Consider the following 72,089-nt stretch of genomic DNA (forward strand, 5'->3'; position numbering starts at 1 on the left):
AAAATAAAGATAGCACTGTTCAGTAAGTATCGGTAATTTTAAAATATCTTGGCGAAAGGAAGTTGCCCTCGAACAAGTCTCATCGTCTGTAACAGTATGTAAGTAATATTTTCTATAAATCTTTCATCTGAACAGCTAGGCGCTTTCTTCATTGCGAACTCTTTCTAACTTCCTATTTTAGGCAAGTGTTGTACACTTTAACTCATGGTTGCTTTGTAACTGCAGATGTATAGTTTTGGAAATTGTGGGTCCAGCTTGATGTAAACAATTTGTTAAACCCAAACTAGCTTTAGCGATAATTTTGTGTCCATCGATGGTTTTTTATTATTTTTTTCTTTCTATCTCTTTCAAGTTTCAACATTGTTAACAAGTGTTTTCTCGTGTTGTGTCATCTGTCGGCCTGGATTTACAAGGTGAATGCTCTGAATACTTCATCGTTGTTTGTTGCAGTGTAGTTAATGTGCGCTGTAATTGGCTGACAGCATAACTGTTGTACTGGCGAATACAAATGTCAATCGTGTTTGAGTCGCTGTACGTGTCTCTGGTAAACACTGTTTCACCCACACTCCGTTACTGAGTGTACGGAAGCAAAATCTGAACGTTTAAAATGGTACTGCCGCAGTCGTAGCGGAGCAATATGCGACAGCGTTTCCAAGACTGCAGTGATGAGTAATACGGGGTATCCCAGGAGAAATGGTCATTCTTCAGGGAGATTGTCTAGTATAACATCTCTGATCAGTAATCACACCGTCTTCGATCACGGGTTAGATCCGAGCCAAGACTAAAATTTTAAATAAAATCGCCAGCAGTTGCAGCTGATGAGTTACGGCATAAGAAGTCACCCATCATTTAGCCAAATCTCAAAGAGGGAGGAGGAGCGGATGGAGGTTCAGGGCATTCTCTTTCTTTGGAATTGGAAAGTATCCCTAAAGGTAGAACAATCAGCAACGATCAATATGAGGAGACAGAAGGCAATGGAAAACACTGCCACAGGACAAGTGCCATTGGCAAAAGATACCGGACTAGTAATCCATTATCCATTCGGATCTCCGGGGGGGGGGGGGGAGGGGGGGGGGGGGAGGGGAAGGGGACGTGACCATGAGAAAGAAAGGACAACGCTCTACGAGTCCGGGAGTGGATGGGTCAGACGTTTGAATATGGTAGGGAAGCTAGAAAATCTGATAGTGGAAACGATAAGGCTCAGTCTGCGTACAGGGTGATTATAATTAAACTCTCAAAACGCTCTAGAAATAATTGCACTTGTCAGAAAGATGTCAAATTGCAACGGAATATTATCGGAGAAGGTGGCAAACATATGGCAGAAGAAAAAACAATATTGTGGAAATTGATCAATAGATGGCTCTGTATGTGTCGTAATACGTAAATGGAAACACCTGTCATGCGCACGACCCACTGAAGTTGGTATAAATAGGCCGGGTACACGCCTTTTCCTCCTTTCGCGTCTGCGTCATTCATCATGACTGTGTCAATGCAGGATTGCGCTCTGCTTGTAAAGCTGTATTACAAGAATGAAGACTGTGCACAAGTCGCTCTGCAGAAGTTCCGGACACTGAAGGGTCTGAAAAAGAGCGTTGGTCTGATGACTGCTGTCGGTCTGGACAAAATGATTCGGAAATTCCAAAAGATTTGTCCTTTTGGTGTGCTGCCTGGTAGAGGGAGGAAACGACTTGATTCGACGTAAGTGGAAGCAGTGGCCACAGGAATGCACTAGGAGACGAGTGGCGGTGTGCGAACGTGTAGTGCACGGAGAATTCCCCGAACATTGGACGTATCCGTGGGCACGGTGCGTGAAATCCTACGAAACTTCCTTCTTTGATATCCATTCCAGGCGCACGAGTTGCATCCTGTTGACCTGCCAGCAAGAGGGACCTTTGCTTTAGGATTTCATGCTCGCATGGAAGATTTTGTGGACAGACGAAGCCCACTTCCATCTGACACTATATGTCAACACACAAAATTGTCGAACATGGCCAAAGGAAAATCCACACGTAAATCAACCAGTACCACTTCTTCCTGAAAAAGTCACTGTGTGGTGCGGGTTTACGGCATCATTTATCATAGAGCCAATTTTTTTCGAAGAGACAGGTGCTTCCAGTCCTGTTACCTGTACCGTCACTGGTAAGCGCTATGAGTGTCTTTTGCACAACCACGTAACTCCAGTTTTCCAATAAAGTGAATGTGTTGATGGGATCATTTTTATGCAAGATGGCGCACCTCCGCACACTGCAAATGCAGTAAAGCAGCTACCGAAGCGCCACTTCGGAAATGCTAGAATTATCAGCCGCCATTCTCAACAGCCTAGCCGTCCCGATCACCTGATTTTAATCCGTGTGACTTCTGGCTGTGGGTCTGTCTGAGGGATGTTGGGCTCCGATTGCAAACTGGGCTGCATTGAAGGCATGAACTGCGTAACATATTCTGAACATGACTGCAGAAACACTTCGATCAGCTGTGGAACATGCTGTTTCTCGATTTCAACTTGTTGCAGAAAACGGTTGACAGCATATTGGACATGTTTTGCGCCAGTCACACGAAAATTAATAATCCGAGTTGATTTGACTGATGTTTTTTATGCGGTGTTTGGCCTCAGGACAACTAAAAACCGATTTTTCCCATCCGATATGATATGACCTTGCGCTGGTGGATGAGCTTAAGTAACTAACAGTACCACACTAGTACAGCCATGCACACTGAGTGTTACAGTTTATTTAATGTCAAACGTACCCCTTAGGCATTGTTGTATGATTCACTTGTCACTTGTAGTCGGCCACTATTAAAATTATGATGCTTACAGCGCCATCTGTTGCCATATTTTGTTTCTATTTTTCTTCTTACATACGTTATCCCCTTTCTCCGATAATATTCCGTTGCAATTTGGCGTCATTCTGACCAGTGGTGATATTTCTACACCGGTTTGGAAGTTTAACTGTAATTATAATGAGCCAGTATAGTGTGGGTCGGTGAAGAGAGGTGTAAAGAAGACAAGGATTTCTAGTCAGGTAAATATGGAGTAATACCAACAGTGGAAGAAAATGGTATAACAAGAGTTGGATTCGTTATGAATACGACGGTAGGGCAGAGAGTGAGTTACTCTGAACATTTAAGTGATAGGGCTGTTTTCATCAGAATCGACAGCAAACCAACATCGCCTACGATATTTCAGATATATGCGCCGTCGTCGCAAGTCGAAGATAAAGAGAGAAAGTAAATGAGGATGCTGAATGGCTAGTTCAGTACTTAAAGGGAAATGAAAATCTAATAGTCATGGGGGATTGGAATGCGGTTATAGAGGAAGGCGTAGAAGAAAGGGTTCCGGAAGATTATGGGCTTAGTAGCAGGAAAGAGAGGAGAAAGATTGAGTTCTGCAATAAAAGTCAGCCAGTAATAGCCAATAGTCTGTTCAAGAATCACAACAGGAGGAGGTACACTTAGAAAAGACCGCGTGATACGGGAAGATTTCAGTTACATTACATCATGGGCAGACAGAAAATCCGAAATCGGATAATGGATTCTAAGGAGTGCCAGGTGAAGTTATAGACTCAGATCAGAATTTAACAGTGATGAAGAGTTGGTTGAAGTTTAAGAGACTAGTCAGGAAATTGGTGGGATACGGGAGTACTGAGGAAAGAAGACGTACACGTGACATTCTCTGAGGCTATACTCGTAGCTACTGCAATAAGGAGTAGTCCAGTAACTAGTTTATTTGATGAGGAACGGGCATCTCTAAAAAGGACAATCACAACAGTTGGAAAGAAAATCGTCGGTAAAAAGAAAATAATTGCGAACAAACCATGGATAGCAGAAAAAATACTTTAGTTGAACGATAAAAGAAGGAAGTACAAAAATGTTCTAGGCCATTCAGGAATATAGCAATACATGTTACTTAGCAATGAAATAGGAAATTCAGTGGAGCTATGGTAAAATAGCTGCATGAAAAAGTGAAGAAATCGAAAATGAAATGATTGTCTAAAAGATTAGCTCAGCATATAGGAAAGCCGAAACAATCTTCGCTGAAACTAAAAGCAAGGGCGGTAATATCATAAGTACAACGGGAATTTTACTGTTAAATGGTGAGTAGAGAGTGGGTAGGTTGAAAGAATACATTGAAGACCTATATGAGAGGCAGGACTTCTCTGATGACGTGATAGAAGAAGGAACAAGAGTCGATAGGGAAGAGGTAGGGGATCCAGTATTATATAAGAAGTTAAAAGAGCTCCAGAACACTTACAATCAAATAATGTAGAAAAGACAGATATTATTCAACGGGAATTTCTAAAATCATTGAGGGAAGGGCCAACAGAACGGCTATTCTCTTATGACTCTGGCGATATACCATCTGACTTTCGGAAAAACATTATCCGCGCAATCCCAAAGATAGCGAGAGCTGACAAGTGCGAGAAGTATCGCATAATCAATGTAACAGCTCATGCATCCAAGATGCTAACAAGAATAATACACAGGAGAACGAAAAATAAAATTGAGGATGTGTTAGATGACGATCAATTTGGCTTTAGGAAAGATATCAGTGATACGATTCCCTAATGACAGTGTTATTTTCAGTGAAACTGAAGAAGAATTGTAGGATGTGTTGAAGGGAATGAGCGGAGTATGAACTGAGAGTAAATAGAAAAAAGACGACAGCAATGAGAAGTAGCATAAATTAGAACAGTGAAAAACTGAACATCATGACTGGTGATCTGAAGTAAACGAAGTTAAGGAAGTCTTCTACGTAGGCAGCAAAATAACCCATGACGGACGGAGCAAGGCGCATTTAAAAAGCAGATCAGCACAGGCAAAAAGGGGAATTCCTGGCCAAGTGAAGTCTACTAGTATTAAACATAGATTTTAACTTAAGAAAGAAATTTCTGAGCACTGCATCATGTGGTAGTAAAACATGGACTGTGGGAAAATCGAAAAAGAAGAGCCTCGAAGTATACGCGATGCGGTGCTACAGAAAAACGTTGAAAATTAGAATGTCTGATAAGGTATGGAATGAGGAGATTCTCCGCAGAAACGTTGAGGAAAGGATTATATGGAAAACATTAACACGAAGTGACAAGATCTTAGGACATCAGTTAAGCAGCAGGGAATGTCTTTATGGTACTAGAGGGAGGTGCAGAGAGTATGAACTGCAGAGGAAGACAGAGATTAAAATACATTCAACAAATCATTGAGGACATGATTGAAAATTGCTAGTCTGAGATGAAAATGTTGGCGCAGGACAGGAGTTCGTGACGAGCTGCATGAAACCATGGAAGTAGAAAGGTCTAGTAAACATGGGCACTAAAATGCATACTTTAAAAGCTATGAACACTTGATTGAATTTTCTTATCTTGATAAATTAGAAGGAGCCATCTGTTTTACTTGGTAAAAACTTTCTAAATCCATGTTACATGATTAATGATTAGTGTGGTGTCACCGCCAGACACCACACTTGCTAGGTTGTAGCCTTTAAATCGGGCACGGTCCGTTAGTATACGTCGGACCCGCGTGTCGCCACTATCAGTGATTGCAGACCGAGCGCCGCCACACGGCAGGTCTAGTCTAAAGAGACTCCCTAGCACTCGCCCCAGTTGTACAGCCGACTTTGCTAGCGACGGTTCACTGTCTACGTACGCTCTCATTTGCAGAGACGACAGTTTAGCATAGCCTTCAGCTTCGTCATTTGCTACGACCTAGCAAGAATGTATTCTGAGCAGATAATATTGTGAATCATGTACCGTCAAGAGCGACGTTCTTCATTAATGGATTAAAGTTAAGTATGAAACTAATTACGTCCGCTTTCTGAATTCTCATTCCTTGTCATGTTCCAGACCTCACGTCTGTGTAGTTCTTCCCGCCTCACGCCAGCCTGCGTGAGCTAAAACGCGTGCATTTCGGCCTCCACTCGTAACATGGTGTTGGATCTTCTGCCAACACAACAATTAGAACACGTCTAAGTAACGTAAACCGATGAGTTACTGTGTATTTGGTTCGTTACTGTGATTTTTATGAAATAACAATCGTCTGTGAGCGATACGTATATGGACATGACCATGTGCACAAGGTGCTTTTTGTTTTTAAATGTTTTATTTATGACAAGCCTTTATATAATCAGCTACATTTTATCCAATGCACAACAACTTGACGTGAAGTTCCGACTCGACTTGAACAGGGTTCATAAAAAAAAAATTTTCGAAGACCTGAACATAACAGAAAAATCTGTTGAAACTGGTTGTTCTAAATTAAGAAATATATTTTTGGTATTGGCTTTGGAAAGTTCTTTCCTGTGAGAACTTGTTCAGTAGAAGAGATGTTTCACAGTAGCGAAGATGAACTAGTGCTTATAGCATTTAAAGCATGTGCTTTCCTGGACATTTCTTCTTGTTTTGCTACATACTTCCTACTCCCAAAAATATGGAAAGCAAGGAGCTTGAAGTAGAAGAAATCTATTTCGCTCACCTAAGACGAGGAACTGATCAAGCTCCCAAGGCATGAATTACAGAGCGCACGTTTACTAGAACTTTCCTGTCGTATCCCGGTATACTGACCATTCTTCCCGATAATCCTGTAGACGTAGATAGCACTTATGAGCTCAAATGTTAAGTGATATCTCGAACAGAACAATCTCTATGACAACCAAAGCGGATTATTAAAACATCGGTCATGCAGAAAGCAAACCTAATATGTGATACAAAGGAATGTAACCTCTGTCATGAACTTCACAGTGGTTTGTTGAGTATGGATCAGGGTAGATATGTGGCTAAAGTAATTCTTGACGACCTAAAAGCATTTAGCCCAGTACCACACCAAAACTTATCGATAAAAGTGCAATTCTATCGACTAGCAAAGGAATTTGTGACCGAATTTGGAAGAGAAATCGCCAAACGTAAGATCAAATTCAGCTGTGCGCTAGAGAAGGGTCGTGTACCCCTGGCTGTCCATTCGATTCACTATAGGGTATTATATATGTAGGACCGATACCAAATAGGATTAGTTGGGGATGTCTAACATACTCAAAGAAATATCCATCATTTTGATTTGCTGCTCCTTGTATTGGCCGTGTTTGCAGTTATATTGTTGGATGTGAGGTCCGCCATTTACACACAAAAGGAATACCATAAAAAAGTCAACACACACAGCAGAGAAGCGCACAGAAAACACACACAGGGCACACGCACACACACACGCACACACACACACACACACACACACACACACACACACACAAAGACAAAATGCAAACAAAATCCAAATTTGGCGCCGAACTCTCTGGTGTAAAAAATGAACGTTGACTGGGCTGGGTCACATAACAAACCACAATCACACTGTGCTCTGGTGAAGTGAAAAGTGTTTTACTACGTTATTTGTGAAAAATACTTGTCATAGTTACGTATGCATCACTATATCTCAGCATTATGCGGATAATGGAAGTACTTGCCTCACGAAAACGTAAGTAAAAACGAATATAGGTGCAAAAACACAGCGAAAAACTGAATTATATTCCAGAAGATAGGTTAATTCCCAGCAAAAAAAAAAAAAAAAAAAAAAAATCATCATCAACATTGCAACATTGTTTGGTCGCAGATGACAAGCTACTGTAGTAATTACCACACAAGTGATCCCGAAAATTCATACACACCGTATGTAAAGGTATTTACAGAAAGAAACTGTCTGTTGATTGAACTGAAGATGCACATAATTTTATAATCATTTAACAAATATGTTCACCTTGCAGAATAAATAAAAACGAAAGCCCACTGATCATGGCACAGTGGTGCCGAAACATATTTGGGTACGAAGGTAAACGGTGTTTTGAATAACTGGCGGACCTCACATCCAACAATACTCAAAGAAGGTTGGTAGGTTGATTTTGGCGAAGGGATCAAACAGCGAAGTCATCTCTCCTGCCGCATTAGGGAAGGATAGGGAAGGAATTCAGCCGGGCCCTGTCAATGGAAGTGATTTATGGAAATCACGGAAAAGCTAAATCGGGATGGCCAGACGCGGATTTGAACTGTCGTCCTTCCGATTGCGAGTCCATTGTGCTAACAATTGCGCCACCTCGCTCGGTCTCAGAAAATGGCAGCAGGTAGGGTCACAGGTTTGTTCCCTTCACGAGAGAGCGTCACGCAAATAATGAGAAGCCCTAAAGCTGGGAGATAGGAGCTTACTGTTTCGTGAATGCCTACTTCTAAAGTTTCAAGAAGCAGCATTAAGTGAGGAATCTATGAGCGTACTGCAGACCCCTTGGAATTGCGAATATACGATTAGGCTAAGTACAATATGCACAGGGCACTTAGGTAGTGATTCTTTCAGCGCATCATATGCGACTGGAAAGGGAAGAAACCCTATTATGTGACACAACAACCTCTGCCATTAACTTAACAGTGGTTTGCTGAGTGTGGATGTAGATGTAGTACGGTTATTGAGAGAATAGTCAGTGAAATACTACGTATCGAAGACACCCACAGAAACTGAAACCACACTGACAGACTTCATCGCCTGACCAACAGTTACTCATTCACTTGATTGCAATGAGCTGATTAAACGCGTCTTTGCAGACAATAATGAAGTTTTCAAAGCAGTCACAAGGTAAGTTAGAGGGAACACATAACACGTTGTGTAATTAAATGGAACGTATTAAAAGATGTTGTGATATGTATAATATTAAAACCCGGCACTGTGATATGTAAGAGATAGAAACGGGCCCACAGATACGGTATTGTCAACCGTACTCAATTATGGCTTTTAGTTGGAATCCTGTAGGTACCGTTCTGAACAGAAAGTAATGTCAGAAATTTTTTTTTTCATTATTGGAAAAAATTCGTAGAGCACATGCATCCGGACACATTTTAGGGGACATTAACATCAGGTGTCTCCACCCTTCACTTTTATCTCGAACCGAGCGAGGTGGCGCAGTGGTTAGACACTGGACTCGCATTCGAGAGCACGACGGTTCAATCCCGCGTCCGGCCATCCTGATTTAGGTTTTCCGTGATTTCCCTAAATCGCTACAGGCAAATGTCGGGATGGTTCCTCTCAAAGGGCACAGCCGACTTCCTTCCCCGTCCTTCCCTAATCCGATGAGACGGATGACCTCGCTGTCTGGTCTCCTTCCTCGGAACAACCAACCAACCAAATTTTTATCTCGAACTCTGGGGGTGGGGGGCACTTTCGGTGATTGTATACAATGATGGATTTCGGTGAGGAGTCTGTAGGTATCGTTTTGAAAAGAAATCAATGTCAGGAAACTTTAAGTGCCGGCCGGGGTGGCCGAACTGTTCTAGGCACTACAGTCTGGAACCACGCGACCGCTACGGTCGCAGGTTCGAATCCTGCCTCGGGCATGGATGTATCTGCTGTCATTAGGTTAGTTAGGTTTAAGTAGTTCTAAGTTCTAGGGGACTGATGACCTCAGAAGTTAAGTCCCATAGTGCTCAGAGCAATTTGAACCATTTTTTGAAACTTTAATCATTATACGCGACCAAATATGCAGATCAAATGTATCCGGACACCTTTTAGTGGATATTAATATCGGGTGTGTATACCCTCCGGCTTAATGATGGCTTGAACCTTGCTGGGGATACATTCAGTGAGACGTTTGAATATCTATGGATGAATGGTAGGTAACGTTCTTCAGCAATTTACCAGTCCCGTACCCTCCAATTGGATTGTGAAAGGGTATTGCGTGATTTATCTCTTGAAATCACTGCCCAGTGGCCTTACTGTTTACACCACCTCAATCGTTGCTTAGTCCTGACTGCAGAAATGTGTGGATTATGAACATTGTACTCCATTTTTTAAGAGTCATTGTGCTAGCTGTAACTCAGGAGTGATTCCATTCGCTGATTTTATTCGATTTTTTGCAAACATCGTCTCCGATACTCAACGGTCCCAGCTCGTCAGTACGTCAGTCTGCCTGGTCTTGGTTTATCTGTGATTATTTCTTATTGTTTCTATTTCATAGTCACGTCATCAACAGTCGACCCGCACAGGCTACATTTGAAATACCCCTGACTGATTTGTTACGCAGGTGACGTCCGACGATCACCGACTACTCTTCAGTTAGTGCTCTTCTGTTGACAACAAAATACTCCCTATCTTCTTCTGTACTGGCGTGATCGGCTCTCGTGTCACATAGCAATCAATATCGCGTTTCGTTGGGGTGTTCAGGTACTTTTGATTGGTTAGTTTATGGTGGATAATGTATTCCACTCTACCGGAACAGAGTCTTCTGGACCGATAAAAATTCGCTGTGATTCAGGTAAATATCACCGTCGTAAACAAATAGCTAATGTAGTAACAACACTCAGCGTTCAGGGCTATTGCAGTAACAGAGTAAGTGAGGAATACCAATGAAGCTGGAACACACAGGCTGTATACCGTGTTACGTAAATACTGTACTTTCGTTTTGCCTCACCGTTACGTTACCACACCTGTTAGTTGGTTGAAAATTTAGTAATTACAGGAAGCAAATTGTGAATTAGTTCCTGCAATTCATTCAGCAGTCGTAATGCATAAGGAGAGGAAGGAGTCGTGCGGCATTGCCGGGTAGCATAACCCGAAGGGTAGGTTTAGCGTGTAATTACAAAGGTTTCCTTCCCTCTTACATCTTGGTAATCTTCCTTCGCAAAGGGTGAATTGAATGTTTTAAGTGTACTCGTTAAGTAAAGGTAAGTGTGTTTGTAGAAGGTAGTATCGTTTTTGTATTGTTGATGTCTACAAGGGAGAAGGAAGAAGGTGAAACCCCTTGCTGCGACATAGCTTACCCTTTTCGAATAGCACCAAGGAGCATTCCAGATTAATGTCCTCATTCGATGGATGAACCTAGAAACCATGAAATGGAACCCTACGCATCTATTTTCGTCCTCACAAATTCCAAAGGCAATTTCCTTCTGTTTGATCGTATTCAATGGAACCCAATGCATCTATTTTTGTCCTCACATATTTCAAAGGCAGTTTCCTTCTATTTGATCGTATTTATCTTTCCCTCCATCCTCTAATGCTGTTTTTTGTTCTTTTCCTTCTCCTGGGAATCACAGCATATTTCTATAATACACGTAATTTTCTTTGTAATACGTTCTGTTATACCCATTTTCTTCCTGTCCTCCTCATACCCTTCAATGCATGGTTCAATACACTAACTCAGTTTTCTCTTTTCATTTCCTTCTTTCTTGTCAATATTTCTGTATACGTATACTTCGTTCGCTGCTTTTACTGCTTCCAATATGTTTATTTTTTATACATATATCTTTACTTCTTTCATATTTTTCTATTTCTCCTCATTTTCTTAGAATAATCTACTATATAAATATTTTGGAATTACGTGGATAAATTGTGGAATATTCGGGTTAGTATCTGTAGACCAAGCTTACACACAAGAAATCTTTGCATTGAAAATAAAATTCCTTGAGTCACTTGTTCTTGGTATTTAAAATGTAACCATTATTCTTATTAGGCAGAGATATGTAGTGCTTTGTCACAGTCTGAACGTAGCGATAATCTGTGACGTTCCTTCTGAATCCTCGCTTTAAGTAACGTTGGGTGAGTTCGGATTTCACCGTGACTAGGCATGGCAACTTCGCATAACGCTTAGAAAAACATGGAAACAAGATGACGCTCCTTACAACTGACTCGTTGACAACTGGCTGTCGGCGAAACAACGCCGACTTTTCCACCTCCGTAGCTGGGACTGTAACCCCACAACCGCTGTCAGACTGGTCGCGGGTTCAACACTGGGCAGCAATTAACGACTCGGATGCTGAGAACATCTTACTCAGCCGTTCCGCGTGGCTACGACCTGGTCAGAGGTGGCTCGTCGTACCGTAAACACAATAGCACGGCTTTCACGCTTGTGGCAGTAGGAAGGGGAAGAGGTGGACAGGGTCCACAGTCGGATCTGGCGGCAGGCGGAAGTAAAAGTATGTATTGCATCGCTAGACTCTTTCGTAACAACAGGACTGCAGAAGGAGGAAGAGGGAGAGTTTGCAACTGACGCGAATTCTCTTCCTACTAAAATATCTGCAAAATCTACATACCTCGTTGCTCGTAACCTGTTGCCTATTTTAGAACCTAACCGGTGCTACTTCGCCTCAATATTTGAGTGGTCATCGTGTCCAACTGCGACACACAGTAATTACCTATCCACAAATATCCTTCGTTGGAGTACACAAATGAGATCTTTTGAATCTCATTTGGAGACACTAGAATGAGAACATTCTCTTACGAGAGAGAACACCGTGTGTCCCTCCAACACTGTTGTACAGAATGGCCAGGCTAAAGTACAGCACCTGATTAATCGTTTCTTCTTTACGCATAAATTGTAGAATCAGGTCTTCCTTCGACTGCTTAATGTAGACCCCGCATGTAGCTGCACAAGAAAATATATCACGGTGTCAAATCCGTGGACTTTCACTGAGTCTAGAAAATCTCACACGAGAATTGTAAAGTATGTTGATGTTCAGTAGCATACTATCCGATAATTCCACCATAGCTTATGCAGAGAAAATCAGGTATCTCTTCCTTGTTTAACTCAGTTGACGGCGTTTAACTGCCTTATTATGTGAAAGCTATCTTCAATAAGGCAGTAAAAAGTTAGTTCGACAAGACAGCCATAAAATCATCGTCTTCAACGGGATTACTATTGACTCGACTGATACCTCGACATGTCTTAGAGAGCCAGGGACAGTGGCAATATCGCTTAATTTCCTGTCCTCTTACACCTGGTTTTATTGTGAGCTTTTGGATGCAATTAAAGACAGCCCTCTGTTGCCTTGGCTGTGCGCGAACTGCAAGGATAAACGCGCCGGACTCACAATCTTTCCCAGGAGACTTCACGATTATATCAAGTAAAGGCACCTCTAGAGTTAATGCGAGGAAGTTTCATCAGGTATGCCATATAAAATTGAACCAACTCATTTACGATTTAGATCTACCCATCTTCAGGGTCATTGATACTTGCATCTGACATGTTGTTCAAAACAGTCCCACACATTTAATTGGTATTAATATCCGGTTACATAACTGTCCAGTTGAGAGACATATGCATGTATCCTTGTGAACATGACTCTCATCTGCTTAGGAGACGAAAGTGTCCACAATATACGTACAATTTGAAAGAGACAAAATGGTTATTAGTTGTACTACATTGCATGTCTCCAGCAGCTATTCAGTTTCTATGTCGTTTGGCCCACTGAAGATCGCAGCTTATGTGTCGCTATAAGCAATCGCCATTTGCAAGCTCCTAGACTCCAGCTGTCGAAGGCATGCTGTGTTATTCGCAGTGTTTGCTCGAAAACTGTTTGGAATCGACTTTCCTTCACCGACAGCAGCAAGTGCTACAGAAGATGATCATTAAATGCGACCGAAAGTAATTTTCTAGTGTCACTAAGTCCAGCTGACACTGTTATAGGGAAACGGTTCCAGTAAGAGCCATTTAAGCCAAAACTGGTATAAATCTTCAGTTAGGTTTGTATCTTAGCACTGTCGGGGGAGTCTCCTGATACGTCTTCACTGGTTATAGGGGTTCAGTTCGAAGTGGGGCTTATCACTGAAGACTAATCCAGTCAATGAGTTTCCTATTCCCTACGACCACCTAAGAAGTACGTAGAGACGCTACGGACAGTGGTAGGATACCAACATGACTGTTATCCACCATAAAACCTAAAAATCAGGAGTGATGATCTGTAGTTTTATTTCGCTCCATAGCAGGATTCCTTTGGTTGTCATTCTGGGCATGCTTTTGGCACAGTGGAATCTCGACGATATTCTGCGTCCTGTTTTGTTGCCCTTCATGGCAAGCCATTCTGGCCTTACAATTCAGCAAGATAGTGCCCTCGCGCACACGTTGAGAGTTTCTACTGCTTGTCTTCGCGCTTGTGAAACCCTGCTTTGGCCAGCAAGTTTGCCTGATCTCTCCCCAGTTGAGAACGTTTGGAGCAATATGAGCAGAGCCCTCCAACCATCCCAGGACAAGATTTTCCACGATAACCCTAAGAAGGATATCCAACAACTCTCTCAATCAATGCCCAGCCGAATAAGTAAGTGCTTGCATAGGGGCTAGAGGTGGACCGACGCGTTATTTGCTTTCTCAGTTTATGAAGCTCTTTCTCTCTTCCTCTTGAATAGATCATCGATTTTTTTCTGAAATTGTTATCATTTGTTTGTACGTGTACGTCCCATCTATCGATTTCCATTCCATTAGGATAATTCCTTCATGGTGCGTCGTTTTTCTTCGTCTTAGAGAGTATATATATATATATATATATATATATATATATATATATATATATATATATATATATATATATATATATATATATATATGCCCCAATGATTATTTCCTTCTCGTATCCATCCAGCTACTGTTTTAAGCACCCACCCGTGTCGTAATCCCTGCCCAAGGTATCTAGTTGGTGTTTCTTATTAGGCTTTTCCTTTCACGTTGATCCTTACCAGATCAGTTTATTGTATCTTTAACAGCTCTTCACTCTAACTTTTAAAAGGCTTCTAATCGTGTCTTTTGTACCTTCGTCCCCATTCCTCTCAACAGAGCTCAGGTACAGGATTTTAGTTATTGGTATTTTGGTCTCCAGATCTATTTTCATATTTGTGTGTAATCACTGGCCTTTACAAATATTGTAAGTGCAAACATTGTGTCGAACTGCTGCGTCTAGTAGGTGCTGACATCTGCGGCGAAAGGCTTAGGAACTAAAACGAATTTATAGTTACAATCTGTGTTCGAAGTCTAAAAAACTGGTTTTAATTTACGTTGTATGAAAACTAATATATCATAAACACTTATGCAATTAGGTGACAAGTGACTATGTTTTATCAAAATGTGAGGTTTCATATCAAGACTTTTTGAGTATTTCGCATGGTCATCGTTGACTACAAACGTGCAACAGTTAGTAATTTCTGCACAAGTACACTGAAGGCTTCGGAAGAGGATCCACGTCTTGTGATGCCAAATGATCGGAATCCTACAGAGAAGTGATTTCCATTGCTTGGTGGAAAAAAGGACTGCCTGAGCTCTAGCTACCTCGATGAGCTTCCTACTGACGGAAGTCGGTGACTCAGCAATCCGCAATAACTGCGACGAGACACAATCGATGCATTGTTATTTCACCTAATCATGACTGTACTATCCAGACTGGTGTTTTAAATCCGCCATAAGTACTTAATTTTTTATACACGGTGACCCAAAAGAACGTCAACATTTGAAAATGTAGTAATTCACGAAATAATGTAGGTATAGAGGAAAAACCTGACTCACTTGCCTGGAATGACATGAGGTTTTACTTAAACCGAAAACGAATGCAAAAACCGACCAACAGATGGCTCTGGTAAGCAACTCGTCAGTAACGATGCGTGAGAACACCCACAACTACTGACTTTGGTAAACCGAAAATCCTAAAACTGTAGCGGGAATCCCATTGCACGACGAGAAAAACACAGTGTTGCGTGGATTCACCACCAGTTGTAAAACGATCCTTTTCCTTGGAGCAAATGAGGGGTGCTGCTTTTCAAACTACCAGCGTGACGGGTGCGAGGTATGCCAATATGCTACAGAACTGCAACATCCCTAGCCGAACTGATAACCACCTGTTGGAAGGTACGGTTGTCGAGCACGTGTTGCCCCACCCCATATTTGCTACACGTGTGAAACGTCTCTTGTGCACATCGTTTGGTGAAGATCGAGTGCTGTTTAGCCACTTACGTCAAGCTTGAAGGTAACAAATTATTTTATTGGACTACCTACTGTGTCGTCCGAACAAGACACCACAGGTGCAAAGATGCGAGCTGGTGCCAGTGTCATAGAGATTCGCCACAAGCGCGAATTCCGCCAGTGCCACGGGCAACGCTGAGGATGAAGATATCGACATCGCCTCGGCCAATTGCCGACCGAGTGCAATCTGCCAATGAGAGGACGACAACGAACGGAAGTCTGCTCGGAAGACAGAAGAGCACCTCTCTGGCCCACTTGATTATAGATCTTCATCCAGGGCTGACTTAGACAGGGAACATCGTTTAGCGAAGTCTTAGAAGTGAACAGACAGTTGTAAATTGCATTTTCTAAGTACCGTGAAGCTTACCTACCATTATCCGCACTCAGCCACTGAGGGTCTTTTTACGTTATATTACGAGCGGTTTTGCAGTCTTAATCCTTCAACAAGTTGGAAAGATGAGTACACCTTTTTAACTCATTTATGTGACTTTGTTACTAATTTGTCGAAGTGCTGTAGAACCTTCGTGCTCCTATCCTGTTACCGCACGCTGGAGTATAGATGTGTAACAGCGGCAGGGAGAAATTCCTAGCGGTGTACTGCACCAGAAGCCGTTTCATGAGCTCACAAACTCGGCCTCCGGAACAATACCGACGAGACCTTCACAAGACTGGCGATTAGGCTTTACAGTACTACCACTGTCGGTGCCTTATTGACGCCATCTTCAGTCCCCTATGCACTAATCTAAGCGTCCACATTATCATAGCTTCACTGATTTCAACTGATTTGAGTAGATTTCTGAAGCTATCCTGTAGACGTGGACTCTCCACTAGTGTAACGACAACAGTCTCTCATGTTTAGCCTCCTGAGCCCAAGATCTCAGTTCGTGTGATTATTGGTTGTGAATTTACCTGAAGTCACAAGTCTACCGCGATCATCTGACCTCGTAAGGGATAGTAAAAGACAACATCCGGCGACAATTTCACTCTATTATACCGTACAGTGCTGCTCACCACATTATTCCTCTATTACAGGTATTGCTGATGAATGATAGCCGACATGTATAAGCATTTGTTATAAAGAATATAGTCTTTGGTAAAAATCAGCTGTTATGCTAATTAATTTTTACCTCGCTATTTGCGTTATTCCATGAAATACTCAATTTTCAAATTATAACGTACTTTTAAGTCGGCCTGTATATGGAAACGTTTAACGCCACGTATCTGGATTATATGAAACCCACAATCATTATCCTCCGTTAAAATAGAATGTTTGTATTATTTTACAGTGTATAACGATTGCAGCTAATACAATTAATATTAATGTACAAACTATTATGTCACTAAATTTAGTGGTATCGGAGAGAATTTCTCATTAAATGATTAAAGTTAAATGAAGAAGATCCCCGTATGATATAATAGTGTCTTGCAATAATACGTAATGATACCAAGGAATGTGCTTATTTTGTTTTAAACTGTTATACTGTCTGAGCTGAGACAATTGTGATTATGCCTCGTCGTCTTTCAAGTACAGTTGCATTCTTTATCTGTCATTATGTACCAGTGTCGATCTGAAAAGTGACGTTTGCTTTCCTTTTTTTAAAAAAAAACCTAGGAGCTGTGTTATGTAGTTTTGGAATATTTTCAATAGAACTGCCCTTACAGTACACACCATTTCATCTTCACTTTGTGTATAGTGTAAGTAGGCTATTTAGGTTTTTATGTTGGTAACGCCACGTAGTGCTCTCTATGAAAATCACTGGCTGTGCTGTGTGCAGTTTGTGGCTGGTTGGCATTCTTGGAATATTCGCTGTTGTAGTGTTGAGCAGATGGATGCGAACAACGCGTAGCGTTGTGCAGTTGAGGTGAGCCGCCAGCAGTGGTGGATGTGGAGAGAGAGATGGCGGAGTTTTGAGAGCGGACGATCTGGACGTGTGTCCGTCAGAAAACGAAATTTGTAAGACTGGATGTCATGAACTGATATATATTATGACTTTTGAACACAATTAAGGTAAATACATTGTTCGTTCTCTATCAAAATCTTTCATTTGCCAACTATGCCTATCAGTAGTTAGTGCATTCAGTAGTTAGAGACTTTTATTTAGCTGGCAGTATTGGCGCTCGCTGTACTGCAATAGTTCGAGTAACCAAGATTTTTGTGAGGTAAGTGATTATTGAGAGGGATTATTGAGAGTCAGGTTGCGTCGCGCTAAAAATATTGTGTGTCAGTTTAGTGCTGATCAGAATAAGTAAAAAAAGAAATGTCTGAGTACGTTCAGTTTTGCTCAGCTGTTTGAAAATCAAATAACGTAAGAGAGTTACCAGCACTGTCAGTTATAAATTTTTAAGGGGATGTTTCAATAAGCAAAATCCTTGTTCCAGTTTCGTTCAGAATTCCTCCCACATTTCCGTAGATTTCGAACCTCTTTTAATCCTTTTTACCTGCGCTCATATATTAGTTTAGGAGTGTTATTTCGTCCATTTGCTGGGCCACAGATGTTCACAATTGGTTTGAAGAAAATTCTAGGTATTCGAGAGAATGATTTGTCTACCCAGGTCACCCGACGTAAATCCCATCGAACATTTATGAGACATAATCGAGAAATCAATTTGTGCACACAATCTTGCACCGTAACGGTTTCACAGTTATCGACGGCTATAGAGACAGCATGGCTTAGTATTCCTGCACGGGATTAAGAGCGAGTTGTTGAACTATGCTGTGTAAAATGAGGTCCGACATGATATTTGGAGACATAACCACGCCCTCTGTAACCTCACGGTAATGGTATGTTACGTATCCTATCCAGTATAGAGAAGCTTCTACATTTTGTGGTGCAGGAGGTCAGGTCCATATTTAGGAGGATAAGAGTGGAGAAACTTCAGGATAAGGAAATCAGGCACAAGTACATAACAGCTATCTCAGAAAGGTACCAGTTGGTTGAATGTAGTCAATTACAGTCATTGGAAAAGGAATGGACAAGGTACAGGAACACAGTACTAGGAGTGGCTAGAGAATGTCTTGGAACAGTAGTGTGTAAAAGTAGGATGAAGCAAACAGCTTGGTGGAATGACACAGTCAAGGCAGCCTGTAAAAGGAAAAAGAAGGCGTATCAAAAATCGCAACATACTAGACCTAAGGTAGACAGAGAAAGGTTTGTTGAAGAAAGAAACAAAGCCAAACAGATAATTGCAGCATCCAAGAAGAAATCTTGGGAAGACTTTGGAAACAGGTTGGAGACTATGGGTCAAGCTGCTGGAAAACCATTCTGGAGTGTAACTAGCAGACTTCGAAAGGGAGATAAGAAGGAAATGAAAAAAATTTGGACAGGTCAGGAAAACTTCTGGTGAATCCAGTGGATGCCTTGGGCAGATGGAGGGAAATTTTGAAGAGTTGCTCAATGTAGGTGAAAATGCGATCAGTAATGTTTCAGGTTTCGAGGTAGAATGGGATAGGAATGATGATGGAAATAGGATTACATTTGAGGAAGTGGAGAAAATGGTCAATAGATTGCAGTGCAATAAAGCATCTGGGGTGGATGAAATTAAGTCAGAACTCATCAAATACGGTGGAATGTCAGGTCTTAAATGACAACACAGGATAATTGAAATGGCCTGGGAGTCGGGAGAGGCTCCATCAGACTGGACAAAAACAGTAATGACACCAATCTTTAAACATGGAAAGAGAAAAAATGGTAAAGCTACAGAGGTATCTCTTTAATCAGCGTTGTGGGTAAAATCTTCTCAGGTACTGTTGAAAGGAAAGTGCGAGTATTAGTTGAGGACCATTTGGATGAAAATCAGTGTGGGTTTAGGCCTCTTATAGGTTGTCAGGACCAGATCTTTAGCTTACGGCATATAATGGAGAAGTGTTATGAGTGGAACAGGGAATTGTATCTATGCTTTATAGATCTAGGAAAGGCATACGACTGGGTTCCTAGGAGGAAGTTATTGTCTGTTCTACAAGATTATGGAATAGGAGCCAACTTTTGCAAGCAATTAAAGGTCTTTACATGGATAGTCAGGCAGCAGTTAGAGTTGACGGTAAATTGAGTTCATCGTTCAGAGTAGCTTCAGGGGTGAGACAAGACTGCAACCTGTCTCCACTGTTGTTCATATTACATATGGATCATATGTTGAGAACAATAGACTGGCTGGGTGAGATTAAGATATGTGAACACAAAATAAGCAGTCTTGCATATTCGGATGACTTAGCTGTGATGGCAGATTCGATTGAAAATTTGCAAAGTAATATTACAGAGCTAGATCAGAAATGTAAGGACAATGGTATGAAGATTAGCATCTCCAAAACGAAAGTAATGTCAGTGGGAAAGAAATATAAACGGATTGAGTGCCATATAGGAGGAACAAAGTTAGAACAGGTGGACGGTTTCAAGTACTTAGGATGGATATCCTCACAGGATAGCAACATAGTGAAAGAACTGGAAGCGAGGTGTAGCAAAGCTAATGCAGTGAGCGCTCAGCTACGATCTGCTCTCTTCTGCAAAAAGGAAGTCATCACCAAGACTAAGTTATCTGTGCACCGTTCAATCTTTCGACCAACTTTGTTGTATGGGAGCGAAAGTTGGGTGGATTCACGCTACCTTATCAACAAGGTTGAGGTGACAGATATGAAAGTAGCTAGGATGATTGTAGGTACTAGTAGATGGGAACAATGGAAGGAGGGTGTCCGCAATGAGGAAATCAAAGAAAAACTGGGAATGAACTCTATAGATGTAGCAGCCAGGGCGAACAGGCTTAGATGGTGGGGTCATGTTACACGCATGGGAGAAGCACGGTTACCCAAGAGACTCACGGGTTCAGCAGTAGAGGGTCGGAGGAGTCGGGGCAGACCAAGAAGAAGGTACCTGGATTCGGTTAAGAATGATTTTGAAGTAATAGGTTTAACATCAGAAGAGGCACCAATGTTAGCGCTGAATAGGGGATCATGGATGAATTTTATAAGGGGGCCTATGCTCCAGACTGAACGCTGAAAGTCATAATCAGTCTTAAATGATGATGATGATGATGATTCATATCTTGGTGCTACATAACTTTACAATTTTTTTTCTTCTTACTTTCCTCGCAAAATTTGCGTAATGGTGGTTCCACACCCACCTTCGGAGTTTTGTACCTCTGTTTCTACGTTTCAGTCCTTGTTGGAACATCCGCCAATAGCCAAGTTCTGAAATTGTAACATCTATTCAACAGTGGTGACACTGATGGCTTAGTACGCAGCAGAGAAGAACGCATACGAGCGGTGAAGCAGGAAACGTTCAAAAGGGCCTTCCCTCGCCCTCCTTCCTAACATCCCGCGGCTGCCATGCTGTTTCATCAGCTCTCCGAAATAATGCCTTTTCTAGAGGGATCATCGTCACCGTTGTCGTCCTTTCCGTTGTTCCCGTTATGGTCCCCAAGTTTCCGTTATCTTTTACCTGTAGCACTATTGTCAATGCGGAAAAGTTCTAGCGAAACGTTCATATCTTCCATATGCACATTACAAGCGAAAAGTTGACGAAATCACCGTCATTAACTATTTTTAATATAATAAAATGAAACGGAAATGGTAGAGAAGGAACGCATTTCTGTAGTTGCATAGAACAGTTCTAGCATTAGTTAACTACACTGACGGAAAAAGCCGCAACATCAAAAAAAAAAGGAAAAAAATCAATGTAGAGTAACGAAATTTTTGGAGTACAATTGTCTAGGTAAGATACTTAAGTGATTAACATTCCAATATCACAAGTTAATTTTAATGTGAGATACGTCATTGAAAATTTGAAGTGCTGGTTCATTAATAACCCGTGTAACCGCCAGAATTTTGAATGCAAGCGTGCAAACGCGCATGCATTCTGTTGTGCTAGATGTCAGTTTGTGGGATGGTTCAAAATGGCTCTGAGCACTATGGGACTTAACATCTGAGGTCATCAGTCCCCTAGAACGGAAAACTATTTAAACCTAACTAACCTAACGACATCACACACATCCATGCCCCCGAGGCAGGATTCGAACCTGCGACCGTAGCGCTCGCGCGGTTCCTGACTGAAGCGCCTATAACCGCTCGGCCGCAACGGGCGGTTTTGTGGGATGTAGTTCCATGGCTGTTGCACTTGGTCAGTCAATACACTCCGTTTTCAAGCCACGAGGGTCCTACCGGGACCACCCGACCGCTGTGTCATCCTCAGAGGAGGATGCGGATAGGAGGGGCGTGGGGTCAGCACACCGCTCTCCCGCTCATTATGATGGTATTGGACCGAAGTCGCTACTAATCGTCGAGTAGCTCCTCAATTGGCATCACGAGGCTGAGTGCACCCCGAAAAACGGCAACAGCGCATGGCGGCCTGGATAGTCACCCATCCAAGTGCCGACCACGCGCGACAGCGCTTAACTTCGGTGATCTCACGGGAACCGGTGGTCGGTCAATACAGGAACGGTTAATGCTGTTTGTAAATGATGATGGATTGTTGTCCGATGACGTTCCATGTGTGCTCAATTGCAGACAGACCTGGTGATTGAGCAGGCCAAGGAAACATGTCGATACTCTGCAGATCCTATCGGGTTACGGCAGTGGTATGTGAGCAAGCGTTATACTGTTGGAAAACACTCGTTGGAATGTTGTTCATTTATGGCAGTGGGTCGAATCACTCGTCTTAATTACAAATTAGCAGGCAGGGTGTGTGGGATAACACCGAGAGTACTCCTGCTAGCATACGAAATCTAACCCCAGACCATAACTCCAGGTGTAGATCCAGTGTGTCTAGCACGCAAACAGACTGGTCGCAGGCCCCCAACTTACCTCCATTTAACTCATGGCCGTCACTGGCCCAGCTTTCATCGGATAACACAACAGACCTCCACCGTGGCCTCCAGTAAGGTCCCGGTTGGCAACATTGAAGTTGCAAATGGCGGTGGTTTGTGGTCAGTGAAATGTGCACTACAGAGCTCGGAGATGTCACTGAAGTAACCGATTTGAGACATTTCGTTGTGTCGCTCTGGTACCAACTGCTCCTCAGATTGTTGCTGCAGATGCAGTACGATGCACCAGAGCCATAAGCCGAATCTATAGTCTCACCATTCAGTAGTGCCACCTAATCGTCCCTAGCCCGGACTTCTTACGACAGTACATTCCTGTGACTATTGCTGCGAGCAGTCATGTACGGTGGCTACGTTCCTGCCAAGTCTTTCTGAAATACCGCAGAGGGTGCATCCAGCTTCTTATAGCTCTATTACACGACCCTATCAAACTGAATGAGTTACTGGTAATGGCATCGAATCACTAGTCTAACGTACAAATTAGGGTGCGTGGGACAACCACGAGAGTACTGCTGGCATAAGAAATTGAACCCCAGACCATAACTCCAGGTGTGGGTCCAGTGCGTTCTTGACTAACATTAACTCACCGCGTTCAGTGTAAAAGGTAACTAACGTTCATGACCGTTAAAGCATGTATTTAAAGCAAGCATGATCTGCTTCCTCATGGCGTGGCTGTTACTAATATTCTCATGGGACTAGCATGAAATTTTAAGAGGCATAATCTATCTGATGTAGAAACATCCCTAGCAACTTTAGTTTACGTCGCACAATTCGTTTTGTCAGTTCTTTCGACTATGTTTTTATACAGTAGCAGCTGATATCAAGTAGACACAAAAATGCCGCTGCATCGTTGTTATTCCGCAAATGTAACTATGCTGAAGAGGTGAGATGTAATATATTTACGGTATTCCAAAATCAGTCACAGTTACACTGACTCTCATGAAATGGTTTGTTCTGGTCTAGACATCGATACAACGCAAACCGAACTCGCTGCTGCATTCGTGCTGCGCATGCTCTTCTTAGCAGCCGACTGTATATTTCAGCGTATAAGGTATTTGCCTGGGAAATCATTCACGAGGGAGAGGGTGTGTATCCATGTGAACAAATTCTACAGCAAAAGCAATTTAAAAAAGAAATAAACAAAAAAAGCCAAACACAGATGTTCCTGGTTTTAATATTTGATGGTAACCGGACACCTTTTATTATTATGAGAGAATGATTGTAATAAAAATAAAGCACAAGAAAAACTAGTGGGATATGATCCTTCTAAGGAGCCAAAGAGAGAGTAGGAAATTTACATGCAATAACACATTTTATTCGTTCTAGTATTTTTCCACATCAGAATAATTATTTTTGTTACTTGTGGTGAACCAATTAAGATTATTTAACATTTTGAAAGTAATAATACCTCACTTGAATGGTGGAGAGAAAAATGCGTCACTCATGTGGGCTTCTTTGGACCCAGAATACAATTTCCTTTAAATCTACTAACTTCTGTCAGTACACCGAGAAGAAGTCTAGAAAAAAAGCTATTCAGCGTAATACCAAATAAAATGTCACATAATAAAATTATAAACAGCCGACCAGTTGCAATGGATAAAGAATTCTTTACCTAGGTTTCGACAAATATAAATCTGTCTTCTTCAGAAGGTTACAATTTTACATTAGTCGGTTGAGAGCTCTACAAGATCCATGTACTAATTTATATTTACGTGACAAACCCTAATTCTAGGGCTATATTTCATTTTGGCAAATGGATTTATGCCGAAATTTGTAAAAAAAGGCGATGGTACATTAGTCCTTACTAATGTAAAATTGCAACCTTCTGATGAAGAAAGATTTATATTTGTCGAAATCTAGGTAAAGAATTCTTTATTCATTGCAACTGTTCGGCTGCTTATAATTTTATTACGTGAAACCGTTGCTGTTGTGCAGCTATGTTTAAAATACTAAAATGTCACAGGTAGCTGTGAAAGACTGCAGGCGTAGAAGTTTCTCCATATGAGTCTTACCTTCGTACGACATTGAGAATGCTGAAAATCTGCTTCTTGGAGTGTTTTGCTGGTTTATTACAGACACCTTCTTGACTGTTCTGTTGGCCCAGACTCGATTGTATGATGATGTATGGCAAAGTATTATACACAAGGAAACTGATTTAAGGTTAGAAGTGCCGAATGTGACAGCTGTATGTTTAACCAAGGGCATTTTGGCAATTTGAAATTTAAAAAAAGAAAGAGGCTACAGTGTTGGAAGGGTGTAACGAACGTAGACCATTTTCCTCCAGGATGCCTCCTTTTCCGCCGGTACATGTATTTTAAAAAAGTCAACATTTTTCGTTCCTAGCGTGTGTGCATTATGATGCATGGAACTTAAACAACACGAATGGGGCATAACACGTCTTTGGCAAAAAAAAGTGAACTTCCCCCCTTTTAGATCTGTGGTCTTCATTTGAAAGCGGACCACTGGTGCTCATCAGCCATTTTTAAAGAATTGTGACAATCTTCTATGTTTACTAGCACTTCCGGCTACACATTTCTTCTACGAGGTGCGACAGGAAAGCAATGAAACTGCATAGAAAAAAAACACCCTTTAATTACATTTTTAACCAACTGCATTTCTATTACCTTCAATTTGACTCCCTAGTGCCTGCAGACACTTACTCCATCGGTGTTTCGATGTTGGGAGCATCTCTGGAACTCACCTAGTATAACAGCAGAAGCCCTTGTTACAACTGTTTGGATGTCCTGTAATGTTGGAAAATGGTGTTCTTTAACGACTAACTTCACTCTGGGAATTAAAAAAATCGCACTGGGTCACGTAGAGTGAATAAAGAGACTGTGACAGCAGTGTAACGGACGTCACAAATTTCCAAACGGACAATGCGGTATACAATGGTGCGTTATCGTGATTTGCGTTATGGTGATACGGGGTCCACTTGTTAGCAGTGTGTGGACGAACACGACAGACCAGTTTTCCTGAATTTCTTGGTAGTACTATTTACTGTCTGGTACGGGCGTAACAATTCCTTGTACATAATACGCATGAAACCAAAGAAACACACTTTGACATACACACTTCCTTTGCTCTTGACAATTCCTTCGAACATCATTTCGAACTTTGAGTGGAAAAACTCGGTTCACTAATTCTGGTTTCAATTCCAGCCACACACATCAGAAGCCACAATCTTCCGTTGATCTTTTTGTTCCTCTGTGAAATTTTTGGCTATAATTTTGGCACAAAGTTCTCTTATTCCTAGATCTTCAACCAACATGAGGCGAATTGTTTTCTGATTAGCGTTCAGTTCTTTTGTAATCATTATCATGGTTGATCTTCTATCTGCTCGCACGTGTTCATTCACTCTGTGTTGATATCTGTTCGTGCTGTTGATGGTCACACGTTATCGTGTTCGTCTTCGTCATTGCTTCTGCCTTCAGAAAACATATTGTGCCAGCGAAACACTCGTGCCTTTGACAAAAACGCGTTTCCAGAACACTGCTGAAACTTTCCGTATGCTACTGCGGCATTCTCACAGAGTTTCACGCAGAAAGCTGTGGCATAGTCACAGGCAATATTTCGAGATTCCATTGTTGTGGCGAGGGGCAAACACAGTTCTCTCTTCAAGATCCTACTCCTGACTGAAACATTGCTACTTGCGGTAGTGGTGGGGAAAGAAGAAGGCGACACACTGCCTGCGGTAGCACGTTGAAGTGTTCCCATTCTAGGCAGGAAACATCAGGTCTTATTAGTTTATTGCCGCACCTCCTGTTATACTTGTTGTTGTTGTTCTTGTTGTTGTTGTTGTCTTCAGTCCAAAGACTGGTTTGATACATCTCTCTGCGCTTCTCAACCCTGCGCAAGCCTCTTCATCTCCGAGTAACTACTGCAACCTACATCCATCTGGATCTGCTTACTCTATTAATGTCTTGGCCTCTCTCTACGATTTTTACACCCGTACGCTTCCCTCCAGCACTAAATTGGTGATCTCTTGATACTGTTCTGCTTCAGTATTTTAAAAGAACACTCTCAGTGGCCGGGCCAAATATCTCATGAAATTAGCATCAATCGAAAAGACTTCAAAGAATGAAACTCGTCTACCTTGAAGGGGGAAACCAGATGGCGCTATGGTTCGCCCGCTAGATGGCGCTTCCATAGGTTAAACGGATATCAACAGCGTTTTAAAAAAATAGGAACCCCCATTTTTATTAGATATTCGTGTAATACGTATAGAAATATGAATATTTTAGTTAGACCCCTTTTTTCGATTTGTGGTCGATGGCGGTGTAATAGTCACAAGTACGTGGTATCACGTAATATTCCGCCAGTGCGGACGGTATTTGCATCGTGCTTCATTAACCGTGTTAAAATGGACCGTTTACCAAGTGCAGAAAAGGTCGATATTGTGTTGATGTATGGCTATTGTGATCAAAATGCCTAACGGGTCTGTGCTATGTGTGCTGCTCGGTATCCTGGACGACATCATCCAAGTATCTTGATCGTTCGCCGGATAGTTACGTTATTTCAGGAAACAGGAAGTGTCCCGCCACATGTGAAACAACCACGACCTGCTACAAATGATGATGCCCAAGTAGGTGTTTTACCTGCTATCGCGGCTAATCCGCACATCAGTAGCAGACAAATTGCGTGAGAATCGGAAATCTCAAAAACGTCGGTGTTGAAAATGCTACATCAACATCGATTGCACCCGTACCATATTTTTATGCACCAGGAATTGCATGGCGACGACTTTGAACGTCGTGTACAGTTCTGCCACTGGGCACAAGAGAAATTACGGGACGATGACAAATTTTTTGCACGCGTTCTATTTAGCCACGAAGCGTCATTCACCAACAGCGGTAACGTAAACCGGCATAATATGCACTATTGAGCAACGGAAAATCCACGATGGCTGCGACAACTGGAACATTAGTGACCTTGGTGGGTTAATGTATGGTGCGGCGTTATCGGAGGAAGGATAATTGGCCTCCATTTTATCGATGGCTGTCTAAATGGTGCAATGTATGCTGATTTCCTGTGTAATGTTCTACCGATGTACTTCCAACATGTCCGGCACACAGCTCGCGTGCGGTTGAAGCGGTATTGAATAGCATACTTCATGACAGGTGGATTGGTCGTCGAAGCACCATACCATGGCCCGCACGTTCACCGGATCTGACGTCCCCGAATTTATTTCTGTGGGGAAATTCGTAATCGTCATCCACCGCCAACACCTGACAACATGTGTCAGCGCATTTTCAATGCATGTGCGAAAATTACGGAATGCGAACTACTAGCTGTTGAGAGGAATGTCGTTGCACGTATTGCCAAATTCATTGAGGTTGACGGACATCATTTTGAGCATTTATTGTATTAATGTGGTATTTACAGGTAATCACGCTATAACAGCATGTGGTTCTCAGGAGTGATAAGTTCACAAAGGTGCATGCATCACAATGGAACAACCGAAATAAAGTGTTCAAACGTACCTACGTTCTGTTCAAATGGCTCTGAACACTATGGGACTTAACATCTGTGGTCATCAGTCCCCTAGAACTTAGAACTACTTAAACCTAACTAACCTAAGGACATTACACACATCCATGCCCGAGGCAGGATTCGAACCTGCGACCGTAGCGGTCGCGCGGTTCCGGACTGAGCGCCTAGAACCACGAGACCACCGCGGCCGGCACCTACGTTCTGTACTTTAATTTAAGTGACCTACCTGTTGTCAACTTTTCGATTAAAATTGTGAGCTATATGTTAGTGACTATAGGCTCAAATGGCTCTGAGCACTATGCTACTTAAGTTCTGAGGTCATCAGTCGCCTAGAACGTAGAACTAATTAAACCTAACTAACCTAAGGACGTCACACACATCCATGCCCGAGGCAGGATTCGAACCTGCGACCGTAGCGGTCGCTCGGTTCCAGACTGTAGCGCCTAGAACCGCACGGCCACTCCGGCCGGCTTTGTGACTATTACAGCGCCATCTACCACAAAGCAAAAGTGGTCCAACTAAAACATTCATATTTCTTTACGTACTACACGAATATGTAATAAAAAATATGAGTTCCTAATATTAAAAGAATGCAGTTGATAAACGTTTGACCTATGGCAGCGCCATCTAGTGGGCCAACCAAAGCACCATCTGGTTTCCCCCTTCAAGCTACACAAGTTTCGTTCTTTGTAGTTTTTTCGTTTGACGCTTATTTCGTGAGATATTTGGCCCGATGACGATCAATGGACCACCGTGTATACCGCATGTTTATCGCACACTACGGGTCATTATTCCTGAATTAAAAATGGGGGAAAATAATGCATGCCGGTCTGATAACTCGAATTAGATCGTCGGGGTATCCTCTGGGGCTCAATATGAAGTACTTAGTTTTGTTCAGTCTGCCGAAACCTTTTCAGTCTACAAGTGTGTAAAATATTGTAGTCCGTGTACTGCTACGATTCCTGTAGTCAGAAAGTAACGTCATTTCTCGTAGCCACCATTTACGATCCCCTTCCCTGACGTTCCACTTATCAGCCTGCCCGGCTGCACACAGACGCCAGCAGTCGCCTACACTTTATTACTTCCTGATGCGCCGTCCCTGATGGCCGCACGCGCCCGTTCTCGAGCCTCGCTGGAAGCTAACGACTCCCGCCTATGGCCGTGAAACGAGGAGGCGTCTCAGTGCTCGCATTCTGCGCGGCTCGGGACCGTTGTCCTTCGGCGCATGCGCGTCAGCTGCAGCGAACGAGCGGGCTCTCCTAATGCGGAGCGCCGTTATTAATGGCGGGAGCGTAAGTCAGCCTCCTCCAATTGAATCCTCGGCGCGGCGTGGGCGGCGGCCCATTCAGGGGCAGCGCAGGCGGCCGCAGCGAGGGAACAGCGCAGCGCTGCACGGGGACCGCCGTAATTAGTAGGGGCCGTCACTCGGGACAGATAAGCTCTGCCGTTGCCGGCAGCTGCTCTGCGTCCAGCGTCTGGCTAGCTACGACCGAGACTATCAGTCTCCAAGAATACGTTCCCAATACACCTACGACGGCCGACGCCGCATTTCTAGACCACACGCTGCGGGCCCGCGACCTCCAATCGCTTCAGGAAGCTTACAACATAAATCTGGATCTGGAAAACGTATCGGCGATACAAAGTGTGTCCCAGGAGGATTGTCGGTATTCATGGATGTAGGAAGAACGTTCATTTGAATCAAAAAGCTTCATATGGACATACGTTTCATTCCGAATGGTTCAAGAGATGGGCCACATTTAATGTACACTACTGGCCATTAAAGATGGTACACCACGAAGACGTGCTACAGACGCGAGATTTAACCGACAGAAAGAAGATGCTGTGATATGCAAATGATAAGCTTTTCAGAGCATTCACACAAGGTTGGCGCCGGTGGCGACACCTACAACGTGCTGACATGAGGAACATTTCCAACCGATTTCTCATACACAAACAGCACTTGACCGGCGTGGCCTGGTGAAACGTTTTTGTGATGCTTCGTGTAAGGAGGAGAAATGCCTACCATCACGTTTCCGACTTTGTAGCCCATCGCATTGTCGCCCATCGCGATTGCGGTTTATCGTATCGCGACATTGTTGCTCGCGTTGGTCGAGATCCAATGACTGTTAGCAGAATGTGGTATCGGTGGGTTCAGGAGGGTAATAAGGAACGGCGTGCTGGATCCCAAAGGCCTCGTATCACTAGCAGTCGAGATGACAGGCATCTTATCCGCATGGCGGTAACGGATCGTGCAGTCACGTCTCGATCCCTGAGTCAGCAGATGGGGACGTTTGCAAGATAACCATCTGCACGAACAGTTTGATGACGTTAGCAGCAGCATGGACTATCAGCTCGGAAACCGTGGCTGAGGTTACCCTTGACGCTGCATCACAGACAGGAGCGCCCGCGATGGTGTACTCAACGACGAAGCTGGGTGCACGAATGGCAAAACATCATTTTTTTCGGAAGAATCCAGGTTCTGTCTACAGCATGATGATAGTCGCATCCGTGTTTGGCGACATTGCCGTGAACGCACATTGGAAGCGTGTATTCGTCATCGCCATACTGGCGTATCACCCGGCGTGATGGTATGGGGTGCCATTGGTTACACGTCTCGGTCACCTCTTGTTCGCATTGACGTTACACTTAACAGCGGACGCTACATTTCAGATGTGTTACGACTCGTGGCTCTACCCTTCATTCGATCCCTGCGAAACCCTACATTTCAGCAGGATAATGCACGACCGCATGTTGCAGGTCCTGTACGGGCCTTTCTGGATACAGAAAATGTTCGACTGCTGCCCTGGACAGCACATTCTCCAGATCTCTCACCAACTGAAAACGTCTGGTCAATGGTGGCCGAGCAACTGGCTCGTCACAATACGCCAGTCATTACTCTTGATGAACTGTGGTATCGTGTTGAAGCTGCATGGGCAGCTGTACCTGTACACGCCATCCAAGCTCTGTTTCACTCAATGCCCAGGCGTATCAAGGACGTTATTACGGCCAGAAGTGATTGTACTGGGTACTGATTTCTCAGGATCTATGCACCCAAACTGCGTGAAAATGCAATCACATGTCAGTTCTAGGATAATATATTTGTCCAATGAATATCCGTTTATCATCTGCATTTGTTCTTGGTGTAGCAATTTTAATGGCCAGTAGTGTACATTTGCCTTTGGGATAATGATGCATACCTGTGTGTCCTACCCACCCAACTTCTATGATGTTCTGTTTTAGCCCTTCCTACCTCGTCGCTTACAACCTCTTTGCTCAGAATGTCTTTCTGCTACAGGAATATAAGTGGACCCAAAATACAACCATGTGTGATCCCCTTTGTGATTTCTCCGCAGGCACTTAAATTTTGTACCTTTCCGACACGGCGTGAATCGTCGTTTATCGACTAATAAAGTCATCAGAAGATCAAGACAAACTGCAAAACGATTTAGAAAAGATATCTGAATGGTGCGAAAAGTGGCAGTTGGCCCTAAATAGAGAGAAGTGTGTGGTCATCCACATGAGTGCACAAAAAATTCGTTAAACTTCGGTTACACGATAAATCAGTCTAATCTAAAATCCGTAAATTCAGCTAAACACCTAGATATTACAATTTTGAACAACTTAAATTGGAAGGAACACACAGAAAATGTCGTGGGGAAGGCTAACCAAAGACTGCGTTTTACTGGCAGGACACTTAGAAAATGTAACAGACCAACTAAGGAGACTGCCTACACTACGCTTGTCCGTCCTCTTTTAGAATACTGTTGCGCGGTGTGGGATCCTTACCAGATAGGACTGACGGAGTACTTCGTAGAAGTTCAAAGAAAGCCAGCACGTTTTGTATTATCGTGAAATATGGGAGAGAGAGTCACAGAAATGATACAGGATTTGGGCTGGACATCAATAAAAGAAAGGCGTTTTTCGTTGATATGGAATCTTCTCACGAAATTCCAATCACCAACTTTCTCCTCCGAATGCGAAAATATTTTGTTGACATCGACCTGCATAGGGAGGAACGATCACCACGATAAAAGAAGGGAAATTAGAGGTGTTCATTCTTTCCGCACTCTATACGAGACTGGAATAATAGAGAATTGTGAAGGTGGTTCGATAAACCCTCAGCCAGGCATTTAAATGTGATTTGGAGAGTATCCATGTAGATGCATTTGTAGATGTCCTCCTTGCTCGGTCCGTCATTATTTATTTTGCTGCGTAGGTAGCAGAACTCCTTAACTTCATCTACTTCGTGACCATCAATCCTGATATTGTTTCTCGCTGTTCTCATTTCTGCTACGCCTAATTACTTCCGTCTTCCTTCTATTTACTTTCAATCCATATTCTGTACTCATTAGACTGCTCATTACATTCAGCACATCATGTAATTCGTCTTCACTTTCACTCAGGATAGCAATTTCATCAGCGTATCGTATCATTTAAACCCTTTCACTTTGAATTTCAATTCCGCTCCTGAATTTTTTATTGTTCTATTTCCATACTGGTTGATAGCTCTCTTAAAGAGGAATTGGCTTTACATCCTCCGATGATACATTGAATGAAGTCTGTGTTTGGACGTCAGTCGACGGACCAGGATGTGGAGAAGCAATAGCTAATCGTGCTGAGTTCTGGGAAACCGGCATTATTCTTTGAGATGAATATGACGGTGCAGATTCCTCTTCGCCAGATGCACGTGCATTGAGCAGGAACATACCCATATTTTTAAAACCAAACGGGTCATTTTGCATAGTAGCTGTTCTAGTATACAAAAGTCCGAACAAGTGAGCGATTTCGTACTGGGTTGGCACCCCCGGATCGCTGTTAACCCATGCCTTGGTTCCCTGACAGTATAAAGCGCTTATTTGTCCCATCTCAAATGAAAACACACCTCTTCAATAAAGAATAATTAATCAGATTATTAGTTACAAATGTAATCTAAAAGTTACGCAAAATACTTTTTAATTCGGTATGTAATTAATAAATTGCAGTTATTAAAACATGAACACACAAATAGCGTACCCTAAAAAGCATATGTTTCTTACGTCATACTTATGAGTTGTATATAAGGAAGTCGTCGGGCTATATCAGGTACTTCCAGTTTTATACTATTGTTACTATTCAGTTTTATAACAACTGTACCTTATCTGTGAAATTCCTTCCGCACAAGACGGAAGGTGAAGAATCGTTTAACATGGCATATGTTCATAAATCTTGTTCCACAATATTATTCATTGTATTACTAGTTTCATCTTGTAACACGACAGTATAAGTTCTTTATTCAACACAAAATATCACAAAGTAGGATACAAAACCACAAAAAACTGACAAATTATTTTTCTCAACAACACTTCTGATACTACCAAGCCACATGGCGGTACTGATGTAGTAGTCCGTTTTCATGGCCAGCGGCCAAGAAATAACGTTACTAACTCGTAAAAAGAAATATAGGGGTTGTCGGTTTCCCCTCAATACCTGATAATATCCCAATTTTCCCATCCACGTGATGGATCGCAGGTACTGATTTGGAGCCCGTTGTACCTGGGACCGTCCTGGAGGGACTGGAATGCGTAAAAGTCCGGTGCAGTAACCACTACGCCATCTTTTTTATTGTTTTTATTTTTTAACAGAATGTAAATAAATCTTCTTTTCGTAACAAACTGTTCAACATCCGTAAAACAGAATAAAACAAAATCAATTAAACACTTCTGTAAATTTTTTTATGTATATTTATTTAATTATTTTCCATGTTATGGATTCTGCCAAAATTTGTTCTCCTGGAGCACGTTGAGTTGTCTTACTAACAAAAAATTTTGTAACGACAAACTTTTTAGCGACTCGCTTTAGTGTTGTGCGCGAACAAAAAATTACCTCTTCGTTATGACAAATTGTGAAGTAAGAAATTTTGAAACAAAGACTTGTATTTCGGACTCGTTTATACTCGCATGTTTAGTCGTAACTGTAAAATATGCGAACTGACCGATAATCCAACTGTAGCTGTTGTTTTTTGTTTAAGGACAGAAATGCCAGTGTGAAGTACTTCTTTAAGTGGTATAGCAGATTCTATAGTCCTAGTAGTTCTTGCTTTTTCTAGTCCAGCTCCATATGTGGTACTGGTCTCGGCAGATTATGATATGTGCCAAGGTATCTACAGTATGATAATGATGGCAGCACGGGCTCTGCTTCAATTTGATATTGTGCAGTTTCTCACCTGTGGGGACCTTCTCGTTTACACTGTCATACCATGTGGACACTATTTTGGATCGGGGAATGGGATTGTTAACAATTTTCCAAATGTTAGTTGACCGCTGGATATTTCGCTTCCACGGGGTTTTGCCTATGGTGTCTCGTGAGGTGGTAATAGGTCCTTCTGGTGTTAAGCTGCTGTGGAGTATCTTGAATATGGCTCTTTTCCAGGTAGTAAGTCCGGACGTAGTCGGGTTGAGCGCTGATGCTACCAACATCGACTGGAGCTTTTTTGCTCGTTGGGGTTAACCTGTTGAATAACGTTTTCTTAAATGTCGGATGGGGTGTCTACAGTATTTTTCGGATATGGCAGTGCGTTGTTTCTGGATGTCTTTGACGCCCAAACCACAAGGGGGGTGGGTTAATACTATGGTTTCCGCAGCTAAGATCTTGTGCTCTATATCCTTGGATACTGGTAACACTGCTGCAGTGTTATATATTTTGTTTAGGGCATAGCTGTTAAACAATAGCGGTTTCTGTATCAGATTTAGCGTTTCAGTTTTGTGTTCATGGTAAGTAGCCTTGAACCGTTAGACCACGGATGCGATCCACGAATTGCTCAAGTTTAAATAAGGGACAGAATATTTATTCGACCCCAGACGCAAGAATTCCTCCAGGATCCTGAACTGGATGCACTGTTACAAGAAAAGGGAAGATTGCATGGGAGTTATTACGAAACGTGGTCAAAAATTTCTTGGGGAACTTCTTGGCTCAGAACTATAAGGACCTAGTGGAGAGCCTTATATCATCGTCCCAAGCAAGTAAGTAAGCTATACATCTCAGAAAATTGTGGAGCAGTCTTCGTTAAACAAGGCAAACGTTACCACCGAGTGATGTCGGCAACGGAAAAGGAATATCAGAGCCTTTGAAGCAAGTCTATGCATCCTGATTATTGCTTGACGATCGTTAGAGATGTTCAGTATAAAGCATACAAGCGAAGGCTCTGTTTTTACCACTTATATTGTGTGCACTCTCATTAACACTAGATAACATTGACTCTTTACAATCTCCTTAAAACTGAACCAGTTCACCATTTTTATTGTAAGTGTCATATTTAGCACCCTCGGTTTCATAAGAATCACTTTTCGTTTCCGAAGCATGAAAAAAAATTTTTTTTTTGTTCAGTTTTCTACAATTACTCTAAGAAAATCAGCGTGTAGTTTGAACAGAATGCGATTACATAAACAAGACTGATTACCTATCACAACGCGGGCCAGGCTGAGACATGCAGTCTTGATAACGTCGTAGAAAATCCGCGCAACTACGAAACGGCCTACATCTACATCTACATACATACTCCGCAATCCACTATACGGTGCGTAGCGGAGGGTACCTCGTACCACAACTAGCATTTTCTCTCCCTGTTCCACTCCCAAACAGAACGAGGGAAAAATGACTGCCTATTAGGCTCTGTACGAGCCCTAATCTCTCTTATCTTTGAGGGGAGCTTTCACAACACTGGGCCACGAAACTCTTGATCTGCACGTGCCTAGAAGCCACGTATTGCCACAACAAACTTGCTGCTAATCGCCAAAGATCCATAGATACCCTCTGATCCCAACACAGTTCACTGTGCCAGAGTTACGCGGGTCTTCACCACGGTGTGGGCCAGCGAGCAGGCGACGCTCGACTGTCTTCGCCAGATCCGCTCACGGGGCAGACCAAAAACACTATTATCACGAAACTAAACATCTATGGTCCATAGCACGCTAACATGACAGTACTGGCGAGCCCCTGCAACTCAGCTACTACTGGCAACCCCAGATGATTAACCCGCCGAAATACCGGCAACCGCAGGGAAACCGTACTGCACACAGCACGCAAACCAGCCACACACACCCCCCACACTGTGAGCTGATCTATGACCGATCGCCCACTAATATATGATGACAATGTCATGTTTCAGGGACGCAGCAGCAGCAGATCCTGGAACGAACGCCAGCAACGACAACGGTAACGATGCACGATACCTCGCACTAACATAACCACACCTTGCATGCGCTGTCGCAGCTAGTAATCCGCTACTGCCCTTACTACCCGTCCTACTATCGCAGAGGTTTTTTTCCCTTGGCGCTTGCCTTGGCACTTTTTTCTCTCTGCCCTTAAAAACCGCTACCCTTCAATCGCTTTCGACCACTTCTATCTCCTGATGGACCATGTAAATGAGTAATCTTACCCAGACGCATGGATAACATCACAGCCTGCATCCTGTGACTCTTGATTCTAAAAACTAACATGTTATACGGAGGTGACAGTAGAACTTTTGGTTTGGTCACCACGTTGGTGCGGGCGTGGAGGGGCCCCATCCTATAAGGGGTTAATTCCGCAACCGTGGACCTTGTATAACAGACGAGCCGTAGCCAGGTTCTGCAGGAGCAGCGGAACTTAGCCTTGAAAGGCACCAGAGTGGTACCAGTGGAGGTCTGTGAAAATCCAGGAAGACAATCGCGTTGTTAGCTCTCCTCGTTCACCTCCGTGCCCTGCAGTGGGACATGCGCTGCTGAGTGAGCGAATGGTGCCAGCAAAGCGGTACGTAGACATTAAGTGAGATTTTGGTGGTTGGGAGTGTTGGGCTGGGATTTTAGGAACTGACAAGGTTGGCCTGAATGCATTTATTCAAGAATTAATTTACAGCAGTGATGTCGGCGGTCACAGTGGAAATTCCGCCGTGCGCAGCCACCAGATTTGGAGATGACATCAGGAGTAAATGATCCCACAGACACCTTTTGTGACAGAGAATACTTTAAGAACTAGAACCCAGTTACGCGTTGCCACCCTTCAAATATGACAGTACTAGAGACTTTGAATTTCACTTTTGAAATTCCATTAATAAAATGTTCACGGCACTAAGTTCTCCCTTAAAAAAAGAACTCTGTAAAATCTACAGACTCGCATTTAATAAAAAAACGTAAAAGTGATTTCAAATTCTACCATTAATTGAAAAGTTAACTTAAATAATGTTAAAACAAAAACTCAATTTAAAGGATAAATATTAACACTTTGCCTTCTTTAATTGGTTTCCACCTAAAAATGCCCAATAAGAGTACATTTCAGATGTATTCAATTTTAGATGATGCCTTGTAGTTACAGAGATCTTTTCAAGTCTCAGACCTCTATGATGTATACGTGCAGACTGAAGTGAATAATGAAAGTTTGTACCAATGATGTGATTCGAACCCGGGTCTCCTGCTCACGAGCTAGATGCGGCTCCACAGAATAACCTAGTATACTTCCCTCCACAATCCACGCATTAGCCCACTACTTGCTATTCACTCCCCCCACCCCCCACCCCCCCCACCCTCTTCTCCCCCCGCCCCTCGCAAACTCGAACAGCATATATACATCACAGATGATTGAAACTTGAAACAGTCCCTGGAACTTTGGAACAAGACAGTTGCGTTTTATTACAGCACTTATACCTGGCTGTCAGTCAGGATCACCCGATTCGTTCGATGCTGAGGTATTATTCAACATACACAACTGGCCATTAAAATTGCTACAGCACAAAGATGACGTGCTAAGGACTCGAAATTTAACTGACAAGAAGACGAAGCTGTGATTTGCAAATGACTAGCTTTTCTGAGCATTCACACAAGGTTGGCGCCGGTGGCGACACCTACAACGTGCTGACATGAGGAAAGTTTCCAACCGATTTCTCATACACAAACAGCAGTTGACCGACGTTGCCTCGTGAAACGTTGTTGTGATGCCTCGTGTAAGGAGGAGAAATGCGTACCATCACGTTTCCGACTTTGATAAAGGTCGGATTGTAGCCTATCGCGATTGAGGTTTATCGTATCGCGACATTGCTGCTCGCGTTGGTCTAGATCCAATAACTGTTAGCAGAATGTGGAACCGGTGGATCCAAACGCCCTCGTATCACTAGCAGTCGAAATGACAGGCATCTTATCCACATGGCTGTAACGGATCGTGCAGCCACGACTCGATCCCTGAGTCAGCAGATGGGGACGTTCGCAAGACAACAACCATGTGCACGAACAGTTCGACGACGTTTGCAGCAGCATGGACTGTCAGCTCGGAGACCATGGCTGCGGTTACTCTTGACGCTGCATCACAGACAGGAGCGCCTGCGATGGTGTACTCAACGAAGATCCTGGGTGCACGAATGGCAAAACGTCATTTTTTTCGGATGAATTCAGGATCTGTTTAGAGCATCATGATGGTCGCATCCGTGTTTGGTGACATCGCGGTGAACGCACATTGGAAGCGTGTATTCGTCATCGCCATACTGGCGTATCACCAGGCGTGACGGTATGGGGTGCCATTGGTTACACGTCTCGGTCACCTCTTGTTCGCATTGACGGCACTTCTGAACAGTGTTAGTTACAATTCAGATGTGTTACGACCCGTGGCTCTACCCTTCATTCGATCCCTGCTAAACCCTACGTTTCAGCAGGATAATGCACGACTGCATGTTGCAGGTGCTGTATGGACCTTTCTGGATACAGAAAATGTTCGGCTACTGCCCTGACCAGCACATTCTCCATATCTCTCACCAATTGAAAACGTATGGTCAACGGTGGTCGAGCAACTGGCTCGTCAGAATACGCCAGTCACTACTCTTGATGAACTGTGGTATCGTGTTGAAGATACATGGGCAGATGTACCTGTACACGCCATCCAAGCTCTGTTTCACTCAATGCCCAGGCGTATCAAGGCCATTATTACGCTCAGAGGTGGTTGTTCTGGGTACTGATTTCTCAGGATCTATGCACCCAAATTGCGTGAAAATGTAATCACATGTCAGTTCTAGTATAATATATATGTCCAATGAATACCCGTTTATCATCTGCATTTCTTCTTGGTGTAGCAATTTTAATGGCCACTAATGTAAGTGGAGAGCCTCTGCAATGCTGTTCGAGTTTTGGGGAAACATCCAATGGGCTGAGGCCTAAATGGGAATTTGAATTAAGGAGGGAGGCCTGCCATGGAATTTGCTTTGTGCAGCTGCATGGCGTCCCACAGACCAGCATGACGGGCGTCGGCACATTTCAGTTGGCCTGGGCTACGATTCTTGATCCGACAGTTTCCAGAAAAGTGGATTTCTAGTGGTGGTCCTGCACCATGGCCTACTCGATTGCCTGATTTGACCTCTCTTCACTTTTTTCCGTAACGAGTACATGTGTCACTCTATTTGCGAAACTCCTGTTAAATCAGAAGAAGATCTGATTGCCTCGAAAGCATCATCAGCAGTAGGGATGAAGGAGGCCCCCGCAGTCTTTGACCGTGTTAGACAGAATATGACCCATCTTTGTAACCTCCGCTTACAAGTCAAGAGGCATTTCCGAACTGTAACTGAAGTAATTGTGTTAACTTTCTTGCCTCCTGGCAATAAAAAATTAAAACTTCTGTAAGGTGGTCATGTCGTTTTGGTTTTTGGATGTTATCGATGTGCACGTCAGAGAGAGGGCAAGTTACGTTACTTTTAAACAATCATTGGTCTTGTCGTGGTACGGTCTTTGCCTCTGCTGAGTCTAATACATTCTTAGTTGAAGTACGGTAGGCGATGGACACATTCTGTAGTGGTATGTCGACTTGTGATGGTATCTGTTAGAAGAAGACGTAATACCATCTTCTGTGGTTTCTCTCTCTGTCTCTGAAACGTAAAGTGAGGTGTTTGTATTAACACTTCCGCGTTTGTAATTGATGATACTTTTGGAAAATAAAGTGTCATTTCCAAACACTTTGTTAAGATAAAGTTATCCGTAAATGAGGCTCTTTATGATACACATTAATTGTAATATTGCTTCGAAGCAGTACATTTTCGTGACATGCATACTGTTTCTTGCAAACAACATCATTGCGGAAGTTCGTTTTTATATGGCGATAAACTAATACGCTGGATATTATTTCATAATAGAGATTGTTAGTAGAACATGTCGCAGCTATGTCTTTCTCGTCTTTAAAATTGGTGGCTACTTGCTTCTTGGTGATATTTTTTATAAATATTATTTATTTACAACGTATGCACTTTCCGAAATACATTCATGAACTGAGTGGAGATTAAACTCACAAAGGAAAATGATTCATCAATATTTTTGAAAATTAGCACGCTGTTGTCCTTCCAGACGTTTTCTGCGATCGTTGGAAGTGTGCTGCACCGTTGGTTTTACTCACGCTCCGCAATGTTCTTACCAAACTGGTTCTAAAGTTTCCTTGTGGGCTCTGTGGCCAGATTATGGCGACATGTGACAAACCCTCAGTGTCACTTTCTCTTATGCTGGAAAAAGTTATGGCCAGTAAAGTTGAATATTACTGCCACGCTGGGAACTAATATACGAGTCATACAGCACAGCGACTGACAACCGTACAAAATTGGGGCATTAATTTCTTTATGAGCTTCATCCTTCTTCTTCCGTAATAAAAGTGAAAGAGGGTTGTCTATGCCGCTGCACATATAGCGAAATTACCCGCAGCCATTTGCAATTTCAGAAGTTGCTTGCATATGAAAAATGCTACTGTCTGCACTGAATTATGAACGTGCTTTCTTCCTCTTACACTGCATACTTAACGTTTCTTATTGTTGCACGTGGCTGCTGGGATTGCTGCAAACAGTGAAAGGCCTGTCAACTGACCAGCTGTGTACACTACCCTAAGGATTCCACCAATTTCGAAAAATGAATTGTGTCAGTTGTTTATCGGCTGCCTTTGATGCTTGAAGCAATCTAATGCGGCATGTAGTGCACGTCATGTGGCATCAAAAGCAGGTTGCAAGGGTAACGTTACCGGTACGTGATCTGTCCACAAAAATGCACTTCAGCAGTTATTATTTTTAAAATCAATTATAAATTTATAAATATGAACGAAAAATAATTGGAATTTAAGTGCCGATGCTGGAAACGTGTCTACGGGGGACATTCAGTAAGTAATGCTATACTTTTTTTTTCCTCGGCCAGTTTCGGTTGCAAAAAGGAATTTACTGTGGGACATCGTTGAATATTCCCCCTTCAGGCTCTATAGCTTCGTGAAGTTCTGATAGGTAGTGACGCTATACTTTGCATTCAAAATTTATTCTGTAACGAGGCACGTGCCAAGCAGAGCGCTATCATTGAGTTCATTTTGGCGAAAAAGAAGAGCTTCACAGATATTGATAGGCTCTTGCAGAAAGTCTATGGAGACCTGGCAGTGAACAAAAGCAGGGTGAGTCGTTGGACGAGGCTTCTGCCATCAGCGCAAAACTGTTCGATCTCTCTCTTACCGGCCGGCCACACAGAGCTATGACTCCTGCGACGGTGGACTGTGCGAACACCCTGAAGCAAGCCAAGTGCTGTATGATGTGTGAGATACAGAGGCGAGTAAGTGTGCCGGGAGTTACCCCAGTTCATTGCTAGTAGCGCCTCATCACCCTAACGCATCTGCCCGTAGCACACAAGTATTGCACCACGATTAAGTATGAAATTAAAAATCAAAATTTATGTCTAAAAACTTTGTTAAAATATAGTTTAGTGTAATAATATTCCAAATGTTCTACAGCTAACAGTTTTCGTAAAAATTCCGTTTCAAGAGAAAAATAAGTGGTGCTAAATAATGAAGCTAGAAAGCCAGAATTTGGTCAGAAGGTGCATTTAGAGCTCATAAATAAGTGGTGCAGATTTCCAAAACCACGAAACAAAAATTAACACCGGAATCCACGTTTTTAGGAAAAATCAAAAGCGCTAAATAACTGACTTTAGAAACATGAAAATTTCTTTTCTGCTTAAGTTCACCGCAAAAATAACAACTGAGAGACCACGTTAAGGTACCTCTTAAAGGATTTGAGTAATTAAATAAAAACCAATTTTGTAACTAAAGTATACCCAGTCGTAGTAGATTAAGTTCCTGTGATTTTAATGATACGAGAATTTAGGTTAAAGTGAATGATAAAACATATAAAATGATAAAGCTATACCAAATTTGAGAGTTGTAATATTAATAATAGCCGATATGAATGTTAGTAAAGGTATGGTTCAGAGATAAGGATCTACCGTTAGTTCCACTATGAAATTTCTAGAAGGCGAAGTTTTCATTCTAGCGAGCTGAAACTTTTTCGGTGATTTCAAACAGCTTAACTGTATACAAGTAAGAATTAAGAACTTTCTGAAGTAATTTGTGACTATGTTACTAAAGAGTATGTGCCCGAGAAAGCGGTCGTTCGGAGGCTGCTGCAGTATACAGATAGCCGTAGGCAACAGATGTTCCCTGAGCCGTCCGCTCCGGCGCCTATATAAATGAAGCTCGAGAGGCAGTAGAAAGGTTCACTTCGCACCCAGGTGCGGTGGGATCCAAGTCTGTCAAACGTCGAATATCTCTCGGCCTCCGATGATGTCAGAGCCGAAGTGAGTCAAAGCGCGTATTTTGCGGTAAAAACGGATAGTGAACTCGCGAGGACCGTACACCGTCCTGGATCACTTAGAATTCGCCAAAGTAACTGTTAGTGTGCCGTCCCTGATAATTACAACTCTGCGTGGCAAGTGGTGACTTTATTTCCACGTTTATAGCGACCATTAATTTGGAACATTTATTGCAAACTTTTATTGAGAAATTTTAGTCAGGGCGAAAGACACTGTTAGTGTGCCGTCCGCGAGAATTACAATTACGCGTAGCAAGTGGTGATTTTATTTCCACTTTTACGGCGATCATTAGTCTGGAACATTTATTGCAAACTTTCATTGAGTAATTTTATTCAGGGCGAAAGACAATCTGGTAGGAATGTATCGTAGAGGGCGCCTCTGACCTGCTAAATGTGCTGTTAGAATAGAAAGACTTGCTTTCAATTGACGATAGTGAATTTCTAAGTGTTGTGTGCGAGATACCAATTTTGACTGGAACTTTATACTTTTATTTAAGATCATAGTCGTGATCCCGCAAAGAAATAGGAGAATAGAAACCTTTCTTTCAGTGTGCTAGACCAGAATGTGGCCGTGCAGACTAGAAACTAAGATCAGTATGCTTCCGTTCGCTTTCTGGCTGACCACAAAATTAGTTGCCAGGCTCTCGTGAATAAGACGGCATTAAGTTAATAATTTTCACCTGCCGTCCCAGAACTCTCATTAGAGGTGATCGACTGATCACAAACACACACATCGCTGTACAACTGATCGTCTGTGATGCTAGCACGGACACACTCGTCCACCAGTTGGAATACTCATAAGTGGTGTCCACCAGAGTCCCCATCTGCTAGCAGAAGATCATAAAGAGCAACGAAGGACCGTCTGTGAGGAACGGCTTGTATGTTGCAAGGCTGATACTGACAATTTTTTGTCGAAGATGATCACAGACGATGGAATATGAGTTCATCAGTTCGAACTGGAAACAAAACAGTAGACTGAGCGAGGTGGCGCAGTGGTTAGCACACTGGACTTGCATTTGGGAGGGCGACAGTTGAGACACGCATCAGGCCATCCAAATTTAGGTTTTCAATGATTTGCCTAAATCGCTCCAGGCAAATGTCGGGATGGTTCGTTTCAAAGTGCACGATCGATATCCTTCCCTATCCCTGTCATAATCCGAGATGGTGTTCCGTCTCTAATGACCTCGATGTCGACGGGCCGTTAAGCCCAATCTTTCTTCGTTTTTTTTCGGAAACAAAACGGCAATCCATGGAGTGGCGTACACTACCTCTTCGTTGAAGAACTGAATGGGTTATTGTGTTTGGTGCCCCCCCCCCCCCCCCCCCTCTTCATGATGCAACGATCAACCCTGTGTACTGTGCTACCAGCAGTTGAAGGAACGATTTCAGCGTGTTCATTTTGAGACTGTAGAAGATACGCTATCAAAATCTTTGGAAGAATTCACTGTTTACTATCACGGGAATTACTTGAAACCTAATCCTGCCAAGACTCAGACCTGTGCTTTCCACCTGAAGAATAAACATTCAAATAGATCCTTAAATATATCCTGCGGAGGCATCGTACTCGAACATAATCCTACTCTCCAATATCTTGGAGTGACTCTGGATCGCGCGCTAACATATAAAAAGCGTTGCCTAAACACCAAACAGAAAGTGGCAGCCAGAAATAACATAGTGCAGAAATTGAGAGTTACATCATGGGGCCGGCCGCGGTGGTCTCGCGGTTCTAGGCGCGCTGTCCGGAACCGTACGACTGCTACGGTCGCAGGTTCGAATCCTGCCTCGGGCATGGTTGTGTGTGATGTCCTTAGGTTAGTTAGGTTTAAGTAGTTCTAAGTTCTAGGGGACTAATGACCACAGCAGTTGAGTCCCATAGTGCTCAGAGCCATTTGAACCATTTGAACATCATGGGGTGCTAATCCGTGCACTGTGAGCTCAAGCGCGCTTGCTCTATGTTATTGCTTATGTTGCTCTGCTGAATATTCATGTTCGGTATGGTACAAGTCCAGTCATGCCAGGAACGTAGATGTCGCTCTAAATGAGTCTTGCCGGATTATCACGGGTTGCTTAAGACCTACTCCTGCGGACAAATTCCACTGCCTCGCTGGCATAGCTTCCCTGAAATCAGACGTGAGGTAGCTGCGAGATATGAGAAAAGTAAGGCCACAACGAAGGGACCCCATCTACTATACGGTCGTCAGCCCGCACATCCTAGGCTGAAATCAAGAAAGAGCTTCTTGACAACTACTGAGGCTCTCATCGCGAATCAACATACGGCAAGGATCTCGCGATGGAGGGACAAATGTCGGTATTTGGGAGAATGGATGGCTCCAATGGAAGAACTTCCCCCTGGACATTCGGAGAAGTGGTCGATATGGAGGTCTCTCAATGGATTACGATCAAACACAACGAGATGCAAGACCAATCTGCGGACTTGGGGTTTCTCTGTGGACTTGGTTCTTTGCCAGTGTGGCGTTGAGCAGACTAACAGCCATTTCCTTCAGTGTTCCTCATCACCAACGACCTGCACCACGCAAGACTGTATGAGAGCTACACCAAATGCACTTGAAGTGTCCAACTTTTGGTGTCCTTTTGTGTAAAATTATGTCAAAACTTATATATTATTTTTTGGTATTTCTGTACTTTGGACACGATGAATAAGTAAATTGTCACAAAAATGCAAACGAACCTCTCATTCTCCACGACAACGCAAGGCCTCACACAAGTTTGTGCACTCGAGAGGCACTCATTAAACTTCGTTGGACTCTTCTTCCTCATTCAGCCCACAGCCCTGGCGTCGCACCTTCCGACTTCCGTCTGTTTATCCCAATGAGGGATGCAGTCAGCTTAGCTGATGTGGAGGTTACTGATGCAGCAAGACCTTGGCTCCGACGTTGCCCAGTAGAGGGGTACCACGCGGATACCCAGGGTTCGAAGTAACGAGACGTAAGGCCGTCCCATTAAACGGGGGTTATGTTGAAAAATAAGGTTTTTTATCCAAAACAGTTGGGAATAATATGGTGTGTTGGAATCCTGAATGAATGAAACCTACTTTCAGAAGAGAAATGTGCTGCATTATTACTGAACGCCCCTCGTGTATCAATACTGTAAAATGAATTCTTAGGAAACTAAGAAAAATTAATCTCAAGTAGTAGTAGAATTTGGGAAAAAACAGAAACACTTTTCTTGATCTCAACGAAATAGGGGTCACTTCCACATTCTGAACATTAGTGTTGGAAGCAGATCCGGGAATCGCACATTGCGCTCCTGGGCAAGGTCCTAGTGGATGTGAGTGTTGTGGCTTTCCTCTGCCTACTTGTTAAGAAGTATGAAGAGGGTATCTGTGTCGTAAGATACCTAAGTAAGTGTTTGTGGATGGGGTCACGTTTATATTGTTGTTTTCAAACAACATACGGGAATTCAGCCAGGTAATATTTACAGCGACCGTCGATATTTTCAAGGCAAGAACTGGCTGAATTCCCGTAAGTTGTTTGAAAATGACATACGCCAGGAGAAACACAGTTGTCATATATTGTACAATCACAGCTCTCATATATCGTAGTTTTTGAAGGAGAGGGACGAGACGAAACCCGATGCCGACAAACAACCTACTCCCCTCGAATAGAACCAAGGCGACGGGCAAGTTTACCGTAACTTTCCGACGGACCGGTCACCATTAACAATTTCACGTACCCTCATCCTTTAGTTCGAGTAACAAAGATTTTTGCGAGGTAAGTGATTCATGAAAGGTAAAGGTTATTGTCAGTCAGGGCCATTCTTTGTGCAGGGATTGTTGAAAGTCAGTTTAGTGTTGTCAAAAGAGGATGCTTCATATGTCGACCCTTAGCCGAGGATACCTCACAAAAATCTTCGTTACTCGAACTACTACAATACAGCGAACGCCAATACTGCCAGCTAAGTAAAAGATTCAAACTACTGAAGGCACTAACTACTGATAGGCATAGTCAGAAATGAAACATTTTGATAGAGAACAAACATTGTATTTACCTTAATAATGTTCAAAAGTCATTATATATATATATATATATATATATATATATATATATATATATATATATATATATATATATATTCATGATATCCAGTATTACAAATTTACTCTTTCTGACGGAGACACGTCCAGATCGTCCGCTCTTATAATTCTGCCATCTCTCTCCCCACATCCACCACTGCTGGCGGCTCACCTCCAACTGCGCAACGCTACGAGCTGTTCACATCCAACTGCCGAACACTACAATAGCAAATATTCCAACAATGCAAACCAGCCACAGACTTCACACAGCATAATCAGTGATTTTCATATAGAGCGCTACGTGGCGTTACCAACATAAAAACCTAAACGGCCTACTTACAACGCACTTAAGAGTTATATCTGATCATACACTTTTCAACATGCGCCACCCATGAAAAATCTGAAATACAAAAACTTTATACTAGCCACATCAGCAGGCGGCTCATAGGGAAGCGACTGAAACACAGTGTGCACATCAGCATTGACACTGGTGTATATACCCCCTCCGGCGAAACATTGCACTTGACAGTTCGCTTTTTGTTCAGTAATGTTGGCTACACTGCAACAGCGATGTTGCAACAGCAGCCGCTATAGACACAGCAGACGATACAGTTTTCCGTCTCGTCTCGTAAATGCAAGCGATTGAGCAATTACAATGTATATAAAAACTCGTTTTTAGTTGTACTACAATGACAGGAAGTAAACAACCGTATAATAATGCCCACCCTTTAGATAACGGAGCAAAGAAATACAGAAAACAAGCATCTTACGACTGGTACTTTAAAATCAATAATGTACGTAGTTTACAAAATAAATAATAACCGAGACTGCAATAAATAACCAAATTAGTAATTTTTCACTCACCAATTTACAGCGATAATGGCGCAATTCCATGCAGCTCGCCATCGTCACTGTTGTCCGATTCATCGCTAAAACCGTCGTCATCGGCAAGACAAATCATTAATTGTTCATGGCCACTGATAATCCCTTCTATTGGCTGTGCTGCTCATATAAGCTTCTCGACGTGCTCTACTTTTTTTCTCCATGAGGCTGCATCCACAGTCACAAGAGCTTCACGCAAGAGCTTTTCCACCTCTATTATTGTAAAGGACTTGTTGTTGTTATATACATTTTTACATCACTCCATACTAACTCAATAGGGTTGAAATGGCAGTGATATGGTGGCAGCCTTATTACAGTATGACCCTGCTCCTTGGTAATTTCGTCTACTACGTATGTAGGTGTCGTAGGCTTATTTTCTTTAACAAGAGAATATAACAGAACCTTTGTCATACTCATATCCGCTGCAATATTTCGAGCCTGTAACCAGTGAACCATAACTTCTTTCCGATCATTTGTGGTTGGGGCTTTGTTCTGTATCACCGAATGATATGGAGCATTGTCCATTACAATTGTTGTAGGGACAGGAAATTGTTTTAAAAGTTCCTGAACCACTCAACAAATCGTGTGTGATCCATAACTTCATGGTAATCACCAGTCTTTTTTTATGAAAAACTAAAAGTGCGTCAGGGACAAAACCACTGGAGGAGCCTGCATGGGCCACAATTAATCTAGCTCCTCTTCCCGTCGACTGATGGCCGCTACTGGTGGGTGTGTTATCCGTCCAACATTTACTGACAGCTTCCCCGGCATTAACCCACGTTTCGTCTAGCCAAATTATGGAATAAATGTCTCTGCCCACAATTTTGTGCACGAAAATGCTATGAGCGGTAACAATATGCGCCCTCTCTAACAGTACTTTGCGTCCGTCTAGCGTTTTGTAACGGAAACCCATATTTTTAGCACAATTTTTAGTGATGTTTTACCACCCCTGAAGAGTTCACTTTCTTTTGAAGAGATTAATAACATAGCTACGGTCGGATACTCTTTTGTGCCGTAGTAAGCATAAACATGCCTATGAACTGCATCAGTCTGGAAAGAATCTAAATCTGTGATAGGACTAGGCCACTTTTCCTTCTTTCCCGGGGTTGATAAAAATGTATTATTTGATCCAGACAGCTCGGAATCATTACGGCTCACTTCAGTATCTTCCAAGTTTTGTAGTAAGACTCCCTCACTTACTTCCGTTCTTGCACTAATACCAAGAGTTTTCGACGTACGTTCCACCACTTTGTCGGCAGGAAATGATGGCTCTTCATGAATGCTTACGTAGTTTTTCTGCTGCTCGGAGCACTCACGAGTTCTGCGAAGCAACTCCAGTGTCTGGTTGTTTAGCGGCATCCGTCGACGCAAAAGATTGTCACTAGGTGAACAAAGTCTTTTCGGTGGCATATTCCAAGTACGTAAACTCACAACGTAACAAAAGTCACAACGATATAGCACACAGTACAACGAAAACAACATACAACTCACGTTGTATACACATTCACTAAACAAAGCCGGCAACGCGGGAACTTTGACGTCACAGCACGTGAGTGACAGCAGTGCTCACTGCGCTGTGATTGGCTGGCGCCCCACGCTGAACGCCTAGCGCCTATCGTTCTTCACTTGTTACTCTGTCACGCTGCCAACTTTATACGCAAACGTCAAGTGCAATGTTTCAGCGGCCCGGGTATAGTGCTGCTGAATACTGTGTCTCAGTATAGGAAGTGAGCACCCACCCTGAAAGGCTGAATCGATGAGGATCATAAGAGGCTCACTGAAAGCGACCCACACAAATAACGGTGCCAACCAATAACTAGCCACCAAACGCCAGACGAAAAGCTGCGATAAAAATGAAGTGGAATAATAGTTCTTCTTCATCTACACACGAATGATGGACTGCAGTCGAGGACATCTCTCTGGAGATCCATCGGAACATTAGAAGTTTTTGACGAAGAATAAGATTGAACGGGAACACTGGCGAAGAAACAGTCCCTAGAATGCATTCCCTTGTTGCTTACGTGTCCAATCGTGTTCCCGGTTTTGAGCTAACAATTCCAAACTGTGTGATTTATTGTTTCAAAGGGGAAGAATTAAAGACATCGACAAAGTCTCTGGAGAGTCTCTCCAGTGGCTGTGTAATCTACAGTGTGCCCTTTAACTGTTGTTTGTATAATGTATATTTTGCCTCATTAATAGACCTCTTCCTAAATTAATACTTTTAAATTCGTGATGTTTTGCGTTTTTCAGTTCATATGTTTTCAGTGCGTGTAGTATATTTTCCTATCTACGTAAAATTTGTTTGTCATGTATTATCTGGTTTATTATAATTCGTGTTCGTTTTCTTACTTTGATGTATTATTCTGATGAACGTTTGCTTTGCGATGGGTCTCCACCATGTCGAACGGATATACGTACATATCTGCTCAAGTAGTCAGCAAAATGCAGAGGTGAAAATTTCTTCCACCGACGGGTTTCGAAGCGGCTATCCACGACTTGAGCAGAGGGGATTTCCTAGGAAGACGCATAGAAAAAAAAATGTTTCTTAGCACATCGTACACAGGAACACGTGTTATTTGTACACTCTTTTTCTTCTTGCAGATGCGGTACTAATAACGAAATAGATGAAACAGTAATCATTTCGTCTGAAAGCAACAGATATTCTTGAAGTTATGAATCGATATATGTTATTACTACGAAATAACACTCTCCGCTAGTATCGTGGATATCTGTGAAGGAAAACATTACAACTACTTTTTTTATAAAATAATGAAATTTAGAAGATCTGAAATTTATACAGCGTGGGCAGAATGGGTGTTTTTCTCTGGCCACAAGTATTTTTATTTGCTGATTTTTAAATTCATTTTTCACTTGGTTCCCTCCGTGGAGACTGTTTTCTTGGCCCCGCAAAATTTCGCTGATGCATTAATAACGCACAGTCTAACGTGGTTAGGGTAGGCGACAGTGAAATGAAATCTTGTAGGAAATAGCACTGATCCGAGACCTATTTACACAACCTTATTTTGTTTGTCTCTCGCTTCTTTCAGGTAATTTTGGGTGGATAAATAATGTGACGCTCTGTCGTGCGAACGTACAGTCGTAGATTTGTTATGGCAGAGCACAACGTCAGATTTTTTAAATTAAGCTGTAGCATGAATACGAGAGCACCAAGTTGGATGTAAGTACAGCGTCCGATGACTGGAGATGGTTCAGTGCGTTGGTTTCATGGATTAATTTACGCGAAGCGAAGTATTTGCACCAATTATTGAGGACGTACCATCCCTTGTGAGACAATTTTTAAGTTTGTCTATGTGTTCTAAGAGGGAACAATAAGACTGGAAGCGCAAGACAAAAGTGCTCAGATTAAATAGGTGGTGAGACAGGGTTGGAGTCTTTTGCCTCGACCTTTCTATCTGTGCATCGAAGAAGCAATGAGGAATTAAAATTCAGGGTGAAAGGATATTAATAATAAGATTCGCTGATGACATTGCTATCCTTAGTGAAAGTGCACATGTTTTGTACAAATCATGTCAACAGCCTTGTAATTGTTGTTGTAGGCGTCATACGTATAATTAACACTTTATGTCTGGCAAAATACTATCACTAGCTGTACAGTTTGTATTATAGACTACATATGATACCTGCATTAAGGACGACAAAGTTGTAAATATGATTGATAAGCAACATGTGCAAGAGAACAGCATGACATCATTTACCATCCCAGATGCTGATGATCATACATCAACAAATGTACTTAGCGACTTGAAAATGGCCTAAAGCCAAAAGTAAGCAACAATACAGAAAATAATAACTGTGAACACAGTTTCAGGAAAAAAACTTAGCAAATAACATAATATTATTCATGGTGTAGCGACAATTAGAAATCATCGTGACAAACAGGTCGGAATCACGATTGTGACGAAATAATTTCTCGAAACTCCAATTTTTCACAGTTTGGGAGGGCATCCCTAGGTACATCATAACTGGATAGCATTCGTTGGCCAAATCAAATATTTCCTTTTTCCAGAAGTATGGTGCCAACGAGCAACAAACTAGGGCTGTCACTCACGTTGCGTAACATGGTTGATGTAAGATTGTGTGTGTAAACGGGAAATCGGCAGTGTCAAAATTAAGGACAGTTAGAGACCCACTTCAGTTCCAAGGAGTAACCACTTTTACAATCTGCTGGAAATTGTGATAAAAGGCGGGCAAGGTTCTGTATGCTGACCAGTTCATGGAATGGTTGGTTTCCGTTCTTGAGGGGCATCTTGACTGTGAATATCGTACTGGACGTGGAATGTGGATTAGAAATTTTCAAGATCCGTTTATAGGGCTGAACCGCGAAATTGAAACTTCCTGCATAAACTAATTGTTTGTACGTCATGTCCTTTACTATGGATATTCTGTGGTTAGAAGGACTATTTTTGTTTTTAATGCTTACTTTGTATATTACGGTAACGTTGGCATCATTTCTCAGGAAGTTCTTTCTTGTAGGCGCCATAGCATGCGAACTGAAGTAATGAGTCAGCCACCCTAAAGATTGTAAACTAGAACATTGCGGAAATATAAAATCAATGTTCGAATGATTTTCTTATGTCACTTTCATGTTTGTGGCATTTATGTGTTTCACAATTTTGTGAAACTTTCTGAAGGAAAAAATAACCTGCTACTTCATCTTTTCGTTAGCTTTTACAATACGTAAATCGCTGTTTGCAATGTTTATGTTTATACAAAGCTCATGTTGATGTATGTGGTATTTTGTGCTATGTATTGATAAATACGCGTATCATATTAATTTCACCGCTAAGTCAGCTGAAACTGGCCAGCCAGGAAAGAAGAAATGGATTTTCATTGCTGATGTTTTTATATTCCGGATAACTTTATATTGAACAGACACATATTGGCTACACAACAATTAACTTCTCAGAACTTATTACATTGCAATATTCGAAAGCCGACATGAGAACTTCTTTACCTGTTTTGACGAATATTAGTAATATTTATTTATTTATTATTTAACCTGAACGGATTGGTATCTTAAGGTCTCAGAAGCTAGGCACCAAAAATATTACAAGCAAGTCTCACCTTCTATTGTTGTTCGGTTATGAACATCTAAAATATTATTTTGAGGATTATTATAACTGCCAACACAGCTAAGTTTTATTCCAGGTGAGAGTAATATTCTATCAACTCTGGAATAGGTACACTTTTTATATTGTTATTTTTAGTCTTATTTATTCCACTATTGCTTACAGGGGATCATATGCTCATTCCAATAGTAATACGTCTGGTTATCTCTTCCTTTAACTATTTTGTAAATTTCTTCTTTAATATGAAGGAGCATCTTCTTCTTCTTAATTTTTCACGTGAATATGATTATTTGTGATAAACGTAATATTAAGGTGGATACTCTTTCGTGGACTGGGGGGGGGGGGGGGAGGGTGTATTACCGAACTATCAGTTTAATAAGTCACGGTTGTAAAATACTAACAATAATTCTTTACAAAATAGTCGGAAAACTGGTCGAAACCGACATCGTGATAGATCGATTTAGATTTCTGAGAAATGTAGGAAAACGCGAGGAAGTGCTGACCCTACTAACAATAATTCTTTACAAAATAGTCGCAAAACTGGTCGAAACCGACATCGTGATAGATCGATTTAGATTTCTGAGAAATGTAGGAAAACGCGAGGAAGTGCTGCCCTACTAACAATAATTCTTTACAAAATAGTCGCAAAACTGGTCGAAACCGACATCGTGATAGATCGATTTGGATTTCTGAGAAATGTAGGAAAACGCGAGGAAGTGCTGACCCTACGACGTATCTTAGAAGATAGGTTAAGGAGAGGCAAACCTACGTTTATAACATTTCTAGATGTAGAGAAAGCCTTTAACAATGCTGACTGGAATTCTCTCCTTGAAATTCTGATGGTAGCGGGGTAAAATATAGGAAAAGAAAGGCTATTTACATCTTATACAAAAAAACAGACAACCATTACAAGAGTCGAGGGGCATGAAGGTGATGCAGCGACTGAGAAGGGAGTGAGACAGGATTACTGCCCGTCGCCAGTGTTATTCTGTCTTTACAGTGAGCAAGCAATAACCCAAACCAAAGAAAAATATGGAGTAGAAATTAAAATACATGGAGAAGAAATAAAAATTTGCGGTTTTCTGGTGACGTAATTCTGTCAGAGACATCAAACTACTTGGAAGGGCAGTTGACCAAAATGGTCAGTTTCTTGAAAGGACGTTATAAGATGAACACTAATGAAGGCAAAATAAGGATAAAGGAAGACAGAAGTATTAAATCATGTAGTGCTGAGGTCATTAGATTAGGAAACGAGACGAAGTAGTAGATGAGTTTTGCTATTTGGGTAGCAAGGCCACTGATGATGACCGAAGAAGAGAGGTATAACATGTAGACTGGCAATCGCAAGAAAAAGCGTTTCCTAAGAAGAAAAATTTGTTAAAATCGAGTATAGACTTACGTGTTAGGCAGTCTTTTCCCAAGGTATTTGTCTAGAGCGCAGCATGTATGGAAGGGAAATATGGACTATAAGCAGTTTAGACAAGAAGAGAATAGAAGCTTATGAAATGTGGTACTGCAGGAAAATGCTGAAGATTATATGGGTAGATCACGTAAGTAATCAGGAGGAACTGAATAGACCTGGGAGGAAAGTAATTCGTGGCACAATCTGAATGAAAGAAGGGATCAGTTGATTGGATATATTCTGTTAAATAAAAGGATCACCTATTTAGTACTGGAGGGAAGTGAAAATCGTGGAGGGAGACCAAGAGATAAATACAGTAAGCAGATACAGAAGAATGTAGGTTGCAGTAATTATTCGGAGATGAAAAAGCTTGCACAGGATTGAGCAGCATGGAGAGCCCCATCAGACCTAACTGAAGACCACAACGATAACTGTTTTGTTCTAACAAGTAATTCAGACTGCTATTGAAATGAGATTTCACACCTGGAAAAATTACAGTTGCAGTATTACGGTGGCAACAAAACTGCGAGTAAGGAAAAGAATTTCACAACGAATGTCTGCTCCCTACGCCTCAGTAAACTGTCACCAGGCGCCCCACCCTCTTCCCGTATCCCAGCGCCAACTGGTTCCGCGTGCTGCCGTGGCCCCGCCTCCCGCCTGTCGCTGCTCGCACCTGCACGCGAGATTTCCGCTAATTATGCGCGGCCGACGAAAGCTGACCGAGCGGCGTCGGCGTCAAGAAAGTGTGGCGCATGCGCAGAGCGGGCGACCCTGTGGCGTCGCCAGGTTGTTCCGCTGGGGAAAGCGAAGCGACGCGAACAGCTGACGGTCGCGCAGTTCAACAATCGCCGATTGCTATCGCGGGCGTTTTCACCCTTCCAGCAGCGAAATGGATCTATCTATGGCCATTCTGCAAATGAGAAAACTTCTCCGCTGTCCTTTTTTTTTCACACTTCGGGTTAACTGTGTTGCAGAAGTTAATGAAATACGAGGAAATATGCAACCGAAAACAGTTTCACTTTGTTAGCTACAGCGTTCAGTGAACGGAAAGATGCAGAAAACTGTGGGGGAAATTTGCGTGCAGCTTTCACTCTGAAGGTAAATATGCGATAATCTTCTCGATAAGCCAACAAAGTGAGTGGGAAGCTGTGCTCGTGTGATTAGTATGCTCCGCTGAATATTCATATCTACAGCGCTCTCCCTCTATTCTTGTTTCTTGTTGTTTCCGTTAAAGTTTCAGTTTTTCGGCTGATTTAATTATGACCGCCAGTCGTGTGTACCATATATCTCTTAATGCTGTTCCACTTCACATCACTATACACAAAAGCCATAACTCTGATTACCTCCTCTATCACTGTAATGTATCCTTTGTCTGCGAGCAAAGAGCAAACAAAAATGAAGAAGATAACTGAATTTGTTTGACAGTATTCAGTACATATGTAAAGATTTCCCATCTAATGAATATATCACAAAAGCAATGCTATGAAGTCTTGAATTTAAGTACGCAAATCAAAATATTAAATTATTTATGGAATTAATTGCTTCCTTCCGTGAAGCTAATACAGCCACCGGTCATCTGATTTATGACTGTATCAAGCCGTGGGTACCGCTGCACGGACCATTGTCCGATGAACCATTTGACCGTGAGATAAGTTGATTCAGTTTCCACATTAAATACTGATTCTGACTTCGTATTTGACACATATGAAAATTACCGAACTTCCAGTTTAATATGCCACGTCTGCAAATAACGCGAATTCTTTACAGACGAATGGAAAAGCTGGTCGAAGCAGACCTCAGGGAAGATTAGTTTGGACTTCGTAGAAATGTTGGAACACATGAGGCAATACTGACCTTACGATTTATCTTAGAAAATAGATTACGGAAAGGCAAACCTACGTTTCCAGCATTTGTAGACTTAGATAAATCTTTTGACAATGTTGACTGAAATCTTTCAAATTCTGGAGGTGGCATGGGTAAAATACAGGGAGCGAAAAGCTATTTACAATATGTACAGAAACCAGATGGCAGTTATAAGAGTCGTGGGGCATGAAAGGGAAGCAGTAGCTGGGAAGGGAGTGAGACGGGGTTGTAGCCTATCCCCGATGTTATTCAATCTGTATATTGAGCAAGCAGTAAAGGAAACAAAAGAAAAGTTCGGAGTAGGTATTAAAATCCATGAAGAAGAAATAATAATATTGAGGTTCGCCGATGACATTGTAATTCTGTCAGAGACAGCAAAGGACTTGGAAGAGCAGTCGAACGGAATGGACAGTGTATTGAAAGGAGGATATAAGATGAACATCAATAAAAGCAAAACGAGAATAATGGAATGTAGTCGGGTAATGCTGAGTGAATTAGGTTACAAAATGAGACGCTTAAAGTAGTAAAGGAGTTTTGCTATTTAGGAAGTAAAATAACTGATGATGGTCGGATATAAAATGTTGACTGGCAATGGCAAGGAAAGCGTTTCTGAAGAAGAGAAATTTGTTAACATCGAGTATAGATTTAAGTGTCAGGAAGTCGTTTCTGATAGTATTTGTATGGAGTGTAGCCATGTATGGAAGTGAACATGGACGATAAATAGTTTGGACAAGAAGAGAATAGAAGCTTTCGAAATGTGGGGTTACAGAAGAATGCTGAAGATTAGATGGGTAGATCCCATAACTAATGAGGAGGTACTGAATAGAATAGGGGAGGAGTGCGTGGCAGAACTTCACAAGAAGAAGGGACCGGTTGGTAGGACATGTTCTGAGGCATCAATTGATCACAAATTTAGCTTTGGAGGGTAGCGTGGAGGGTAGAAATCGTAGAGGGAGACCAAGAGATGAATATACTAAACAGATTCAGAAGGATGTAGGTTGCAGTAGGTACTGGGAGATGAAGAAGCTTGCATAGGATAGAGTAGCATGGGGAGCTGCATCAAACCACTTGCTCGTCTGAAGACCACAACAACAACAACATTTGAGAAATTCAGGTTCTGGTTGAAGTGAAATGCTTCAACAGAAAGACGCGATACGTGATCGGTCTGATTGCTTTCGAATAATGTACGTTACCCTTCCCGTAACGTCTTTTGTAGAACAGAAAACATATGAGAAATGTACAAGAATCTAAAATAATAATTTAGTCACGTTTTCAAATATTACTGGTTATTATTTATAATAAATCTGATTACAAGATCAGCACACGTACCGGCAACTTTCTCAGCCAAAGGAGCAGACGAAAGTGAGTTCAATGGGAAGGAGTCTCTTCCCAGGGAAGTTTTTCTACTCCCTTTTAACAACTGATAGTAGTTCCCCATTACAATCCGATACAACTATCCAAAACTATAAACGATCCCAAGGTTGAAAGAGTAGCACGCGGTGAGAGTCGAGGGAGGCGGTGTGAGCCAGGAGTGAATCGAGCGATTTCAGGTCCCTAGAAATACACTGCAAATCAGTTTAAAATCATTGCAGTGAATCAGCAGACATGTATGACAACTTGGACGTGGTTTTTCTAAGAGTCATTTGAAGAAAATTACGAAGAAATGCCTGTAGAACATATGAGAGATTTTACTTCCACGCTGAGCTTCAAAAGTTCGGTTACGATTTGTTAGAAGATTTATTACTGGCTCACATACTTAACAGAGAGAAGAAACTGGCGGTAAAGATTTCGGTTAAAAAAGCACCCAACAATTGTCTTACAGAAAAAAAAATTAACGTGCTGTATCAGGTTTAATCAATAAAAAGATGAAAAGTTTTTGCACCCAACTGCGTTAATGGCTCCGTGCCTGAGTCTGTAAAAATGGAACCATTATAGGGTTGCTTTCTCGCCCGGCTGTCTGTCTGTTTGTCCGCCTGTCAAGAACCATTTCTCTCAGGGACCGGTACACGTATCAAGTTTAAATTTGTGTAACATATTATAGTCTGCCGTCCCTTGCCAGTGCAAAAATTTTGAGCTTCTCATTGAGTTCCATCAGAAGATTCCGCCATTTATGCCACATATTTTGAACTCGCAAAACCACTCATCAGAATTTACTGGCTGAACTAGAATCATGAGATTGGCAAGAAGCAAGGTTTCAAACTATAAGCAAAGGAAAAATATTCGAAAATTCTTAATTTGTAATTAGCTAACTTCTTTTGTCCCTTTTCACCGTCTGTCTGTCTGTCTGTCTCTCCTGTCTGTCCAGACACCTTATTCTCTTGAACAGGCTCGAGTATCGAATTCAAATTTATCTTACATTCTAAGATCTATGGTTCCTTGGCGGTGTAAAATTGTTAAGCTTTTAAGTCAATGCAATCAAAAGACACGGCCATCTATGTTACATACAATGAAGAGCCAAAGAAACTAATGCACCCACCTAACATCGTGTAGGGCCCCTAAGTACACGCAGACGTGTCGCAACACGACATGGCTTGGACTCGACTAGTTTCTGAAGTAGAACTGGAGGGAACTGACACCAACAAATTCCGTAAATCCGTAAGAATGAGAGCGGGTGGAGATCTCTTATGAACAGCGTGTTGCAAGGCATCCCAGATATACTCAGTAATATTCATGTCTGAAGAATTTGTTGGCCAGAGGAAGTGTTTAAACTCAGAAGAGTGTTCCTCGAACCACTCTGTAGCAATTCTGGGCGTGTGAGGTATCACATTGGCCTGCTGGAGCTGCCCAAGTCCGTCGGAATACACAATGGACATGAATGGATGCAGGTGATCAGGTAGGATGCTGACGTACGTGTCACCTGTCAGAGTCGTATCTAGACATCTCAGGGGTCCCATATCACTCCAATTGCACCCGCCCCACACCATTACAGAGCCTCAACCAGCTTGAACATGCTTCATGAGGATGTTCCCAAACCCTACACGGCCATCCGGTATATACAATTTGAAACGACACTCGTCCGACCACGCAACATGTTTCCAGACATCAAATGTTCAAATGTGTGTGAAATCGTATGGGACTCATCAGTCCCTAAGCTTACACACTACTTAAACTAAATTATCCTAAGGACAAACACACACACCCATGCCCGAAGGAGGGACCAGCCGCTCCTCTACATTTACATCCATACTCCGCAAGCCACCTGACGGTGTGTGGCGGAGCTTACCTTGAGTACCTCTATCGGCTCTCCCTTCTATTCCAGTCTCGTATTGTTCTTGGAAAGAAGGATTGTCGGTATGCTTCTGTGTGGGCTCTAATCTCTCTGATTTTATCCTCACGGTCTCTTCGCGAGATATACGTAGGAGAGAACAATATACTGCTTGACTCTTCGGTGAAGGTATGTTCTCGAAACTTCAACAAGAGCCCGTACCGAGCTACTGAGCGTCTCTCCTGCAGAGTCTTCCACTGGAGTTTATCATCTCCATACCCTACACGTCCATCCGGTATAAACAATTTGAAACGACACTCGTCCGACCACGCAACATGTTTCCAGACATCAGATGTTCAAATGTGTGTGAAATCGTATGGGACTCAACTGGTAAGGTCCATGACTGCAGCGCCTAAGACCGCTCGGCTAATCCCGCGCGGCTTTTCGACATCAACAGTCCAATGTCGGTGTTGATGGGCCCAGGCGAGGCTTAAAGCTTTGTTTCGTGCAGTCATCAAGAGTACACGATTGGTCCTTCGGCTCCGAAATCCTGCATCGACGATGTTTCGTTGAATGCTTCGCGCGCTGGCACATGGTGTCCCAGCATTACAATGTGCAAAAATTTGAGAAGGGTTGCACTTCTGTCCCGTTGAATGATTCTCTTCAGTCGTCGTTGATGCCATTCTTGCAATATCTTTTTCTGGCCACAGCGATGTCGGAGATTTGATATTTTGCCGTAATCTTCATATTCACAACACTCGTGAAATGGTGATATGGAAAATTCCCCACTTCATCGCTATCTCGGAGAAGCTGTGTCCCATCGCTCGTGAGCCGACTGTAACACCACGTTCAAACTCAGTTAAATCGTGATAACCTAGACTTGTTGTTTTATATAGGCGTCGCCGACCGCTGCGCCGTATTTTACCTCTTTACATACCTCAGTACTTGAATACGTATGCCTATGCCAGTTTCTTAGCAGCTTCAGTGTATTTTGATACTCAAATAGTCATCAAAACCTGCAGGGTGCGTCATGTTACGTAGAATCATGTAAATTGCAAAGACGCAGAGTTTCACAGTACAAGTAAAGGAAAAAATCAAAAATTTATCAATTTGTAATTGTGTCACATGGAGATAATGTTTTTTATCCATCTATCTGTTTGTCTCCCCGTCTGTTAAGACCTCTTTTTGTCTGGGACACGTAGGCGTTTGTAGTTCAAATTTACGTTACATACTGAAATCTGTTATGCCTTGGTGGTTTTAATAGTCAAGCTTCTAAGTCAGTTCTGTAAAAGGATTTGGCCACTTTAGTCACGTATTTTGAAACTCGCAGACCCACCCATCAAAACCTGTAGGGTACCTCCAGCTGATCTGGAATCATGAAATCCGGCAAGAAGTAAGGTTTCAGAGCACAGGTAAGGGGAAAATCTTAAAATAGTTGCTTATTAATTATATAAAAAGAAAAACTATTTTATTATCATTTTTTATCCGTCTGTCTCTCTGTCTCTCCGACTAAGTACCCTTTTACTCTTAAAAAGGCTGGCGTATCAAATTCAAATTTATGTCACTAAGATCTACGGTCCCTCGGTGGTGTAAAACATTTAAGCTAAGTCAATGCAGTCAAAAGATTCGGCCACTTGCGTCACATTTATCGGTACTCGCAAACACACTCATCGTAACCTATAGCGTACTTCCTGTTGAAGTAGAGTAATGAGATTCGGCAAGAAGCAAAATATGTGAAACTTGTTGAATTGTAAATATATCACATAAAAATATCATTTGTCATTTGAGCGTATATTGCATTCGTCATCCGTCGAAATCATACTAGACGGCCAGCCGTAGTGGCCGAGCGGTTCTAGGCACTAAAGTGTGGAACCAACTGACCGCTACTGTCGCAGGTTCGAATCCTGCCTCGGGCATGGATGTGTGTGATGTCCTTAGGTTAGTTAGGTTTAAACAGTTCGAAGTTCTAGAGGCCTAATGACCTCAGAAGTTAAGTCCCATAGTGCTCAGAGCGATTTGAACCATACTAGACGAATATTCCTACATGTAAAAATAAAATGTAACTTGAAATAATGTTTTAATAAGTAACTAAAAATGTTTTAATTAATTTTCTCTCTCTATGGTTATGTACGCTTCCATAGGGCAGTGGTAGCGTTACCGCCTACCGCGGAAGGAGACGCGTGTTCGATTCCCGGCAGGGGACTGGGTGTTGTGTGTCGTTCATCATCATTGACACGCAAGTCGCCGAAGTGGCGTCAACTAAAAAGACTTGCAATGCGGTGTCCGAACCCCGAAGGGGACATCCCGGCCAATCAATGCCTTATGATCATTTCATTTCATTTCTCTACGTATATGAACTAAAGACTCCTCCTCGTTTCTGTTACTATGCCCGACCTTGCCTGAGGAAACATAGGAGAGATTTTGATATGGTCTTGGAATTCCAGGGGCCAGTGTCTTTCCAGTATCAATATCAACAACAGTAAAAAATGGTTGAGATTTGCGATTCCCAGGATGGATGAACTATTATTATGTCAAACTTCTGGTGTGTAAACAGCTTAATTTGAATGTGAAACAAGTAAACATCTTTTTTATTTAAAAACATACATTTCCTTGTATGGGCCATACCATACTTCGTAACATCTTGAACTGTAGGTCTTAGAAAGTCTTTTCTTACTGTTTGTTGCTTCGGTTAGAAATATTTTTTCCACCATTTACACGAAAACAAATGTTCCAGTGAAGGTTGTATACAGTTATACGCTTCAAAACAATAAAGTTTTATACAAATATTGGAATATGTGGCCCGTATTAGCAACCGTTCTCCTAATTATCACTTCGAAAAGACTCAAAGGGAAGAAATGGAAACAGGCCTACAACAAAAAGTAATAGATGCTACAAAATATGCTGGCGTGTAAAACGACCACAAAATACCCTCTGACGCACTTCTGTCGTGAGGGAGATGAAGAATGATGCCAGTTTCCTCCTGGAAAACGCTGACGTCAATTCTCTGCTAATCACTTTTTATTTTAACATACATAAGCACTTCATCCTATTCCGTTCACGGAAGGAGCATCGGAAAATTACTACGGTACTCTACGTCTCAGGGTGAATTACAATTCTATTCTGTAGAAAGATCCTGTATGCCGTGTATAATGTCTCTTTCCGTTTAGTAAGTTGTAAATATTTGTTAAAATGAATATAAAAGTCAGAAGAGAGAAAGGGCCATTATATTGATGTGGTGAATGAAGAAAATCGGCAAAGCCTTTGTTGTAGGTCTAACTTTAATATGATGATGCGTGATTGTGGAAAGATAATTCATCAGTTTTGATCGTCAGAATAACTTGGCAATAAAATAACACTTCTAAATCAGCGTCTGAATTCGTTATCATTCAAATGAATGAAGATAGGTTCGTTTTCTGGAACATGCAGAGAGCAGACTAAATCAATGGCGGTGGAACCATTGCAATATCGTATTAAGACAACCAACGATGTATAGACGCTGAAAAAAAATTGTGAGATGCGGAAAAAGAATGAATTCAATAATACAAATGAATAAAGTAAATCTTCAAATTAAAATTATTCAAGCTATTTAATATAAGATACTACTTTCTTTCCATCCGCCCAGTGAGGTGGTTACAACGTTGTTTCGAAGTCAGAGTGGGTGGGGCCTGCCGCCATTTTAAGCAGCTCAAAACATTAGCAGACTACTGTTTACGATTGCTTCTTGTTTATTATTTTTCGCGTGTGGACGTAACGACTGCTTTAAATACGAAGCATTACATGCTACATAATAACAGAGTGTCAGGAAGAAAATTTCGAACGTTTTTTTTTCTTAAATGCGTATTTGCTCTGGTAATAGGTTGTTACAACGTTAAAACTAGTTGCCAAAATAAAATCAACACCCTAAATACAACTAAAGGAATTTCTTCATTTTTAATATAAATTTATACCAGCTGACGTCCCACTGTCTTCCATTTCAAACTATGGATGTACGAACATTAAATGTAGTAATGTTGCCTATCATAAGTTCCCCAATGATCCTGAAACATGTGATCGGTAGGTTCAGCTCTGTAGAAGAAGTGATAGCGTTGACATTCAAACATTTTAAAGAAGACGATAATTTACGTGATCTCCAAGCCGAATTATTGAAACTTCAGCCAAAGATGATCTTAAAGCCGACTGCATTTCCTACACTGCATCCTACTAAAGCCACTAATGCTGCAGCTGCTGCTGCTGCTGTTGTCCAACAAAGAAGTGACGGAAGAAAAGATCGTGAAACACGTAAACGTGCACGTAAGACGCCAGCTCCTGTGTCAATGAAGAAAAAGGAAGTAGATCAAACAACAGAAACAAAAAAAACCGTATCGAGGATGAAATGAACAGACCTGAAAAAGAATTATCACTACTGAGAGAAAATAACAGCGTTTAATAGCTGCAAACAATACGTTGAGGACGAAAAACAAATTACTGTCTCATGCATTAAGCAAACAGAGCAAGCAGAGCCAACGCCTTCTGTTTCGACGAAGTGCTAAAGTTTTACAAAAAAGTGTTTCCGGACATACGAACTAAATGCTTCATGAAGTCCAAGAAGAGTACACGATGGAGACAGGAAGATATAAGCAAAGCCTTGCTTCCGCGCTCTCTGTCCAGAAAAAGTTGCGTTTATTTGAGGAACGTAATGGGTATACTATTACTGGGATTTTCTACTTTAAAAAGACTGATTTCTAATTCTTTTCACAGTCTTCCTGCCCTTTCGACGGATGTGCTGCACTTAATAAGTAAGCAAGCAACAAGCTCAAGCGAAACACAGAGACTGTGAGAGTCGAGTTTTGATGAAATGAATGTGGACAGTCGCGTATGCTACTACGAAGAAAGCGATACCGCATACGGGCCACATAACCAGGTACAGGTTGTTATGGCACATGATTTGTGTGGAACCTGGAAGCAGCCTGTGTATTATAATTTTGATTCTACGATGAATCGGGATTTGCTGGTCAGTGTCATCAAAGAGACGCATAAAGTAGCATTTGTTGTAGTTGGTGCTGTTATTGATTTGGGAGGTAAAATGGGAAAGTGTCGACTACACAAACACGTGCTTCATCAACCTTTACGATGAAACGAGACGTGTTTGGGTATTTGCCGATGTACCACATTTGGTGAAACTATTGTGAAATAACTTTTTGGAGGATGGTTTTTCATTAAGCGATGGGAAAACAATAACAAAACGCGTAATCGAGAAGCTGTTGTTGAAAGATAAGGGAGAGTTAAAACTGTGCCCTAAACTTATTGCTCATCATCTGACAGTTTTCGGAAGGGATCGACAGCGTATTCATCTTTCCTGTCAGCTCTTTTCCAACACTGTGTCTCAGGCAATTTCTTTCGTAATGCCTGAAGAAAAAAAAACACTTCAGAATTCTAGGGTACCTGTTGGCAGGCGACCTATTTCAAGTGCTTTTGGAATGTGTATGAAGACACAAGAAGAAGTTCTCCGCAGATTATATTCCATATGTGAAAAAAATGAGAGTAAGAAATCATAAAACTTTATTTCCTTTCCAAAAGTGGTTACATCTCCACACGGTCACTATTGGGTTGTTTCTCATCCTTGAAACATAGCTACAATTTGAACCTCAAGGTACAACCAAGACCGCCTGGAAAGCTTATTTTAAAAAATATGAGCAACGGCCTTGTCGCATTGATAACGCCGGTTCCCGTCAGATTAACGAAGTTCTACATCTACATCTACATTTATACTCCGCAAGCCACCCAACGGTGTGTGGCGGAGGGCACTAAACGTGCCACTGTCATTACTTCCCTTGTGTGTTCCAGTCGCCTATGGTTCGCGGGAAGAACGACTGTCTGAAAGCCTCCGTGCGCGCTCGAATCTCTCTAATTTTACATTCGTGTTCTCCACGGGAGGTATAAGTAGGGGGAAGCAGTATATTCGATACCTCATCCAGAAGAGCACTCTCTCGAAACCTGGCGAGCAAGCTACACCGCGATGCAGAGCGCCTCTCTTGCAGAGTCTGCCACTTGAGTTTGCTAAACATCTCCGTAACGCTATCACGGTTACCAAATAACCGAGTGACTAAACGCGCCGCTCTTCTTTGGATCTTCTCTATCGTCTCCGTCAACCCGATCTGGTACGGATCGCACACTGATGAGCAATACTCAAGTATAGGTCGTACGAGTGTTTTGTAAGCCACCTCCCTTGTTGATGGACTACATTTTCTAACGACTCTCCCAATGAATCTCAACCTGGTACCCGCCTTACAAACAATTAATTTATATGGTCATTCCACTGCAAATCGTTCCGCACGCATACTCCCAGATATTTTACAGAAGTAACTGCTACCAGTGTTTGTTCCGCTATCATATAATCATATTTCATTGGGAAGAGCTGTCGGGCTGGGCTAGCACATGGAAGGGTGACCATCCGGTCTGCCGAGCGCTGTTGGCAAGCCGAGTGCACTCAGCCCTTGTGAAGCAAACTGAGGAGCTACTTGATGGAGAAGTAGCGGCTCCGGTCTCGTAAATTGACATACGGCTAGAAGAACGGTGTGCTGACCACATCCTCCTCCATCTGTGCATCTAGTGACGCCTTTGGTCTGCCGGTGGGTACCGTTGGCCCTTCATGGCCTGTTCGGGCAGAGTTTAGTGTTTTTAAGAGCAATTGGCAGGGCCTCTGACCATCCCTTACCAGTGGAGTTCAAAAGCCATTTGCGTATCTTAGTTTTGAACAAAGGTTTTACTGAAATTCAGTTATGTCATTCTTCACCAGTGGCAGCGTACACTGATAAAAACTATCTGACTTCCATGTCGTTTACAGAATTTGTGCCGGGCATTGAGGAAGCGTTTTCAATTATAGAAGTGGGGCAACAAATGAGAGACATTACACTAGATGATTTAAGTATTTCGCCGTTGCTAGAAGTTTCTGTGTCCTTTAGAAGGCCTCCGCTCGTCCCTGGATATATTGCTTTCAGACGCGCCCCAAAAACAAACCTCTTAGCCACCCTACTGGAAAGATAATGGAACTGTCAGAAGAACCTACAAGTTCTGTGTGGATTGAGAAACTCCCTCGTGGTGGCTTAATCGTCCGTTCAGATGAGTGGTTTGCAGTTTTTAAGGAGTTAGAGGTGTTTTTTTTTAATTTTCATTGTAGTAGTGTGTGAAAAGACGCCAATGTGATTAGAAACCTGACGAAACTTTTAACTGGGAAGTATCCATATATTTATCAAAGGGTGGTCACATTGTGTGCTAAGACCGAACCTTTATCCGAATAAGACGCCTCAGCACCTCAGCAAATGTACAAAGGCCAAACAGCACAAGCAGAAAACAGCACGCAGGTGGAGAGCTTCAGCGGTTCAATACAGACCGGGTTAAGGTATTTAAATTCTTCTTCGAGTTGTTGAAAATGAGCTTCTGTATCATCATGCGTAGTAATTTATCAAGTAACTTGGCTTATAGCGTTTCCGTACTATGTAATATCTGCACGAGAAAAGTGTTATGCACAATTTAAGTCTAAAGAGCAAAAACTATGTTTAGTAAACTGAAAGCTCGTTTGGTTGTTGCGTTTAAATACGATTGAAAATTGTGTAATATTTGTAAACAGACTGAAGGATACCAGGTTGTGAATTATCTAATAGAAAATATTGATAGACAGAATATACATGTTAAGATGGTCACTATCAATAGTTTTCACTCATGACTGGTTACATTGCCCTTCAGTTTTCGTAAATTAATGGTAGTATGAGCGAAATAGCTCCATACGCGAACGTCAGAATTCATCTCGCGCTGCTTACGCTTCTCGACAGTGACGTTACGTGGAAGGGCACGATCGCTGCCGAACACATTGGCCCAACCTTCTATGTAGGATCCTTATGTTCAGCTTTCAGCTAGTACGCACAACACTTTTAATGTTCGCGTTTGCAAAAAACTTACCTATGTGTTCTTTGTTAGCCCATAAACATGTACAATGAGGAAAAAAGCAAGGCATGCTAACGTGTCTTGTGCATGTCAGCAAAGTGATCGATTACTGAAATGTCAAAGAAATCGAAGTGCATAGAGGTATACTTCGATGCAGAATAGAGTTCTTGTTCTGTCAGACAATCGGTGCACTAGTTCACTGTAGTTTATACATTTTGATTTTTTTAAAATCTTCCAGCAGTGCGAAATGCTATGAATGTGATTAACGGAATGGTCTCAAGCCCTTAAGACCTCTTAAAATGGATATTTTGCTTTAACACGTTTGTAAGTAATTTTTTAGTAATGATAGCCTAACCTAGGTATGATGAAGGACTACCTTTCCAACAGTAGCTAATTTTCTTATTTTCCCGGAATGTTTCAAGCAAGTAACTCTGTCAGTTTTTCAGGAACAACCAAACAATGCACGATTGGAATGTACGTCTACTTTTATCATCTTCTGGATTTTACTTTTCACTTTCTTTTCGAAGTTTTCAAAGTATATGTGCTTTGTGATATACCAATAGTTAGTTAATTAGTTAGTTTCATGTTCCATGTATCACTTGCATGATACGTCATGATGATATGGAACGAGTCATTGTATGTTGACATTATTTGTTTTGTAAAGATGCCTCCATACTAATGATTTAATAGTTTTTACGTTTTTTAATTAAAGATAGACATGCTAGTAAGTAATTTCTACCCATCGCTATTCACACACTATAATAATAGGTAATCTTATGCGTAATAGGAGGAGTAGTCAAAGAGAAACGTTTTCAATTTAGTTTCAAATGTTACTTTACTGTGTCTGAGACATTTTATATCAATTACAAGTGTCAAACTTTTGGTTGCAATATTGTGAACCACTGTGTGTGCTACAGACAAATTGAATGTGTCGCCATGAATGTCATTTCGTAATGAATGTCATTTTCTTCTTCTGGTATTATGATTGTGTACATCATTGCTGCTGTTGAAATGCGGTGAATTCTTTACAACAAAATTTCATGAAGGAATAATTATACTGTGAAATGGATAGGATGCTACTCCCGCGCGGAGCACAGGACAGTCACATCAGGATGAGTGTTCACATAAATTTTCAGCCAAAACCCTCTTCAGAAAGGAAGCAAAGCAAACAAACACATTCTTACACCCATATACACAAAACTCACGCACACATGACCACTGTTTCCCGCTGTTATAACCAGAAGCTTTTTTAAAGGAGGAGTAAATGTGAGCGAGGAACAATAATCATCGCCGAGGGAAATTTTGGGCATAAGATGCTGACCCAACGATCTACGCTGTTACGTAGCTGTGTGTTGGCGAGGACGAGACCGTTGATACAGTGTGTCTAGGATGTCGGAGCGTTTGCGATATGCAAGGCAATGAGAAGCACAAGAAAGAATGGAAAGAGCGGACATTGAGTAAAGTAAGGCGAATATAAAATGAAATTACAGAAATAAAACCACTAGAATTACAGTAAACATGCAACAATAATTTATGTATACAAAATGAAATTTGTTTGAACAGCTCCACTTGTGAATAAAAAGTGATTCCTTTCAACTTTAGATTACGATCAGATCGACTAGTACACCCGTAAACAACGCAGGCTGGCCTTTTTGGTGAAACAACTACGTCTCCACACATTGAAAGCACCCAACACTGTCGGAGTGATGTCACGAGGAAGTGTAACCGAATTGAACCATGGAGCTATGAAAGCGGTCAGCCTAATGTTTGGTCACTTATGATGGCGGACGTCGGCTTGAAGTTTGTGACAGTTCCATTCTTTATGTACCTCCATGAATGAGACACACTGGCATTTGTTTAGAATTGAAAATAAGTTATAGAACATGTCTCTGACATCGGGAAAATGTGATAATAATAAATTGTGTAATTATGCATGACAGTACGAAACGTCATGATTATTTATTTGCTGTCGTGGAATTTTATATGAAATCATTTGCTGTAATTACATATACTCCAACTCTACGTTTTTCAATACTAGTTTAACGTTCGGTTTAAATTTCTTTCAAGCATTTTTTACATGTACGGTAGCCAAATAATGGCCGAAAATTGTTGCTAATATTTAAGACATGGGGCCCACGCAAAACGTTTCAGCCAAATAACTCTTGTACAGGGAATCAGTTTTTACGAGCAATAGTCTTTAATGAAACGTTAATGGTCTGAAGCAGCAATAACGTCAAAATCTTTGGAGTGACCATAACTCAAAATTTCTCACAAGGCACAATTAAAATTCAAAAGTACTGAACAATTAGTTGTGTGTTAAAGAAAAAAGAAATACTGTTTTCGGTGACTTTCCGTAATACGGATGAGAAAAGTAAGTGTTCTACACTTTCTTTGTTTTCTTAACTTATCATAATTCTAATTATATCTTGCCGAAAATACACCGTTGCACGAAATCTTATTCAATAATTCATCGCTTCCGATCATTAATAGCCTCTGATGCATTCAGATTGTTTTATCGATACTCCTTCTAAAGCATAATTTGACAGCGTAAAGCACCAAATACCTCGTTTCGCTGTATTATACGTTCCATACTGCTTTAAGGGCCATTTTTGTGCTGCTCGTCTTCGGAATCCATAAATAAGTAACAACTGAGAATCACAATTACATAATGTTCCATGATTGTGCTTCAACAGCAGCCTAATTGGAATTTACGAGGTGCTCCAAGAGTAAGGGGAACAAATTATGTCGTGCAGCTCTATCTTTAACGATAAATTTACTCCGATTGATTTAGATCACTGACATTCTGCCTCTACCTTGTTAACGAATTCGTTCCTTGTACTCTGTATCTAGGGCCAGGAAGTTCGCGAGGAAAGTGACTTGCGATGATGAAACTTAAAAGATATCGGGTTCTGACGTAGGAATAGTTTTTGTTAGCGTATGCATTCGTTTCCAAGTTCATTAAGTAAATGAACAGATCATTGTCTTCTCCTACAACAAAATGCTAACTTTCTTTCTCACTACTTATATAATTTCAGGAATCAGTATTCAAGAGCCTATGAGTACACAACAACCTACGCATTACTCCATCAGTGACTACAGGGGTAATTGCTCAGGGGTAGTACACTCTGACATGACAGGGTGGAGCAAAATAGATGTTAGAAAGTATTTGTCTACCATTGGTTGATTTTATTCCGTAGATAATTTTCCTTGTGATATTCTTGTATTGTAGCTCCGAAAATTCTATAGCTCACTCACCGACGTCTCAGTTCACATTTAGGAACGGAAAAATTAATATTAGAACAGCATTTTTTGATCGTAAGGACATTGTTGACAAATTGTTTTAGCTAGACGCTCATTCGGAGACACAGTTGGTCCAAGAACAGCACCATCGTAAATCACCATTTATCAATGAGATTACGGAGCAGAACTGAAGTGAATTTGTGATGATAAAATTTAAGCATCCTCTGATACAGATATTGTGTAATGTTTTTCCAGTTTTTAACAGTTTCTTGGACTGTTTTGAATGGACTGGATCCCTACATGATTTCAGGAAGGTCCAGCTAGGAGGACCAGCTTCATTTGTAATTCAGGAGAATGTGGAACGAGTGTGGAACTTGTTCAGTGAGGAGTCCACTGTATCAACATAATACGCAGTACAGCAACTCAGGATGTTACGATGGTCTCTTCAGTGGATAATGAAAGAGAAATTTAGCCTTTCCCCTCATAACACTCAAGTACAGGGATGTGGAGCCGTGATATTCTTTTGAAAAAGAGGTGACTGAGGAATTTGAAAATTGAACAGTCGATACGCATCAGATCTAGTTTAGTGGTGTGAGGCACACGTACATCTTCAGTGGTTCGTAAACAAACAGAAATGGTGCCACTGGACTACTCAGAATACACATGTTCAAGCTGACGTTCAAGCTGCTGCTCCACCTCATGAACAAAACTTCACTATTTGGTGCGAAAACCAGTTCACAGTGCATTATTGGGTCCAGTTTTATTGACGGTCCTGTCACAGAAGTCAAGTACAAACAGTTTCTAGAACATCAATTTGTACCGGCTGCACGATGCAGCCGAATGCTCCAATACGATTGGTTCGTTCAGGATGAAAAACGCCAACACCACAAAGCGGTATTCTCCAATTTCTTTCTGGAGACGTTCAGAGATTAGATCATTACCCCAGATACATTAGGATTCATAGCAGATGATGTGGAATGGCCTCCTTATACTCCCACTCTCAACTGATGTTATTATTTCTAATGCACATTATCTGAAGGACAGTGTCTTCAAAGATGCACCTACAACACTCCAGGATCTTGGTACTGCAATTTCCATAGAGATTCATGCAGTCTAAGAAAATGTTCTCTGGATATTCATCATGTAAGTCAGTTCAAGGCTTTGCTGATACCCATTGCTGCAGAAGGAAAGCACTTCCTAAGCATTCTATATCAAATTTCAGGTTGTCTGTTGCAGCTTACATATGACAATAATAATATAACGCCTTACATTATGTTATAAAAGAAAAAAAAACTTTCTATCAACTACACTCCTGGAAATGGAAAAAAGAACACATTGACACCGGTGTGTCAGACTCACCATACTTGCTCCGGACACTGCGAGAGGGCTGTACAAGCAACGACCACACGCACGGCACAGCGGACACACCAGGAACCGCGGTGTTGGCCGTCGAATGGCGCTAGCTGCGCAGCGTCTGTGCACAGCCGCCGTCAGTGTCAGCCAGTTTGCCGTGGCATACGGAGCTCCATCGCAGTCTGTAACACTGGTAGCATGCCGCGACAGCGTGGACGTGAACCGTATGTGCAGTTGACGGACTTTGAGCGAGGGCGTATAGTGGGCATGCGGGAGGCCGGGTGGACGTACCGCCGAATTGCTCTACACGTGGGGCGTGAGGTCTCCACAGTACATCGATGTTGTCGCCAGTGGTCGGCGGAAGGTGCACGTGCCCGTCGACCTGGGACCGGACCGCAGCGACGAACGGATGCACGCCAAGACCGTAGGATCCTACGTAGTGCCGTAGGGGACCGCACCGCCACTTCCCAGCAAATTAGGGACA

The sequence above is a fragment of the Schistocerca gregaria genome, chromosome 1 (assembly GCF_023897955.1).
Source record: "Schistocerca gregaria isolate iqSchGreg1 chromosome 1, iqSchGreg1.2, whole genome shotgun sequence".
In the NCBI taxonomy this organism is placed as follows: domain Eukaryota; kingdom Metazoa; phylum Arthropoda; class Insecta; order Orthoptera; family Acrididae; genus Schistocerca; species Schistocerca gregaria.